The sequence below is a fragment of the Juglans regia genome, chromosome 6, assembly GCF_001411555.2.
Source record: "Juglans regia cultivar Chandler chromosome 6, Walnut 2.0, whole genome shotgun sequence".
Classification (NCBI taxonomy): domain Eukaryota; kingdom Viridiplantae; phylum Streptophyta; class Magnoliopsida; order Fagales; family Juglandaceae; genus Juglans; species Juglans regia.
In genome coordinates, this window is record NC_049906.1 from 5359672 (window position 1) to 5410769 (window position 51098).

The 51098-nt window shown below is 35.6% G+C and overlaps 5 protein-coding genes across 5 annotated transcripts; all 5 read right to left on the reverse strand.

Moving 5' to 3' along the window:
* Positions 1-21307: 21307 nt before the first annotated feature.
* On the reverse strand, positions 21308-22862 carry LOC108990787 (disease resistance protein RPV1-like). The gene is made up of 2 exons (XM_018964873.2): positions 22065-22862; positions 21308-21796 (listed from the first exon to the last, which is right to left on the reverse strand). Exons 1-2 carry the CDS (start codon positions 22860-22862, stop codon positions 21308-21310), a joined length of 1287 nt encoding a protein of 428 aa, XP_018820418.2.
* A 750-nt stretch (positions 22863-23612) lies between these two features.
* LOC118348594 (disease resistance protein RUN1-like) lies at positions 23613-24563 on the reverse strand. Its single transcript, XM_035690625.1, has one exon. The coding sequence runs from the start codon at positions 24561-24563 to the stop codon at positions 23613-23615; it is 951 nt and encodes a 316-aa protein (XP_035546518.1).
* A 953-nt stretch (positions 24564-25516) lies between these two features.
* LOC109017837 (TMV resistance protein N-like) lies at positions 25517-26020 on the reverse strand. The gene has a single exon (XM_035690626.1). It carries the CDS (start codon positions 26018-26020, stop codon positions 25517-25519), a length of 504 nt encoding a protein of 167 aa, XP_035546519.1.
* Positions 26021-36306: 10286 nt separating this feature from the next.
* On the reverse strand, positions 36307-37092 carry LOC108986479. The gene is made up of 2 exons (XM_018959107.2): positions 36756-37092; positions 36307-36663 (listed from the first exon to the last, which is right to left on the reverse strand). The coding sequence occupies exons 1-2, from the start codon at positions 36906-36908 to the stop codon at positions 36340-36342; spliced, it is 477 nt and encodes a 158-aa protein (XP_018814652.1). The 5' UTR covers positions 36909-37092; the 3' UTR covers positions 36307-36339.
* A 5046-nt stretch (positions 37093-42138) lies between these two features.
* On the reverse strand, positions 42139-46810 carry LOC109021114 (TMV resistance protein N-like). The gene is made up of 5 exons (XM_035691052.1): positions 46282-46810; positions 44331-45441; positions 43934-44212; positions 42747-43829; positions 42139-42334 (listed from the first exon to the last, which is right to left on the reverse strand). The coding sequence occupies exons 1-5, from the start codon at positions 46788-46790 to the stop codon at positions 42242-42244; spliced, it is 3075 nt and encodes a 1024-aa protein (XP_035546945.1). The 5' UTR covers positions 46791-46810; the 3' UTR covers positions 42139-42241.
* Positions 46811-51098: the final 4288 nt, after the last annotated feature.

The window sequence follows — 51098 nt, forward strand, 5'->3', positions numbered from 1 at the left end:
GTTGAATTTCTTCTGTCCTTTTGATTAGGTGGGAAAAATAGAAGATGTTGTGATGAGACGGACTTTTAACATGGGCATTGTAATGGTTCTAGTTGTGAGCCAGGAGGCATCTAATAGGATACTTGAGGCCCTGGGGTGTGCAAAATTCTGAAAATTTCTACTCTGCCCGACTTCCACTCCGACTCTAACTTCGACTCCGATTTTTTTTTTTTGAACATTGGCTCGAGCGACATGTCGAGCGCAAGTCGAGCGAACCTCTCTGGAAGAGTTCTGCTTGAGCGCCACGTCAAGTGCACTTCGAGCGAACCTCTCTGGAAGAGTTCTGCTCGAGCGCCATGTCGAGCGCACGTCGAGCGAACCTCTCTGGATGAGTTCTGCTCGAGCGCAATACGAGCAAACCTCTCTGTATTGATTCCGCTCGAGCGCCACATCGAGCGCATGTCGAGTGAACCTCTCTGTTAGAAATGCAGAGAAATAAACGGTCCGACTTCGAATAGAATTCGGAGCTCTGATCGGAAGTCGGAACTCCAATTTGATGTCGGAGTTCCAATCGGAGGTCGGAGCTCCGACCTTCGATCGGAGTCGGAGTAACAATTGGGCTCCGACTCTTGTCGGAGTCGGAGGTCAGAAACGACAACTCCGACTCTGTCGGAGTCTAAGCCCAGCCCTACTTGAGGGTGGAGGTGGGGCTTTTAAAAGTGATGGTGACTCGCTATTATCTGATATCGGTTGGAGAAAATATCATTATACTTGCATCATGTAAATCCAACCTATTATATAGAACCAATTTGCAAAGCTTATCTAATGTGACACTCAATTGGAGATATCCTCACATTTAGTTATTTGATATGGAAAAAAAAACAAACGTAAAAGAATGTTGCCTTTTGATGTAGAAACAATGTAAAAAAATCGATGAAATACGGAAAAAAAAGAATGACGCATTTCGATGGCTTTACAGGCTCTGCCCAATCGAAGTTCAAATTCAAGGCACCATTTCAAATATGAATAACACTTCAAAATGAGATGCCATCTAACACCATTGTTTCAAACTCATCATGCGGCAAACATGAATCTTTATTAGACATGGTTGCCAATTTTTCTTGCGTTTTCTTTCTTCCACATTCAGTTTAAAGAGATGAATTATGTCATAAATTATCATTTATTTTCATCAGAAATATCTTAATAAAAGACATACCAAACTGCTATCAAAAACCCAAACCATTACAAACTGGAAAAGTTTTCAAGACTACCGTGTATATGTTTAGAACTAATGAGCATTTCAAGATCTCCTGGAGTTACTATGATTGTCCCTATTTCAAACGGTCATATGCCTATCAATTGAAGACTTTCTAAGACCAAACTTGCATTGATTTAACAAATAAAAAAAAAAGAATAAAGAAATGACACAGTATTGGAGCTAATTCAGAAACAGTGGCTCTACACATAAACACATCTATCAAGATGTTTTTAGAACAGGCAATACCAACGCATTTGCAGATAAAATATCATTATGGGAAATAATAAACACTACTGCTATAGGATTTGAAACCAAAATTCTTGAGATGAGGTCACTACACCTCCACACCCGAAACACTGTTTAATGTAGAAATATATAGTGGCTTGGCGTCGTGTAGCTCTTCTTTTACCCAAAAACCACTGCAAGTGGAAGCCTCTGTTTTTTACTAACAGAAATAGATGATGAGTTTTATTTTCTGCCTTCACTTAAAAAAAAAATGTTCGTCATGCTCATCGGTCTTAAGGTTCTATAATTCATTGAAAGGTATAAAACCCATCATTGAGTACTCTCTCTCTCTCTCTCTCTCTCTATCTAGTGTGTGAAGAACATAGAAAGTGAGCTTTGAAACAAACAGTTCAATGTGACTGGTTCCATGTAAAATATAGAAAGTTGGGCTTTGGAAAAAAAGTATAGAATGCTTAGTTTTGAAAAAAAAGGTGTCTTTGGTAGCTGAACGATTTCCTTTGTTTTACCCTTGAACAACATCGCTTCTTCCCTTGAGGAAATTCCGGAGATTTTTTGGAGAAGTTGGGGCTAAACACAATTACAATTATCCAGGAAAAACTGTATTTTTTGTTTATGTGGAATATTGTTTTTTTTCCTTTTTATCTGTGTCCGATCATCTCTCAAAATCCCTCTTTGCACCATTTCATTCCCGATTTGTATGGTATGAATGCCACTTAGACAGTTGTAACTCGGCTTTTATGTAATTAAATAGATTAGAATTCGAATACTTTGAAACCCTTCCAGCATTTATTTGAGTTAGGCATTTCTCAAATAAATCATAATTTATTAAAAAAATTAAAAAAATATATAAATTTATTAATAATTAAGTTATAAAAATAAATTTAAATTAAAAAAAATAGAGTAACAGATAATAAACCTATTGGTTTTTTTTGGCGTGTGAATTAAGACATTTATTTTAATTGAAAAACTTGACGAAGTGTAGTTGTGTCATCACGTTGAAGATAAGTTATAAAATATATGTTTCTAATCATGGGCGGTAGGGGCGTAAAAAAAATGGGAAAGCCCATTAATCCCAATCGAATTGGTACCGTACCTACTCTTAATGTGCTACGTACCTTATAGTTGTAGTGTCTATTTGGTCCATGTGGCTTCCTTAATTCTAAACTGATTCATGGGTGAAATATATACGTATATTGCTTGGACAATATTATTTCTTTTGCCGGATCCTCAAGGTTTTGACCTCATGAAGTCGTTAAATTTTTAAGACATTTGGTGATTAACATTGTATCGGAGTGGTAATTTTAATTTTCGAGTTTCATCTTGATTTATATATAGTCCAAACAAATTCAATAAATCTAGTCCATATATAGATAAAAAATAATAATAAGAGAGCTAAAAGTCGTTTATCGTTCCGAGTGGCACGCACATCAAATATTTACCTATGACCATTTTATTTGCAAGAATTAAAGACTTTTTTTTTCGTAAAAATTACTATTTTATGTTACTTGGATATTTTGGATATTTCGAGAGGTGGATATTCCGAATGCTCACGTAGATTCTAATTTATTTCATTGAGGTTTTCTTGGTGTCTTTGTAATGGAACGCATATTTTTGGTTTTGAATAAACAAGTTTATATTTTATGAGAAATTTGGTGTTTATAAATATGTTATGTGAGATAGTTTTAAGTTACAAGAGCTAACTGTAACGTTCGTCCTTGTAGTGGGACTTTTTTCAAAATATTTTTATAAAAAGGACGACGGGAATTACCGTCCTATTTAAAACCTTTCACTTGTATACCCAGGATGCGAGACTCCACGTTTATAAATAAAATGTGCTTTGATAATAAAAGAGGGTTACAACAGAAAACATAAATCTTATAATAAAAAGGCCTCTCGCACGTTTAAAACTCGTGCCTAGACTTCTGTGCTCTTCCCCATGAGCAGTGTCCGTCCTGATCATGCAGTTCCTGTGGGGGGAGGGACATGCATAAAAACTAAAATGAGTTGAAGACTCGTAAGCATTACTTCATACAGTTAAAATATAACAACATAAGTTTTCATTTATGCATTCATCACTCGTACATACTATTACGTGCGTGCATACGTGCGTTTGTTTGAAAACGTCACTGGACGGGATTTTTCTCTTTTAAAACATGGGCATCCTTTTCGTAAAATGTTTCTCCCGTTAGTGCCTTCGTTTCTTCAAGAGTTCGTGCGTGTTTACGTGCATACGTGCGTTCTTTTGAAAACTTCACTGATGGGGCTTTTCTTTTTAAAAGGCTTTCCTTTCTTTAAAACGTGTCTCCCGTCAGTGCCTTCATTTCTTAAAAGTTCGTGCATTCGTGCATTCGTACATACATGCATATATCCATTCGTTCTTATCACTTTCATAGGCTAGTACACGCTGTTACGCCCTGTGTGTTTGGGATTAGCGGTCTTCCTTTGGACCCGGATTCCGCCCGTGGCCACGGGTTGGGAACCCCTTTTCATAAGGGGCAGTACTGGGTGCACTTCTAGTACTACTTACCCCGCATTGCAATCTGCCCATTCATCGGTACCCTTTCATTTATGTCATGTGGCGGTTACGTGTCTTCATACATTCATACTTTCATTTCTTTCATTCTTGCTTTTCATTCATGCGTTCATTCTTTCATGTCAGCTTGAAGAGCTGGAGCTTTCGTTCATTTCGTTCTTTCATTTACAGTCCTTTCTTTTCATGAGAAAACATTTCTTTTCGTGAGAAAATATCGTTTGAGGCGTAAGCCCGAAAATGGTCATTTCTTCTTTCAGTTCATTTCAGTTCTATCATTTCTTTAACGGTTCGTTCATGGAAAACTTCATTTAAGAACATATATGGGCTTAAACGTCATCTTTCGTGGCATCCATAAGCGTCACCTTGAGCGTCGTCAATCATGGCATCCACGAGCGTTACCTCCTGGCGCACATGAGAGCGTCGGTTCTTAGGATTCACAAAAGCATTCGCTTTCATGCCTTTCATGCATCTTCATCAGTTTATGGATTTTCTTAGAAAATAGATACAATAGATACAGCGTATAGTCATCCATTCACATGCGTACAGTTAATACTTTGGTTGCGTAAACAGGGGTTGCCAAGAAGGGGCCGTACATACTTATACCTTTGAACACTTAGCATTTTCTTTCTTAAAACGTCTTTAGTCTTTTCTTAAAGCGTCATAAAGGAAAAGCTTTCGTTTTCATTTTCTTTTATCTTATAAAGACTCTAGAAGAGTATGAACTTAACACTTACCTAGACTCCATGCTACTTGCATGCATTCAGTCCATTCATGTGCTTGTCAGATGGCAACCTACATGTATACACATAACCTTAGCATCATTCTCTATCTAATGCATAGGCAACTTAAACTAGAAATAGAACTACGTTATACTTGGAACATTCCACTTCTATCCCATACACTTACGTGCCTTTCACTATGTTAAACCCTTCGGGGACCACTTGCGATCACCACATCTTCCAACTCAAGGTCTTGTCTCGAGTGCTCATCCACTAAAGTGAACCCATTATTCACTTTAGGATTAAGACACTAAGACATTTGTCTTACTCTTCTTACGACCACATTCGACGCATGATTCCGACCGATGGAATCACACATCTCAATCCTAATGATGCATCCGTCACTACCTTCATGCATCTTAGCCCACACTAAATCCTCATTCTCATCCATACAAGATACATGGCTCTAAGCCAACTCTGAGGCTTAAGCACCGTGCAACTATGCTCATGACAGATTACCCATTACATATGGTGAATCCGTTCGACACGTGTCTCTCACCATGTTACACAGGTACCTTACCCCTTTATCACCGAAGATCAATTTATAACATGTTGATCATCTGCTCGTAGGGACAAGAGCCATACTCCGATACCAATATTCTCTTAATCCGGCTAGCATGACTCTTCATGCTACCTGTCCCTTTTGACAGTTCATCTCAACACTTAACACGACAAGACTCTATTCACAACTATGCTTTATGTCACATCACATAGCCCGAGATTGCTCCAGAGCTACACTGTGACCTTGTCGCGTTACCCAACATTCTGCTACTTCAACTCCTGACTCATCACGAGTACGGTTCCTCACGCACTCCCGTCACATCGTGACATCCCATCACGTTCCCTTTACGCCATTCCTACACTTTAACACTTCACCCATCATAAGCATGACTTCCAATCACCACGTCACTTCGTGACTTTGCCCAGTCATGCTTCTGCTGTGTACTCTTACACTTGTTCCATTACTTCGCCCATCACAAGCACGACTGTCAGTAGTCATGTCACTTCGTGACATTCCTCAGTCATGCTTCCGTTGCGTACTCTTATACTTGTTCTGATACTTCACGTATACTCTTAGCCATAAGTCCATCACAGTGACACTTGTCACTTCATACTACAGGCTATGCCATAACTACTTCGGGACACTGTTCCATAGTTCCCGACACTATCCACCACGTTCCACGCCCGTAGATCACATAACCATCCTTATCTTTACGACACGCTACACGGAGTGTTGCTGCTATGTGGAGTACACTCTACGTATACTTCCTTCACATACGCCACATCACCACTATGACATACTTGCCATATGGTACATCACTTCATCACATAGAGTACACTCTACGTGTACTCCTTTCACACTCATCACATCACACAGAGTACCCTCAGCGTATACTCTTCCTGTTTCACATACACCACGCCACATCACTATTATGGCATACACATCATCACATGGAGTACGTTCCACTTGTACTCCCTTTACATACGCTCTATCACCACTATGGCATACACGCCATATGGTGCATCACCCATCATATGGAGTACATTCCACATATACTACATCCATACTCATCCCGCTACATTACCATTATGACATATCCGCCATATGATGCGTCACTCCACTACATGGAATACACTCTGCATATATTTCATGCACGTCACACCACATCACCACTATGACATACATGCCATATGATATATCGCTATATCACATGGAGTACATTCCTTGTGTACTCCACTCAAATGCATTACGCCACATCACCATTATGGCATATCCGCCATATGATGCATCACCCATCAAATGGAGTACATTCCATTTGTACTCCCCACATATACAACACGCCACATGACCACTATGACATACACGCCATATAGTGCATCGTCACTCCACTACATGGAGTACACTTCATGTGTACTCATTTTACACGCACTACGCCACTGAGTACACTCTACTGGTACTCATCCCGTCCCACACTACGTCAGGAGGGTATATTTTACATATACTCTCATTGTCTCACATTACGTCACACACAAAGTACACCCAGCGTGTACCATTCTCATTCCACATGCCACATTACCATTATGGCATATCCGCCACATGGTGCATTACTCCACCATACGGAGTACATCCCACATGTACTCCCTTCACATATACACTACGCCACATACACACAGAGTACACTCAGTGGGTACTGTTTCCATTCCACATACACCACATAAAGTGATGGTTTGGACCTAGGGCTTGGCTAAGGGAGGTGCGGTGAATCTCGTGGTGGCGTCGAGGTGGCACCACGATGGCTCACGGTGGCGGATCTGGCCATACCTTGGAGGAGAAGTCGTGGGAGAGTGAGAGAGTGTGTGCTCTCGTGGGTGGCAGATCGGGGCCATGGGAGGTTGGGTTGGCTTGGTGGCGGCCTGAGGAGGCTGGAGGTGATGGTTACCAGTCGTGGGTGGCGGTGCATGGTGGTGCACAGTGTGCAACCCGTGCGTGAGAGAGGGAGAAACCGTGAAGTGGAGGAAGGGGCTTCTGGCCATGGGTCACGTGGAGGAGCTCGGGGACGAGCCATGGTGTCGCTAGGTGGCCGTAGGTCCTGCGCACGGCGGTGCTAGAGGCCGCGCACGGTGAAGCCGTGCGTGGGTCTCCTTATGCGTGCATGTGTGCTATGGAGGGAAGGTGGCTGCATTGGAGGGGCCAAGCTCGCTGGGGAGTGGTGGCCGGTAGTAGAGGAAGCTGCCGAGGGAGTGGTGGCGTTGGAGGGCGGTGCACGGCAGTGCTACGTGCACTAAGCCCATACGGGCTGTACATGGCCAGCGGAGAGAGAGAGGGAGCGTGGGAGAGAAAGCCTGGTATGGTTGAGCTTGCCGGAGGGAGAGGGGGCCAATGGTGCCGGCGGTGAGAGCTAGTGGAGCATGGCAGCGCCGGGCTGAGGCCTTAAGCCGTTCGGGCGTAGGGGCTACGTACTACGTACGCCGACTCAAAGAGGGAGGAGAGAGAGAGCTACGGGGGAAATGAGGGGAAAAGAGAGGGGGTCTGGGTATTTAACACAGTCCCTTCGTCTGGGGATTTACACAACGATCTAACGATGAGGAATTAAAATACTGATTTGAAGATGCGTAAAACATTAACTTAATTAAAAGCACTTAGAGGAATTAAGGTAAATATTATTTTAAACTAACTTTAATTTATAAAATAATATTCTTCATCATTAATAAAATGATGAAATCTCACTTAACATACTTAAAAGGGTTAAACCATTTAATTAATAAAAGTTCTCAACATAATTTAAATCTCATAATATCTTAAATAATTGAAATCATTTTAATAATAATATTAAAATGATTTCCGGCAATTATAATATTTTTGGAGCTCTTCAATAATATTATGATTGTCGTATTTAAGATCAAATCTTAATTCAATAATGATGAAAATACTCCTTATAAATGTTTCCAGCATATTTAAACACTGGATGTGCCCTAGAAGTCACAAGATATCTTCGAGACACGCCATCATGGTTCGACACGCATAATGTGGCTCGCAGTCACTAATGAGAAGGGCAGATGATCACATAATCTCTACTTTCGGGATTTGCTTACGTCATCAAGATGAAACATACGTCGGAAAGGAGAAACGTACGTAAGAAGAAGAAGCTGGGTATTACACTAACTCTCTAGACTTATGAGATCGGGGCGTTACAAGAGCACTACTCGTATAAGTGAGAATATATGTTACCTTAATTCTCTGCCATGGTTGCACAATGTGGCTGCAACGCATATTGAGTTTAACGAGTTTATCAGGCGGGAAACCCGTTAAGTTTTTCATCTTCAATAGGACATCAAAATTCAAGTGTAATTCTTCGTGTGGAGGAGAGTTAGGACTATGCCTAGAATTATTTTTGTTCCCTAGTAACCAATTAAGAAGAAAGATCAATTAGAGTAGTGTAGTGCAAGACATTCATGATCAAGACTTTGATGGCGCGCATCAATATATACAATTCTATAGTTAGTTTATTAATACCGTACACTTACACTGTTAATCTTCAGCACTCGCAGGATATCCTCTACTGTGAAAGGATTGTGCCTATTGACATCTAAGTTCCTAGTTGCCCTCGGCATACTTCTGAGGCCTTACTGTATGGACTCGATCTCTAGCCGTAGAAGAAGATCAACAGGCGCAAGGATTTCCTCCACTGGTGGACCAAGTGAGTGAAGGCGTTCACATTTTAAGAAAGATCCTTATCACGCTAATAAGTAGTCCATCTATGGCGCCATGTAAAGCGTGGAGTTAACTATGTTTCATTTACACGTTATGAATTTGAGTAATGTTACATATAATCATGAAATGAGTAAATGTTGTGCAGTCGTTTTGAAAAAAAATATGATTTACTATTAAAAAATTAATTTCTTTTCATGTGAATTTTATCTTTATTTACTTTTTTCTAAACAATAACATAATGCCTGTATACTCATGATTGAAATTATCATTTCTCTATAAATTTAACTATGTCTCTTATTTTGTTTGTTTCATGCTGTTTAGGGCTGAGCACCGACCGATTCGGAGTCGGAGGGCCCAGACTCCGACTCCGACTCCGACTTTGTCGGAGGTCGAATCCGACCTCCGACTCCGACTCCGCGATGTACATTATCCGATCCGGATCCGACTCCGACTTGTCGAAGCGGAGTCGGAGCAGAGTCGGATTACCAAGAGGAGCTGTGGCCTGCGTGAGAGGAGGGCCTCTGCTAGAACGCCGCGCGAGGGAGAAGCTACGTGAGAGGAGGGCTGCGCCTCGCCGCCTGCGCGTCGCGCGAGAGAGGGGTTTCGCGAGAGAGGGTTTGCGCGAGAGAGGGGCTCTGCCGCTGTGAGAGGGTTGCGCGAGGGACAGGCTTCGCGAGAGGGAGGAGTTGTGCGAGAGAACTGTGCCGGCTGCGGCGCTGTGCGAGAGAGAGGGCGACTGGCGAGAGAGGGCTGCGGCGCTGCGCGAGAGAGAGGGCGCGAGGGCTGGGCTTCGCGAGAGGGAGGAGTTGTGCAAGAGAGGGACCAGAGGGTTGTGAAAGACTAAGAGAGCTGCGCCGGCTGCGGCGCTGCGCGAGAGAGAGGGCGACTGGCGACTGGCGTCGGGCGAGAGAGGGATGCGGCGCTGCGTGAGAGAGAAGGCACGGGTTTGAACTTGAAGAAGGGATAAGCTGGGTTGCACTGCAGACCTAAATGAGTATCCAACGGCGCCGTTTTTGCTATAACGAATAGTTACTATAGTAATATACTAATATACATTATATACTAATTAATATGAATCTATTTTATATTATATATATATATATATATGAAGATTCATAAAAAAATATATGATATATATTATTATATATGAATATTAAAAAAAAGACACCGACATTGTATACGAAATATTATTAATACACTAATATACTTTATATATATATTAATATATATAAATATATGTAATACACTAATAGTATTAGTATATTAGTATTAGTATTAATATTAGTTATACTAGTAGTGATATTAGTTATACTAATAGTTATATTAGTATTAGACTATTAGTTATTATTAATACTATATATTATACTAATAGTGATATTAATACTATATAATATATATAGTTATAGTTAAAGTCATTTAGTATAACTATATTAGTATAAGTTATAGTGATTTAGTATAGTTATGATACTACAAGTTATAACTATAGTCTATATTAGTATTAGAATTAGTTGTAGTGATTAGAATAACTATATATTAGTATTTGCTATAATGATTTTAATTTAGTATAACTATATAATAGTATTAGTATATTAGTATAGTATTAGTTATACTAGTAGTGATATTAGTTATACTAATAGTTATATTAGTATTAGACTATTAGTTATTATTAATACTATATATTATACTAATAGTGATATTAATACTATATGATATATATAGTTATAGATATAGTCATTTAGTATAACTATATTAGTATAAGTTATAGTGATTTAGTATAGTTATGATACTACAAGTTATAACTATAGTCTATATTAGTATTAGAATTAGTTGTAATGATTAGAATAACTATATATTAGTATTTGCTATAATGATTTTAATTTAGTATAACTATATAATAGTATTAGTATATTAGTATTATACTGACTATATATATTTTTTTTAATATAGTCAGTATTATACTGACTATATTACTGATTGTATTAGTATACTTAATGTCTAATACTAGTATATCACTATAGTTAATAACTTAATAGTATCATATAGTAATATAGTATTAGTAATTGATACTACAGTAATTTATATAGTCATTTATATATAGGCTTAAAGTGGTTTACTAATTTATATATAGTAATTCATACTATTAGACTATTAGTAATTTATATGAATAATACTTTAGTTATTATACATTAGTATTATATGTTATTATAAATTTATAGATTAGTGTTTATACATTAGTATTACAATATTACATGTCGATGTTATTATTCATCTTAGTGTTTATAGTATATTATATATACATTAGTTATTAGTATTATATGCTATTATATTTATACATTAGTAATTTAGTGTTACATGGTAGTAATATTGTAAATTTGTAATAGTATGATATTTACATATACTAAACTATTATTAGTCAATTTAGTCTATATATTATAGTATAAATATATTATTTAACTAGTATATTATTGAGTTTAACTAACTATATAAGATATAGTTGTATAAAATTTAAATAATTAATATATAGAAAAATACATATTTTATAAAATATGTATAAAATCGGAGGCGGAGGCAGAGGCGGAGTCGGAGGGAGACGTCGGAGGCGGAGGCGGAGGATCGGAGTCGGATCGGAGCGGAGTCGGAGTCGGATCATCAATGGATCCGACTCCGACTCCGACTCCGACTGTCAAGAAGAAAAAACCTCCGACTCCGACTCCGACAAGTCGGAGCCGGAGCGGAGTCAGAGCGGAGCCGGATTCGGAGTCGAATTGTCGGATTTTTGCTCAGCCCTAATGCTGTTCTATGTACGGAGCTTTTATGGTGGCTCCATATTCTGTACAACATCTGTTTTTGTCTATTTTAAGTAGTTCGAGGTGTCTTATGGGATTAAATAAAGGGTTAAAAGACTTAAAAGTATTTGCAGTTTGGTTCAAAGTCAAATTGGTTCCTCTAGTTTTCAATTGAACTTTTTACTCAGTAATTGTAAGAATGATTGAATTAGTTTTTTTTTTTTTTTATTTCATAATTCAGTCTGTAAACCATTAAAATGCCACGTCAGTATATATGAAAGTTCGACATGTGTCACTTGACACGCAATATATGCGTGCTTATGTACATAAAAAAATAAAAATAAAAACTGGTATAAATACTTCAGAAAATTCATTTAAAAAATTCTTAAAAATAGAATGCCCTTTATGGGTGGCTGCATGACCACTACTTCTCCTTGGTGTTGGCCAAGAAGATCAGTTCAAGTGACGAGCCTCTATCTTGTCCGTCGTGCTCCTTACCTTATAGTTGTAGTGTCTATTCCGTCCATGTACGTGGCTTCCTTCTCAACCAATTCATCGGTGAAATATAAATGTATAACAAAAAATAGTTTCAAGACATGATTTGGTGATTAACATTGTACCAGCGTTAATTTTAATTTTTTTATTTTAATCTTGATTCATATATATAAAGTCCAAACTTCAATAAATTTAGTTCTTATAATATAGATAAAAAAAATAAAAGGTAAAAATATATCTAATCGTTATGAGTGATACGTGCATACCTACGACATGTAGAAGTACACAAAGCGTTAAGGATAAAAAATAATGATTTTTTTTTTTTTTTTAATTTATTATCAAAAGATTGTAAGTGAAGAATTAGAAAAAATAATATAGATATAATTCATATTCCTATATATGTCAAAATCATTGGTCGTCCCTCAAGACAATTAAATAATATTATCTTCATAGTGTGAATCAATTCATTTGACAACAATATCAATCCTCTAGAAATTTGGCATGACTACTAATCCAACAACCCTGATTGATTAATTACAATATATATAAACCTCCAAAAATAAATATAGAATAAAAACAAAGATAAGGATAATGATCAAACCTAGCTACTATAACTTAAAACAAACTCGTACTGATCAGAATATACACCGTCTTTGTTTTTTAAAGAAAAAAAGAAATAAAAATAAAACGAACAAAACAAGTAGTAGTATTACTGCACTCATTAAGAGGTGAGTTTATTATTGTACAACTTTTTTTCCCTTGTCTTGGAGTGTGGTTGTGGGATCAAAATTGAGTCTTGTTATTGATGTTGTCTCATGATCTTTATGGCGGTTTTGCTTATTGCAGTGCCCTATTGTTTCCTTAAATTTAGCCTCATCGTGCTGGTACAGAAGACGGAATTCACATTTCTGCACTCTCAAGTTTGGGCAGTCACTAGCAATGGAGGCCTGTATTCGAGTGCATTGGTTCAACCACTCTTGAAGTGATCATTTTGGTATAAATGATAGTCACATTATCTCACCTTGACGTACCAACTTGATTTCTTCCTTTGCAAATGGGCGATGTGAATGTAGTGAGGTTCTATATTGCCAATGTCCGTATCCAAAAGACACAGGAGATAATGAGGATTTCCTAAATCCAACATTTTAACATGGGCAACTGTATCATCCTCGTATACCCAAAACGAAGCATACATGGCAAGCCCCAGCCAATTACTTTCATTATAAAAATCAAGAGGTAACTCAAATCTCACTGAGGGCTCGTTGATGTGATAGTTGAACCACTCAGTTATTCCACATGGAAGGAAACAAAAACTATATTCAAAGTTTCTATGGAAGACCTAACAAATAGAAACACAAAATCCAGCCTATTAGTGAGAGACAGGTTGAATGGAGAGGGAAGCAAATTGCTTTTCAAAGAATGTAATATTTTTTTTATCTTTTAAACCTGTTCATTTATTCTTTTTGATGAAATTAAATAACTTCTCATTCTTCGTGTATATACAACAAATGTAATTTAAGAAATTATCAATTGTACTTTAATATTTTTCAAACAAAAATGGTAATGCATAGGAGAGTGGTACTTTTGTCTATCTAAGAAATTCAAAATTCAAATCAATCTCTTTTAAAATTCTCATGATCACTAAATTCATAATAATCATGTATAATTGCCCCTTCACAGTATATATTTCAAAGTAATTAATGCATATATATATAGTTTATTACCTCGCGGTTTTGGTACTGAAAAGGCGGGATAAAACACTTGAGAAATGTTTGCTCAAACTCTTCCATAGCTTGACGGTATAAGAGGCAGAGGCTATAGTTTTGCACTGTCAAGTTAGGGCAATTGATTCCAAATAAAGCCTTAATCTGACTACATGGGCTTCACAAGCCATTTCTCAGAAGTCCATGCGCTATATAGGCTAGCCATAGGAATCCACGTAGATAAAACCACATGCATTTTTCTTTAGTAAGGCGAGTGACAGGGAGAATTATCAACCCACCTAAATCAGTATCCAATCCACAAATAAGTTCGTGAGAAACATTGGAATTGAGATTTTCAAGTGAGAGATAAGTTGAATATTGATCATTGTGGATTGGAAAGGCAGAACATAGAGCAAGCCCCATACAACTTCTATCATTCATGACATTTGGAGGTAGCTGGATATTCACAAACGCCCCCTACTATGATGGTTGAACCACTACGGAACTTTTGTGTGAGGCAAATAAGCGGTACTTATATAGGATGTGGAGGATAGATTAAAGGTTTGTTAAACCGAACATGGTTCTAATGTGTGTGTGTGTGTGTGTGTGTGTGTGAGAGAGAGAGAGAGAGAGAGAGAGAGAGAGAGAGAGAGAGAGTCCCCAGGTGAGGAAATAAAGTACCGTGATGCCTTTATGAAGGAAGTACTCAAAATCAGTTTTCAATGAGAAAACTGAGTCACTGGTGCAATCTAGATACCCAAGTGGCAGAACTATTTAAACACCATTTCCTAAAGCAGTGCCACTTGAAACTCTTTTATTAGATAATTTTTTTGGAACTTGCAAAAGATCTTTAAGACTAAGTCCATCTTGGAGCTCATCAGAGTATGAATAATTATGCATTCATATAAAGGGCTAGCTGATAATGGATTACCTTTTAATTATGGGGGTGATCTACATAAAAGTTGCGCTCCCTAGATTTAGTTATGTTACCACGGGTTTTCAGAAACTTCAATTTATCTACAAAAGATAGATAATAGTAGCAAAGTTGGCCGTTTCGAATAGCTACTGCACACTCTGTCGTTGTTTGAACAAACCCTTCAACATCTTGTTTGTACATTAGCCGTATCCCACACATTTGAGTCTCCACACTAGGGATGTTGCATTCAACTATAGGTTTAACATGACTCCATTGGTTTAGCTTGTTGGGAAGAATTATCGTGATACGTAATGTACGAAATGTAATTGGTTTGAGTTCAGCAATCTAGATCTAGGGATGCTATGGACTAGGTGAGGTTTCAAACAACCTTCATTGCTATCCAAATGAATAATGCAACCGGTAAGAGTTTTTGGATTTGACTTGTTGCGAGAGTCAGTTGGGCGACCCAAAATAACACATTTAGCAAATCCCATATAGCTCTCGTTATTATACAAATTCAGTGGCAAGTGGATTTCTATTGAGGGTCCATCATTTCAATTATTGAACCACGGTGGAATTTCACCTTGAGGAAAGAAATATCCATGAAAATCGCTTTGTAGTCCCTGTAACATAAAGAATTATGGAGACTTGATGTTCAATCTTTGTGTGTGAGAGAGAGAGAGAGAGAGGAACCTGGAAGTGATTTAGAACTAAATTCACATGAGAGGGTTTTACAGGATCTCCTTTGCTGAATTCATTCAAATACACTGCTCTAGCATTAATAAAAATAGAACTCAAATCTTTTGAAACCCTTCCAGCAATTATTTGAGTCAGGCATTTCTCATTTGATGGAAGCTTTTCCGAGAATTGATTCTTCCTATTTATTTGATGGAAGCTTTTCTGTTCTTCACTATTTGATCGAAGCTTTTCTGTTCTATTCTTCACTATTTGATGGAAGCCTTTCGAGAATTGATTCTTCCTACATTTTTCCGGATCAATTAATGAGAAATAAAAAAAGAAAACATATCAGTTCTGAAGCTTATAAAATTAAAGTTAATAAGCCTGGCTCTAGATTCATTGAAAAAATTAAATTGTTTAAGCAAAAACTTAACCTTTCCGTTGAGAAGTAACAAAAAGAACAGGGCCTTTCTCCTGGTAATATTGGATTGAACTTAGTTGATATAACTTGATCATAAACATAGTTTGGCAGATTATTGACTTGATTTACAAAACCCTCGTAAAATTATTAAATTACTATTCTTAAATTGCAACTTTTATTACTCATTTAAGTGGCTTCCGTTAGTACTTAATCTTGTTGGCATCGTCCATTTTATGAACTTGAGATGATATTATAAGCGTCCTTATCTTCACCAAGTAGGGTAAAAAAAACACTATAATTTGACCATACGTTTAACATTTAAATTTTGAACCGAAATAGATAACTTATCTTTCTATTTTCTATCCCCCAATGCTTTTAGAGGACCAAAAATTACTATATGACTATGTGAACTAAATATGCTCAAGGAATATGTACTTTAAAGTTTAAAGGGTACGAAAACAGAGCCATAAATAACATAATTTAGAGTAAAAAGACAAGTTACAATGTCTTCAACAAATCCTAGTTGGAAGCAAGTCTGGAGAAGAAACAGTTTTTTTTTCCTTGTAATAATTAAAAAAAAAAAACAATTGATTGACTGCCTGACACAATCAAAGTATAGTTCTACTAGCTCGTTTAAGTTTCCATAAAAATTAAAGATGCAATCAAGATTTCTTGTTTGCAGCATGTCCGTATACGCTTATCTAAACTATGAGACCAGGGTTAATGAGCCCGTGAATATCTTGACATCAAGAAATTAATCAATAAATACCAAAATTATGCGTAGGAAGAAATACTACAACATTTATAAGAGCAATATCAAGGAACATGTTTGGCCTCAACGTCTCAGAAGATCAAACCCAAGAGAATTGGATATCCTCCAAGATTGTGGGAGCCATCTGCCAAGTGGAGATCAGCACCCAAAGATGGAGAGCTTCTACAAGGGTTACCACAATCTTCTTTTGGCCATCTTTGAAAAAAAAATGTGGAGCAAAAATTCAAAAGTAATTCCAGGTTACCAACTGAGTTGATACAATCCTTGCTATGTAGAACCTAGCATGGGAAGTTCTTTTATTAGTATGGGAAGATAAATCCCTAGACTTCAGCAATGGTCTACCCTCATCAGTAGGAAAACACAACATTATTGGTGATCTTTGATCGTTTGCTAAAATACAGGCATCTTATCACACTAAATTACTGAAGGAAATGTTCCTAAAATAAATAAATTAAATAGCAAGATTAACAATCTTAAGCCTTAAACATTGTGCAAAAACTTATCTCGCAATGATGGATGTGGGTTGCGAACAGAGAAAGGGAGAGAGGGAGGGCCTCGGGCTGTCGGGCTAGGCGTGGAGGAGAAGGGGGCTTCGATGGAGAACTGGCAACGGCGTTGACGTGTGGGTATGGCGAATGGCACCCCTAGTGGTGGTGACATAGAGAAATCCGAGAGAGAGAGAGGGGTGACGCCAAATTCAGGGAGGCAAGAGATCGGTGGCGAGCTGGGGAGAAGAAGGGGGTGGCTGTCGAGGTGAGGTGGTGGGAATGTTGACGCCAGATTCGCGCAGCGGCGTGGGTTGTGCTCGAGAAGGAAGAGTTGGGGAGAGAGAAGGGGAGGGAGGGAGAGGAGGGGGGCAAACGACTGGAGTGAAATAAAGGGAAACAAGTGGGCAATTTAATTTTATTAGCTTTTTGCGGCATCTTAATATCGCCACAAATAGCACAAAACTCGTTGAAAATTATAAAAGTCATTAGCAACGAATAAAATATCGCTCGAAATATTCAATTGTGGCGACTAAAGGTCGCTGGAAAAAATTTTGTACAGTTTTCATACATTTTGCAAAATTCTAATCACTAAATAGTTTTTGCGGCGATCTGAAAATTGCTGGAAATAACTTATTTTCTTGGAATATGCGGCGATTTTAGTAGTCGTCGAAAATAAAACACGGTTTCAAAAATAAATTTTATTTGCGTTGATATTAACTTGCTTCAAATGCTTCATAAGTCGCCACAAAAGCGGAACTGCTATTCTTGACGGTTTAACAAATTGTTGGAACTGCTCATTTCTGACGACTAAAGATTTGCCATAAATAGTCATCTACAATTTTTCATAAATTTTTTGTAAAAAGATATTTCCAACGCTTTTTATTCGCCGCTAATAAACATTAAGTCTCCAGAAATGTATCTATTGTGGCAATTGTTTCCGGTGACAATGACTTGTCGCAAAAGTCCAAAAAGTCACCGCAAATAAGTGAACAGTAATTTCGGCCTCAACATTTCAAATACATTGTGTTGGATTTCAATGGCGAGAGAAAAATCGCCTCAAAGAGGGGTTAATTGCAGCGATTTTTTTTTGTGATGATCATAAAATTGCTAGAAAAGGCCTATTTTCTTATAGTGTCATTTGCTGTATTTAGTAAAATACACTGCTCCAACATTAATAAAATTAGAACTCAAATCTTTTGAAACCCTTCCAGCAATTATTTGAGTAGACATTTCTCATTTGATGGAAGCTTTTCTGAGAATTGATTCTTCCTACATTTTTGCAGATCAATTAATGAGAAAAAAAAAACATATTAGTTCTAAAGCTTATAAAATTAAAGTTAATGAGCCTGGCTCTAGATTCATGAGAACATGAAATTTTTTAAGCAAAAACTTAACCTTTCTGTTGAGAAGTAACCAAAAGAACAGGGCCAACTTTCTTCTAGCAATACTGGATTGCACTTAGTTGATATAGCTTGATCATAAACATAGTTTGGCAGATTATTGATTTGATTTACAAAACTTCAGAGATAGCTTTGACGGTGGATATCCAGACTCCATGATACACAGTTTACTATTGTATGGACAATCCCAATCAATTCTTGCTCGTATACGACACGGATTCCACACATTACAACCTCCATATTTTGATTGTTGGTTCCAAATGAAGCTTGGATCTTGCTTCGTTGATTCAACTTATCAGTGAAAAAGACACAAGGTATGTGGAACAGAAAAAGTCTACTTGGCCCAGCAACAATTGTGTTTGGGGTGGGGGGAAAGACCAAAAAACATAATTTGAGATCATCATCATATGCATCCAAATGACCAAAGATGTTGTGGGAAACACCTATCTGGTTGCGGATAACATAACTAACATATATAGAAAATCCCACACACCCCTTGTCATCATATAAATTTGGAGGCAAGTCGACACTAACTACAAGCCCCATACCATGAAGTGCGAACCATAGCGGGGATGCACTTAGCGGAAAAACATACTTGTGCTTGTTGCTTTGTGCATAGTTTACCTGTAAAATATAGGGATATATATCACGTTTGGAGAGAGAGAGAGAGAGAGAGAGAGAGAGCTCATAGCATCTGAGAAGCAAGGATTCAAGTAGTGTTTTTAGACGAATGGTTGAGCCACTGTTAATGGAGCCTAGGTCCTCGACAGAACAACTACTTTAATTCTTTGAGTTGCATTCTAATATTTCATTTGAGGTAAAACCTTTATGCAATAGATTGGACCACTAGATTCTATTTCACCAACATTCTTTGGCGTAATCAGGTTTAGAAAGGAAAACTGGAACCACCTGGATAGCTACTTCGTGGAGAGTGTTAAGAACTTTTGGATTAATGGTTAGGTCTTTAACAAATGGTATCAGAGCCGGTTGTGGGCTTCCATATTGTCTCGCCTAACTGACTGGGCTTGCGGAGTGGCCGGCTTTGGATCTAGTGGGACTGGCCATGTTGCCCCAGCCTGGTGAAAGCCTCCCATAGTGTTCGACCAATGTGGGCATTGGTCCTGAAGAGTAGGGTTGTACAACGATGGGTTCAGCGTCGGTTTCAACGCAAAATCGAGACACCATCGACGCCTGCCATGGGTCTGTTGAACTGACTGAAACTGAGGGTTTGAGGAGAGAAAACCGATCATATCGATCTCAACGTGCGTCGGCACGGTCTTCGGTCCACCGTTGGCGTCTTCTGTGAAGGAGGAGAAACTGAGGAAGAGTGAAGAAGTGTTTCGCCGTTGCTGCCATGGAAGAATAAGAGAGTTGCATAGGCTAGAGAGGAAGAAGATGACGTGGGGAAGAAGAAGAGGGGCGTGGGGGGTTATTAATTCATCTTAAAACGGCCCCATTCTACTATAATTTTTTTTTTAACTTTCAAGCTTTAAAACGACGCCGTTTCACTTATTATAAGTGGAACGATGCTGTTTTATATACATATATTAAAAAATATATAAATAGACTGGATCGGCCGGTTCAGCGGTTTTCCAGGGGTTCAAACCGGCTTTGAACTACCGATATTGGTTTTCCTTCAATTCCTCTCGACTGCCGACCGGTTTTTTGCCAATTCCGGCCGGTTCCGTGATCCGGCAATTTGTCTGATCGGTTCGCGGCAGGTTCTGGCGGTTCCTGTACAGCCCTACTGAAGAGTGGGGGGTATGTTATGGTCCAACATTAGTTAGGAGTCAAATGGTATGTGTACATATAAGCTTGAGGGCACCTCCAACTAGCAAGCCGGTTTTCTAGGATGTGAATTCGTGGGCCATATATGAACACATAACAAAAAGCTCTGGAATTTGAAATGCCCATTTCCATCGCAAATTTTGAGTCATTTTTTTAGCATTAGCATTGGATTTGCAAAAACTTTGCATAATATAACATGATTTTGCATTTGGCTATTCTACTCAAAACTTATTCCCACGTTAGATTATTCATCTATTAGTCAAAAAATAATAAAATATTATAAATTTAATAATATTTTTTTTTTCAATTTGTTTTTCAATTAATTTTTTTCTAAATTAAGAGGTATATGGAAATACATTAATACAAGTGCAGAACAATATTTCTGGAGTGCAGCAAATACATTCTAAATATTTAATACAACACCATTAAAAAAAACACATCTGTCAATTACATTTTTACCTAAAAAAAACACCATTTAATTTTTTTTTTGTTTCCACCTCAAATCACAGCCGTGGGAGCACTAGAACAAAGCACAAATCCCCCCTCCAAATAAAAAAAAAAAAAAAAAATCTAAATCTAAAAGATTGAACCCAACATTAACAGGCAGAAAAAAAAACTTCACTAATGCCCCAAATCTAAAATAAATAGTGCAGAAGAAAAGTAAAGGAAATAGCAAGTATCTGAAAATATTTTTAATCAATTTGGTCTAACTACAGTGATCAACAAATATTATAACCTCCAATCATAAATTACTGTAGCTAAAGTCATATCCTTTCGAAATTGTATAATTCTATGTAAATTATTTTTGAATTCTATTAGCCAAACTCTTAATTGAATTTGTATTCATAAAATTCAATGAGGATGCGAGAAAACTGCATCGATAAACTCTTGGACATTTTGATCATGTACTAGTTGAGCCCCACACTTTTCCACCTTCATGAACGGATTTCCAATTGTAATTGAAACCTCAATGTAATTCCATTTATCCACTTGCTTTGACTTTTTGTCAAACCAGATGCGTTCTACATATATCCAATGTCCTGCTGGTGTATCAATAGTACTAGAGAATTTCTGGAGTGTATCGAACTTTAGGTGGGCTTTGAGAGGACCTTCATCGGTAACAAAATGAAACACAAGCTCCTCAGAATCAAACCCTGTAAAACGTGTTGATTCCCAACTTTCAAGGTCATTGATTTCAAAGACAAAATAAAGAGCATATCCGAACCACTTTCTTCTATCAGCGAAATCTGGATGCAACCCGATTGTAATCGAGGAATCCATACTCTGATTCTGGAACCACATTGGAATTCCTACTCCTCTGGCTGCAACATCGATGTGTGCCTATGAAAAACAGAAAGCTAACTTTTTATGGTTCAACTAACTAGGTATATTAATATGACATTTTGTCAAGTTAAACCATTCAATATCCACGATTTCAATCCAAATTACTGTTCTTAAATTGCAACTTTTAATACTGTTCTTAAAAAGCACTATAATTTGACCGTACATTTAACATTTAAAAGCCTCTATATGATGTTTGACAAAGGACTGGAGCAATTTGAAATAAAGTTAAAAATTTGATGGTGCAAGAGAGAAGAAACTAACATACCTTAATGGTTCTTTCTTTCAATAGGTCGCGTTGTCCATCTTTCAATCGATGTGGCTTACGGAACCAGTTTAGAGTAGCTAATCCAGTTTCATCTGATACCCATGCATGAAGTTTATTAGAAGGTGTTTCCAATGAGATACAATCTAGAGCATCAACGTATGCTGTACTTGAAGGAAGTTCTGGCAATGATTGAAGCTGGCAACAACGTCTCAAGAAAATGATAACAAGCTTCGAAAGTTGAGAGATGCTTTCAGGTAAGAGCGTGAAATCGTTTCCACTTAGATCTAGAGCTAGCAGTGATGATAATTCACTTAGGTCATTGGGAATTGCTCCATCTTTTAAATGGCAATTACTCAAATCTAATTTCTTCAAGCTGCATAGAGCCCTTGACAACGAAGTACGCAACACCAAACCAGTGTCGGGGTTCCCCCAAAACCAAGTTACTAATCGTTTGAGAAACGACTTAGGTGGCAGACCTGAACATCCTTGGAAGGACAACAATCTAAGATTTTGTAGACATGTAATGGAGGATGGAAATTGCCTTATAGCGGTTTCACTTAAATCGAGCTCCTCCAGACGTTCCAAATTCCCTAGTCCCTCAGGCATTTCCTCAAGTTGTGAACAACCATAGAGAGCGAGAGTTTTAAGAGATGTCAAACCACAAATGGCACTCGGAAGACTCAAGAGTCTTTTGCAGCCTCTCAAACTCAAATAAGTAAGGCCAGTTAAATGCCCAATTGATGATGGAAGTTCTTCTAATGAAATCCCATCCAAATCAAGTTGCCTCAAACGATTCATATTTCCCACCGTTTCTGGAAACTTCCAGAGTCTCGTACAGCCAGAAAGAATCAAAATTTCTAGGGAATCCCAGCTAATGTTACAGGGAAGGCTAGTAAGAGATGTGCAACCTTTCAAATTCAGAAGAATAAGACGTTTTAGAGCTCCAACCGATGAGTGGAGATTACGCAATTTTGTACAGCCACGAAGAATCAGCCTTTTAAGATTTGGGGCATTAGTGAAGTCCGGGGTCTCCACCAAGTACCGAGAGTCACTAAGGTCAACATGCTCTAGCTTGTATAAACTCTGGGATATAACAATAAATATGGGAATGAATTAACTTTGATGCATACATTAATTTATTAGTCTTTTAGAATTCAGAAAAAAACACTTTTATTCAAGCAAACATCTTACCTTAGTTCCTTGCCACAGTTGCTGAATGTGGCTGCAACTCATACTCAGTTCAACGAGTTTATCAGCTTGCCGGAAACTCATTGGCAAAGATTTTAAAGGATATCCATGCCACTCCATAACCCGCAACTCTGTAGAAAGATAACTAAGGCCTTGAGAAAGGTGCACATTACCTATGATCTTGAGAAATCTTAAGTTCTTCATCTCCGAGAAGACATCAGAATTCAAGTGTAATTCTTCTTGTGGAGGAGAGTTTAGGACTATGCCTTCGATCCTATTTGTTCCCTAGTGACCAACGAGAACAAATTAGTGCAGTGCATGATATAATCAAGTATACTGAAATTCAATGAGCTTATTATTCTAAGATCCACTTACACTATTGTTCTTCAGTACACGAATGATATCATTAGTAAGCCACAACCTACTCTGTCTGCCAGGATCTCCCTGAGATTGGCGACGAACAATTTCATGACCCATTTCTCGGAGTAGATCATGCATCCACAGTCTTCCTCCCGAGATTGTTATGAGAGACTTGTTGATAAGGATCTCTATACCACTGCTTGGGTGATAATCACAACTTTCTAGTATGCTCTTGACACGGTCGACATACTTCTCCCCTCTGAAGTAACATGCAATATCTAGAAACATTTTTTGCTCGTTTTCCTCGAGTCCATCGAAACTTATTTTAAGTATATCCACGATTTCTTTCTTGGGGTTTTCTCTTAGACCTCTCAGAGCACTTTTCCAAAAATCTACATTATTCCGACATGATAAGAATAGACCCAAAACTTCAAGAGCTAAAGGAAGGCCATTAGCATAATGTATAATCTGTTTGGAAAGCTCCACAAAACCTTCTAGAGGGAGGTCATTCTCGAATGCTTTCCAACTAAAGAGTTGGAGAGCTTCATCATCATCCAATTTTTTAGCCCTATATATTTCATCTTCAGCCAATCCACGTTTTATCAACACATCCTTATCTCTTGTTGTTATAAGAATTATACTCCCTCCACCAAACCAATCCCGCCGGTTTGCCAATGCCTCTAATTGTTGGGTTTGATCCACATCATCAAGAACTACTAAAACCTTTTTACGACAAAGTACTTGGCATATCGCATTACTTCCTCTTTCAATGTCCCTAATGACAATATTGCTCGTCATCAGGATATCGGAAAGAAGTTGTGTTTGCAAAGGAACTAGACCGCCTCTTGTACTTTCTTCCCTAACATTGGCAATAAAACTTCTAGCTTCAAATTGACTGGAAATTCTGTCATAAACGGCACGTGCAAGAGTTGTCTTGCCGATACCGCCCATCCCCAATATCCCTACGAAGCGAACATCATCCGGCCCAATATTTAAGTAGGAATTCATCATTTCCTCTACACGAGAGCCTATTCCAACAAGCTTCTTGGAAACGGCTGAGACTATGGAATTTAATTTACCATCATGTATCTTTCCGACAATCTGTTGAATAACCATTGACTCATCCCTGCAAATTAAGAAGATTGAAAAAATAAACCAATGTAGCGAGCTGTGTTGTAATCAATTGGTATGCATATAGGTTATATATATATGTGTGTGTGTGTGTGTGTGTGTGTGTGTGTGTGTGTGTGTTGTAAAGCTTTTAACTCCCTAGACTTTCTACTCTCTTTTCTTTCCAAAATTCTAATGCAACATTCCTTCTCTGAGTGCTGAGAAGAAGGTAACTCATCTACATCACCAACACTAGAATTTCTGCAAAATTTTATAGCAATAATTCTTTCTCCGTGTTCCCTTCCTGGTGTCACATAACAGTACCAAAAAAGGGTGACTCTTATATTTTATACAAAAATGATAACAATTAAATCCAACAAGAATATAATTAACATCAAGCTTGCCATGGCCATTATATCGCTAGCTACCGATCTGATCACTTTAATTTGTAACCAAAAGGGAAAAAAATAAAGACATGAACCTGCAGGTAATTATAAGTTAAGGTTAAAATCTGTTGTCCCAGAAATTAGGATTACTCAAGCAATCTGATAAACTATTGATCGAGAGACCCTTTACCTTTGGCTCATCTTGACTGGAAACTTTTATATATGAATGAATGTCATGCACGTTGATTCGTTCTTAATTGGAAAATAAAGCAATTCTATGAATATGTCATGTTCATGTACTAGTTTCCGTCGAAAATATATAATGATAAAGTACTACTGGAACCGAAACAGAATTATTTTCCAAAGTCAGGTTTCTGAAGATGATCTAGAACGTAATTAATAAGTTATTTACCCATCGCGTAAATCCCATCCGGAGATATGGCCCACTTTATGCAATGCCGATCTCCATGTTTGCAGATCATCTACTACAATCCTGGGATCATTTTCATGTTTATCAAAAGCTTCTGCAAAAGTATCTTTCTGATTTCTCACGTGAGAAGGATCCACGTGATAGAAAACTGGCAAAATTATCAACCTCATCTTTTTCATGCGTTCCATGATCTTGGCCAGTTCAGTTAAGCACCATCTCGAAAAAGCGTAGTTTGGTGAGAGAATGACAACCGCATACATGGAGTTTTCAATTGCATTCAAGAGTTCTTGAGATATATATTTTCCTCTCTCCAGTTCTTTGTCATCCCTAAAGGTAGAAAGGCTTCTTTGTTTCAAAGCAGTATACAGATGGGCAGTAAAACTCTTGCGGGTGTCCTCGCCATGGAAACTGAGAAAAACATCCCATGGAGGCGAAGAAGAAGAAGATGAAGGGGATGTTTGAGTGGTTGGAGAGTACGCCATTAATTCGAAACTTAACAGGACCTCGTTTGCAGATTTGGTTAATTAACAACAATAGGAGATGATCTTTATACTGTCACGACTTGATCTTGTGCTATGTAGTATGTACTGTATGCACCTAGAAGATAGGTAAAAACATGTAGTGTATTAATATATATTTTTAAAAAAATATTTAAAGTAAAAAAGTGCAATTTATATCATAAGCACATGAACTAAGTAAAATGAGAGACATAATATCACTACCTTAAAAAATTCCATAGCCATAAGAGAAAAGTTAACCCAGCGGCGTACAAATACAAATCTTTTATTTTTTAATTAAAATAAAAAAATCAAATGATCTTGTCTGTGGGTATAGCACGGCTCATAGCGAGAATATAAAATTATAAGAAATGCTACTCTTACATATGGGGCTCCCGACGGGGGCTTTCGACTGTGCCACGTGTAAAGAAAAAGGTCGCCCATGAAAAGATCGAGCATTAATCTTCCATGCACCTTAATAATTGCACCTTATTTTACTTGGAAAATTTGTCTATTTGTTTCATCACTTGAAAATTGAAAGGCTGAAGATAAATTATAAAATACATGTTTCTAAAATAAATAAAAATATCATCGCTCAATAATTTTGGATCATACTGAGTCATGATGGTAACAATCCTATTAGAAAATTGAAATAATATATATAAAGACTAGTGTAGAGATTTCTCAATAATTGCCCTCAAGTCTATGTGTAGGATGTCAAAAAAATTGAAAAATCAGTTGAACTAACCGAACTAGACGAAACTGATGGGTTTGGTTAATGACGAGTCTCGTCCCTTACCGGTTCTTAAGAACCGAAACTAGTATGTGGAAGATGATTATATATATAATTTTTTAATATTATATTATATATTATATACTAAATTGTTAATTAATATAACTTGTATGTGGAAGATGATTTAGTGGCTTTATGAGTATTTTCATGTATAACTCAATATAAGATATTTTTATTCCAATGTAAGATATATTAAGGTAATAATATGTAATATGCGAGAAATTGATGAAGAAAATTAGTTTTATTTGATCTTTATCAAGGGCGATAGGGGCGAAAAAAAAATTGAAAAGCTCTTTAATTCCGACTGAACTAGTCCGATACTTGTTCTTAATAATTGAAACCCGTATGGTATTAGTCTTCATCGATTTAGATCGAACTAAACCGGTATATATATATTTATTTTTTTATATTATATATAAAATATTTTTATATTATATTATATTATATATATTATATATTAAATTATTAATTAATATAATATAAAATCTTAATTTTAAACATAAATATTAATATTAAATTATTAATATAAAATTTTCTGACCAAATAGTCTTGTAAGTTGGGGTCATCTTTATGGAAGTTGTGCAAATGGTACTCGGTTGTGACAGGATTCATGACATATATGTACTATGCGGACTTCCCCGGCTGCAGAAGAAGATCAACAGGTGCAATGATTTTTATCACACTCTGTGGGGCCATGTAAAGCGAGGAGTTAACTGTGTTTAATTTACAAGTTATGAATTTAGAGATTACTGGCACTTGACGTCTCTTATATATTGTTTGATGTTGTTCTATGTACGAAGCTTTTTTGCTTCAAAGTCAAATTGATTCATCTACTTTTTAATTTAATTTTTTTAAATTTTAAAATAATAATAATAATATTAAAAAATAATATTTTATTAATCTTAATTCATATATAGTCTAAATTATAGAAGTGTCTCGGGTCTTGATGAAGCAATATGAAGCCCATGATGGCTATTTGGGACGTCGATACAACACCTGTACATACATTTCTAACATTAAATGATAAAGACTATAAGAAATGAAAATAGAGTGAAAGACTAGATTGGTGTTAATTAGCAACTTCCAATTGGGTTGATTTATTCCCTGATTCTAGAGTTCAACATGGGACTGTATCCTATTCTGACCATATTCCTGTGTGCCTTAATACCAATAGATTTTCTACTAATCAAAGGAGTAAAAGGATGTTCAAATTCGAGGCTATGTGGGTGGGTCATCATGACTGTGAAAAAATTATCCATGATACATGGCAGGAAAAGCATAGTGGAAATTGCATGGTTGCTACCATGAATATGATCTCAACTTGTGGTGGCAAGTTAGCTGGTTGGAACCAAAAGAAGTTTAGTATGGTTCAAAAGTAGATCTAACAATTCGAAGTAAAGTTGAAGAATTCACATAACAATTTAGTATATAATATAAGAAATTATAAAAAAATATTTTATATATAATATAAAAAATTAAAAATAATATATATATACAGATCTAATTTGGTCTAAATCGGTTTTCAAAATATAAAATTCGATATTGAACCAATTTCAATTCTTAAGATCAAGTACCGGAACGGTTTGGTTGGGATGAATGGACTTTTCGATTTTTTTTTTACGCCCCTACCACCCATGATAAAGATAAAATAAAACTAATTCTCTTCATCAATTTCTCGCATATTCCATATTACTACCTTGATATATCTTACATTGGAATAAAAATATCTTATATTGAGTTATATGTGAAAATACTCGTAAAGCCACAAAATCATCTTCTACGTACATGATATATTAATTAATAATTTAGTATATAATATATATAATATAATATTAAATAATTACATATAATATAAAAAATAAAAAAAATATTTAAAAATTGGTACCGAATTGATTTCGGACTAGTTTTGATTGTTAAGAACTAGTAAGGGACCAGACCCGTTACTAACCAAACCCCATCACTTTGGTCCAGTTTGGTCAGTTTAACTTATTTTTTAATTTTTTTTATACCCTTATATAGGGACTTGGGGGCAATTATTGAGAAATCCCCACAGTACTCTTTATATATATTCTATTTCAATTTTCTAATAGGATTGCTACCATGATTTTAAAACAAATTAAAGTGCTATAGCATAATATGGTTAGGAACATGTGAAGCAACCGTTGTTTGATTTTAAGGTACTATTAAAGTTCTCTTTTAGATAATTGGTAGAAGAAAAGTATAAGATCATGAGATTCAAAAAATTAATCTAAAATTTTTGTAATACCTTGTATTAACTAATCAGTTTAGGTGGTATTTGAGATTCATATTATTTGAAAAATAAAATTTTTTTACTGGTTACCGTTATACAATCGATTGCTCTTAAGTATAATTCAAAAATTACTGAGCAATGATATTTTTATTTATTTTAAAAACATATATTTTATAACTTATCTTCAACCTTTCAAGTGATGACACAACTACACATCGACAAATTTTTCAAGTAAAATAAGGTGCAATTATTAAGGTATGCTCGACTTTTCTTGGCGACTTTTCAAAAAGCTGATCACATGCTACCAGACCTATTTCTTTATAGGTGGCCGACACGTCACTTTTGACCACTTTGCCACTCTCTCTTATGTCAAAAATCCTAATTGATATTTTAACAATAGTTCTATATACAGTCGCCTCGCGTAGTCGGCTGTGCAGTCGTCTACGTGGCAAACGAAAATGAAAAGCGGAAAAAAAAAAGTTCATTTCGTTTCCCGCTCGTGGTTCTTCGTGTATGCGCCGGGCGATTTGGAGAAACAGAAGCCATTGATTCTTCGTGTATGCTGGAGCGAGTTTGGTCTGCAGATTGAAACCCAGAGATCGTCGGTGGGTGCGTTGGGCTGGGTCACGGCCGGTCTGCGTTGGGCTGGGTCAGGTTCGTGGGCTTCGTTTGGGTCGTTTCGTGGGCTTCAGCGGGTCAGTTTCGTGGGCTTCGACGGGTCAGGTTCGTGGGCTTTGGCGGGTCAGGTTCGTGGGCCATCATCTCGGGTCAGCTGTGGGCGAGCGTTTCGGGTCAGCGACGTGGGTCGGTTTGACGGTCATCTTCGTCCCCATTCCGTCGCACTGTGGGTCAACTTCATCTCTACTTTGATCTGGAATTCTGCCATTTATTTGATTAAATGTTGTGGTCACTGACATGAAGCAAGGATTTAGTTTGCTTATTTTTTTTCTTCTGTGATTTAGGTGATTTTTTTCTTCCATAGATTAGTTTTTTTGTTCACAGCACGTTATGATTTAGGTGATTTTTTTCTTCCATAAATTAGTTTTTTTGTTCACAGCACGTTATGATTTAGGTGATTTTTTTCTGTTGTAATTTAGTTAATTTTTTCCTTACACAACCTGTTATGATTTAGATTTGATATTGTTAAATTCAAAATTTTTGCATTGCATAGAGTTGTTTATGTGAAAATTTGTTAGCTGAACAATTAATTTAGTGGTTAAATATTAATATTGTGGTTTAAATATTATGGTTTAGTTGTCGTTAAATATACAACAGGAAACATCAATAATTTTGTGTATGAAATTGTTTTCTGCATTTTACTTGGGGATTATATTTTCTATAGAAAAATCCAAATTAAAGCATCATGCAAAAGAAACAAAACCAACTCTATCATAATATGAGCTGGAGATGAAATACACTGATAATAAATGCCGGAAAAAGGAGGCCCAGATTTATTCTTGGAGGAGCTTAAGATTATTAATTAAGGAGATGGAAATAGAATAACTAATCACTGATCCCAATTTGGAGAGAAAAGTCAATGAGTGGCTGTGACTACCTTTGGGAGTCAAATGATATCTTTGAATTTAATGTTTCCTTAATGGATTATGAGACGAGATTTTGGATGTTCGTGTTATACGAGTCAAATTTGTCCCTCCATTGATTCCCACGTGTGCAACTCCATCATCCATACATATAATTTGTGTTGCAGAATTCCAATGGTCAATGTAATTGTTATTAAAAAAATTATAATGTGGTACGTTAAATTTTAAAATTGATTTTACAACTTCTCAAAATTTAGTTGAGAAGAAAGGCATCAATCATCTCCATCATGTATAAACAGTATTTGATGCTAATATTGAACAACTTAGTCTTTTGGTTGATGCTAATATTGATGATAAAAATATTTCATGCTAATATTTTTATCATTTTTTTTTTGTTGAAAGCAGTATGTACAATATTAGTCTTCTGGTTGATTGAAGTAATTTTCTTGATAACTTATCAAAGACTGATCTTGGATATTGAACAACTTGTACAGGGCATGGGAAAAGGAGAAGAACACCAATTTCCGCTAACACCATCTAACTCAAATCCGTCAAATTCAGTATGTTGTTTCATAATTAAGAAAATTAATTGTTACTTTATGTTTAACATTATAATTATTAATATTATTATTATTTTGTTAGGACATCCCTCAAACTGGTATACTAAACTATCAAAATTACATGCACGGTTATTTTGGACCAGTGCCTGCATGGCCACCAGCTTTCTTGCCATATCCAGATAGGACCAATAATCCAAGCAACATGCAGGTGATTTTTCAACTCCTTTATTGTTTTTTAGTTATAAGATAATAATTTTTTAAACAAATTAAATGTTTTAGTTTTTTTGTTTTAAGCTAAACGTTGGTTACCCATTTCAATTTGGGATGGGACCTCCGAGGCCATTTATCGGTACAAGCTCTGGAACGAGCGCAGAAGTTGGTACTGTTGGTACTGAAGAAGATAGACCCGATTGTCTGCAAACTGAAGCGCCATGTACTTCTGCTAGACCAGATGAACGGGAAACTGACGATGGCACTACCGGTACACCAACTGACGATGGCACTACCGGTACACCTCAGGTAGTGCCATCGTCGGATGGTGATGATATCGTTGAGGAACCAAAGTCGGGGATGGAGTTCAATTCATTTGAAGAGTTGTTCAGCTATTATAAGCATTATGGTAAAAAATGTGGGTTTGGGGTGATGACACAAAGGAGTGAGAGGTCAGAGGATCAGAGTGTCAGATATGTCACCCTTGGTTGTGCACGGGGAGGGAAGGCCCGAAATAAGAGTTCTAATCTTGCCAACCCACGTCCGACGGGAAAAACGGACTGTAAGGCAAGGATTAATGCCTTAAGAGTTGAGGGAAAGATGCGGTTGACAACAGTCCATAATACACATAATCACGGTCTGAGCCCAATGAAATCCCGCTTCTTTCGATGTAACAGAGAAGTGAGTGACTCTGTTAAAAGAGTCCTAGACACAAACGATTTAGCTGGGATCCGACTGAATAAGAGTTACGGCTCTCTTGTCGTTGGCGCAGGTGGCTTTGAGAACTTGCCATTTTTAGAAAAGGATTGTCGCAATTACATCGACAAAGCACGACATCTACGACTTGGCGCAGGTGGTGCTGGAGCACTTCAAGATTATTTTATGAGGATGCAGTACAAGAATAATGGATTTTTTTCATTGATGGATTTAGACGATGAAGGAAGGTTAAAAAATGTTTTTTGGGCAGATCCACGTAGTCGGGCAGCCTACCAGTATTTTGGTGACGTAGTTACATTCGACACCACATACCTGACGAATAGGTATGGGATGCCATTTGCACCATTTGTTGGTGTAAACCATCACGGGCAGTCGATTCTTTTGGGAGCTGGGTTAATTTCCAGTGAGGACACTGAGACTTTTACATGGTTATTTCAAACCTGGTTGCAGTGTATGGATGGTATAGCTCCAAAGGCTATTATTACTGATCAAGACAGAGCAATGAAAAATGCAATTGCTACTGTTTTTCCAGAAACTCGACATAGATTATGCCTATGGCATATACTGAAGAAAGTACCTGAGAAGCTTGGGTCATATGCTGCATACAGAAGTGGGCTGAAAATTCAACTAATGAAATGTGTGTACGACACACAAACTATTGAGGAGTTTGAGAAATGTTGGGCCGAGTTTCTTAACACATATGACTTACATGAGAATCCATGGTTGAAAAGTTTATATGTAGAACGTGAGCATTGGGTACCGGTTTTCCTGAAAGAGCACTTTTGGGCTGGAATGAGTACAACCCAACGCAGCGAGAGTATGAATGCTTTTTTTGATGGTTATGTGCATTCAAAAACAAACTTGAAGGAGTTTGTCGACCAGTTTGACAGTGCGCTGAAGAAGAAAATTGAGAATGAAAATCATGCAGAATTCCAATCATTTACCCAGGTCATTCCCTGTGTATCGAGATCTCCAATTGAAAAGAAATTCCAAGAGTTGTATACTAACGCTAAATTTAGAGAAGTGCAGCAGCAAGTAATAGGTGTGCTTGATTTGGATCCATGTCTACGTACATCAGATGGTGTAATGAAGAGTTATTTGGTAGAAGACGAAATTCGTATTGAGGAGTTCAGTAAAATGGTTACATATTCAGTGGACTTTAATGAAGAAGACTGCAATGCTAAGTGTTCATGTGGGTTGTTTCAGATGAGGGGGATACTGTGTAGGCATATTTTGGCTGTATTCAAATGTAACGGTATAAAATCATTGCCAAATCGGTACATTTTAGACCGATGGAGAAAGGACATCAAGAGGCGATACACGTTAATCCGCAGTAGCTATGACGCAGGGGATCAGAGGCCTAATGGTAATAGATATTCCATTTTGTTGAATATGTGTTATGGGATGATTACATATGCGGCGGATTCTAAAGAGCAATTCGATGATGCAAAGAAGAGGATACATGAGATGACTGAATGTTATCGCGAGCAAACACGCAACAGATCTTTGACCCAAACAGGTTTAAAGTCTATTTATCTTGTTTACTTCTTTATAGGTACTTAATTCCTACTTATGAATGAAGAAAGAAAATTACTTAATTTTTTGTTGTTTAATGATGTCATATTTAATCAGTTCTTTGCCCATAACAGACTCGAATGCTGGTTACATGACACTGGACACAACTGCAGTTGCTGGTTCACAACAAGTCAAGAGTCCACTTGTTGTCAGAGGGAAAGGAAGACCCCCATCTCTGAGAAGAGCATCCAGGATGGAGACAGACATACGAAAGGTGAAAGCCAAACAAAAGAAAGCCCAAGCCAGAGGGAAAGCCAAACAGGTGAATGTTTTAACATTGGGAGAATTAAAAATATTTATTTGATTCCTTTAACGTGTGAATGTCTTGTACTTTTATAATGTAAACTTAGAAAAAGTTTCTTTAATTGTTACGTTATTGTTAGGGAGATGTGAGTTCCAATGTTGGAGATACACTAGCCATTGGCACGCGCAGGAATTTATTTGGGCAATCAGAAGTGGATATCACCTACCCTGGAGAAGTGCAGGTATCAAAAATACCTCTATTTATAAGCCAAACAATTATTTTCGTAAGTTGAAATGGTAACTTTTCATCCCTTTACAATTTACTAAGTATTTTGTTATTTATAAACAGACTGTTATAGACAGCTCAGTAGTTCACAGTAGTGGAATCGAACACCGAGAAACAGTGATGGGTAGCCAAGAAAGTGTAATGTTTCTAAACTCTACACAATTTAATTGTAATATTTAAATGGCATTCATATTTTCATATTGATCATAACAGATTTTTTTGGGTTCAATGGCGCACGACCGGACCTCCCTGGATTGTGATGGATCACAACCAGTGCAAGAAGTTGACCATTAGTGACTCTGCAAGCTTTATAAGATACACAAGGTATTACAATGTAATTTATGAGCCATATCAAAAATCAATTGCTCTTGATTGTTGCTTGGTGTAGTGTAGTAGTTATTAAAAAGAATTTTAATAACTTCATAGAGGCTTCTGAGTGTAATAACTTGGTGCCGTAGGATTTTTAAAAAAGAATTTTAAAAAGAATTGTTGTGATACCATCTGGATTGTTGCTTGGTGTAGGCTCAGTAGTCATGCTTTTTATCAAGATTTTCTCTTCTTGATCCAAGACTATATAGTATATTTTCCAGTAGGAGTGCTTTTGATGGTGTAGAGAATCCATGAGTGAACTCAAGTGATGGACTTGGTTACTTTGAGTTTCTCCACGTAGGCATTTTATGTAATTTGATTTTGGTGGAGTGTTAGCATTAATTACTCCAAGTTACATTAAGTTGATCAATTCATGTTCTGTACAACGCAGCCTTAGTTTTTGGTGCTAAAAAGAAGTCAATAATTTTATTTTATGATGATAAATGGCTTGATTACAGAAATGCCTTGGAAAAGGATTGAGTTTGCTAGATGTGATCCTAATTCTAGATGGGGTTCTATGCGAGCTGCAATGGGACATCCAGAACTTTTGAGTTGAGCCATGTTGCTCTTGGGAATGAGGATTGCGGGAATAAGAATAATCAAGGTTTCCCACGTGTGTCTTATGGTGGCATCGACTTGTATTTATTTTGTAAGAAGAAATGTAGGTTGGTGTTATTTGATGAGTTTTTGTAAGTATTTTGTAAGAAGGAAGGTATAAATGTATTGACTAAGTATTTTGATTTTTATCTTGTAAGTATGAAGGTTGGTGATTAAATTTTGTGTAATTTTGTTATATTCACATAGCTTAAGAGGTGATACTATTTCACATTATTTTTGGATGGGTGTGCAGATTTTTATCTTGTAAGTATGAAGGTTGGTGATTAAATTTTGTGTAATCTTGTTATATTCACCTAGCTTCAAAAGTGATACTATTTCACATTATTTTTGGATGGGTGTGCAGATTTTTATCTTGTAAGTATGAAGGTTGGTGATTAAATTTTGTGTAATCTTGTTATATTCACATAGCTTCAAAAGTGATACTATTTCACATTATTTTTGAATGGGTGTGCAGATTTTTATTGTTACTTATATTAATATTAGTAGAGTTCCAAGATTTGAGCAAGTCCCTAATTGCCAAATGGTCAATTGGAGAACTTTCTTTAGTTGCTGCAGATTTGCGTTGGTTGTATTTATTTAGTAGTTGGCCAACCAGTGCAGGTGGCATTTTCAATTGGCAAATGGTCATTCACGTACATTGCTAATGAAGTGTAAGGATTGTTTTAGGTATTCTTCACTTTTTCTCAAATGACGTGAATGAAATTGCTATCATTCTTCACTTTTGAATGTCCTTGCCATGGAGCTTGATCTATCTATGCAAACTCACTGTCTATGCAAACTCACTGTCATGAGCATGGATCTCCAAGACAAGAGAAGCGGGAAATAATTACAGTTCTTTAAATAATATAAAAAAAAACAACTAAATTTGAGAATAATTTAACTTCAAAAAAATTAAATAACTTATAACACCTTATATTAATTATACAAATCTAATTATACAAATTAAATAACTTATAACACCTTAAATAATACTTAACTAATAAATCAGTTTTGTAGATAACTAATAACAGTTAACAACTAATAACACTTAAACTAAAGATTTAAACTAAAGATTTACAGCACTAAATAAGTAATATATAACACTAAATAACTAATAACACTTAACCTACAACTTCCGAATATTTAAATGTAACATAAACCACTACCAAAGGTATAAATAGCAAAAAATAATTACAAAAACACCAAAGTACAGACGGGATAACATGCGTGAACGCCTTAGGGCAGCTTCTCTCTCAAGAAGCACCGACTCCTTTTTCCGGATCTCCTCCGATATACTATATAGCACCAACTCTATCTTCTTGATGTCATCCACTATCTTAAGGAGCTCAGTTACTTTATTTTCGATATCGCTGAGTCTCTTTTGGAGCTCTTCCTCGGTTTTCCTTGACACTAAATTTTTTCTTTCTTCTAGCTTTATGTCTTGCTCACTATCTACCCACTTGAAATAATTACAGTGTGGTAATCCCTAATATTTGCACAGAAAATCAATTCAAATGTTAGATACGTAATATTAATCAATTCATTGTACTTATATCAAAAAGTAAGTCCTGTAGCTACCTTCGTGTTGTACTTTGAACACCCTAAGAAGGGTCGTCCAGGATTTGCCTTAGTATTTGAGTATCTCAAATTAGCTTCAACGTCACAGAAGCACAAGGGCTTTGCCGCAGTACGTTTGCCAACGGATGAAGAAGACAGTGATGACGACGACATTCTAACATGAACCTAAATAACTAATTACAGAAAGCCACACATATAAAAAAGACACACATACAGGGAAGCACTGAAAAAAAAAGCACGACCCTTCTTATTTGAAATAAAATTCCCTCCATTCTGTCACACGACTTTTATGGAGTTCTTAACCATTCAATGGATTCTTGTTTCTAAAAGCAGTGGCAACAAGTCAAACAGAGTCTTTTCCAACACTAAAACAAGAGGCAAAAGGACAGAGATTCCCCTCATGCACTGATTATAAAAGCATACCAAATAAAATAAAATTGGAATGCCTTAAGAGTGGTTTGAGGGTCTAGTATCATAGCAACCAGCAATCATGCCTCTAGTCTTTTCCTACAACCAAAACTGAAAAAAGTTTCTCAAACCACTCTGCACCTGCAGAAGAATCTAATTGTGCAGATGCAGAGTGCTGAACAACCCATGAACATATTCAATTTCTAGTTGATAAACATCTAAAACTAAACAATTCATAATACATGCAGTATTTTGCTCAAAACTTTATAAATCAAATTCCCATCAACTAGGTAAAAGTCATCCATATATTTGAAATCTAACTTGTAAGTACAATTGCAGCTATGTATCGGCAAGCAAACATTCCATGGAAACTTTTTTTTTTTAATATGAGGCCATGACATCTTCTTGAAGCAAATTCGGTTAGGTATACTTTCCAATGTAGTCTGATGAACAGATTTGTTTCTCAACTTCTTCAAATGTGAATTCCACTTCAAAGGGAACCTTTGGTAGATCATATTCTCACATAAAAAGTATCACATGTTAAGAATGGTGTTCCACGAGAATGCAACCAGTGATTTACAGTGTGCTACTCAAAGTCTTGTTAAACTGGAAACACATTATTGCCACAGCTTAGTGCTCAAAACCAATAGTATGATTGGTGCTAGAGATGTTTTGCAGTTAGAAAATATGGTTCTCTACTTGCTAATATTAAACATGTAAATCTGCATGGTCCCTGAAGGTGATAACCCCACTTTGAACAGAACACTATTGTTTCCAACTTCAAATTGGCGTTTCTTAACATCACACACACACACACACACAAAAAAAAAAACATACCTGTTTTAGCTACCTTGGGAGTTTTTGTTTACAATGAGAATATATCAAAAGGCCAGAACAAATTTGAACCTGCCTTCAACCTGGACCGGACAGGGGCGACTCTCTTCCTTCTTCCTTAATGAGCTGGGTCACGGCTAGGGTTTCGGGATGAGGGAAAGGGGCTGGTTAGGGTTAGGGTTAGGGTTCGGGTTGGCTGGGTTAGGGCTAGGGTTTCGAGATGAGGGATATTGGCTGGTTAGGGTTAGTGTTTCGGGATGAAGGAGATGGGCTGGGTTTGGGTTAGGGTTTCGGGATGAAGGGGATGGGCTTCCGCGTCGCGACACAGAGGAATGGGCTAGAGTGGAAGGGCGCGGGTGGGATTCTGGAGCTGGATCTTCGCCTCGCCGCGACACAGAGACGATGGGCTAGAGTTTTTGTGCGCCGGTGGGCTTCGACTGGTGGGGTGAGAAACAGAGAGGAAGGGCACCGGTGGTCTTCGATTGGTGGGGTGAGAAACGGAGATGGAAGGGTCTTCGATTGCTGCGGTGAGAAACGGAGATGGAAGGGTCTTCGATTGCTGCGGTGAGAAACGGAGATGGAAAGGGGGATTGGGGATCTCAGACTCGAAAGCGGGAAGGAGGATTGGGGATCTCAGACTCGAAGGAGGGAGAAATGGGAATGGGGGGAAAACGAAAATGCAAACGGCTGACGTGGAAAATTGAAAACGACGCCGTTTTCAATTTTCCACGTCAGCCGTTTGCATGGCGACTGCACCACCCCGTTTGCATATAGAGTTTTTGATATTTTAAAGTGTTATTTGGATAATGAATTAAGATAATTTTAATTTTTAGATAAAAAAATATTATTAAAAAATATTATTTTTATTTTAAAATTTATAAAATTTAAATTATTTATTATATTTTATATAAATTTTTTTAAAAAATTATAATAATAAAATAAAATGTAATGACTTTCAATTTAAATGGGACCTTATTCTTACTGGTACAGTTTGTTTGCATTCAAAGATCTTTATATCCCTCTGTCTTTCTGTCTCTGGTTTATAGCTTTTTCTTTCTTCTCTTTGAATAATGTTAGAGCTGGTGGCTCCTAGTATATGTTTTTTTTTAAAATTTTTTTTATATAGAGTTTTCTAATAATTTTAAATATTTTAAAAAAATAAAAAAATTTATAAGATCATTAAAAAATATGTCTTTAATAACTAAGTAAATAATTTTAAATATGTATTTTTAATTTTAAATTTTTTTTATAGTATATGTTTTTTTAAAATTTTTTATATAGAATTTTTTAATAATTTTAAATATTTTAAAAAAATAAAAAAATTTATAATATTATTAAAAAATATGTCTTTAATCACGAAGTAAATAATTTTTTAATTTTATTTTTTGATTAAAGAAATATTTTTAAATAACTTTTTTTTTTACCTTAATTAGAAGTATTTTTTAATAACATTTTAAATTTATTTTATTTTTTTAAATATTTAAAAATATTAAAAAAATTTCTGTAAAAACTAATTAAAAAAAACATATACTATAAAAAAAAAAATTTATTTTTAAAAATATGCTAGAGCCGTGTGGCTCCACTCTTTTTCTTTTCTTGTGGACCTTAGGCAGAGAATCCCTTTTGAAACTGTTACCAAACACACGGCGTGAGATTCGAGAAAGCCAACCTTCCAAATACAAATTAATTTACAAACAAAATAAGTTTTTCTATTTCTTATTTTCTTTAATGACTTTCGAAATTGATTTGCTTGGATTGTTTAAAAAAATTATAAATTATAATAATTATATAAAATAAAATAAATTAAAAAGAATTACGAAAACAAACAAAACCTAAGCACCCGCTTAGATCTCATGCATCGAATCTGGAAGATTTGAGACCATTAACGTCAAAATCATTGATCGACATCCAACGATGCCTGTGTTGCAGTGCCTGTTGCTTGGAAAGGTCCAAAACGCGGTAAATTGACTTTCAGACTCGAAAATGGTAAATAGGAGAAGCGCGTGAACTTCTTTCCTTTGGCACGAGGCTGGAGGGGCCGGGTCAGGAGGAAGTAAATACAAGGAGATATTTAGGGTGTGTAAAAAACTCATTTCTTTTATTTTTCTTAACAACGTAATTTAGAGCATTCACAATAATTTTTTTATCTTATTTTTTAAAAATATATTATTAAATTTTATTTTTTTCTCCTTTATATACTAACTTTTACAATATATTATATATAAGTTTATTTATTTATTCTTTATATCATTTAAATAATATTTTTTTATTCATTTTAAACATTTCATTTCTACCAATAAATTTGTAATATTTATATATTGTTTTATATTTGTAATATATTATTATATACAATATAATATAATTCAGTCTTATACATATCAAATAAAAATATATAAGTTAAATAAAAATTAAAAATAAAATCAAAATATAAAAAAGTTGAATAAATAATATTTTCAAGAGTATACATATGGGCGGTAAAACTCTTGCGGGTGTACTCGCCATGGAGGCAAAGAAGATGATGAAAGGGATGTTTGAATGGTTGGATAGTACGCCATTAATTCGAAACTTACAGGGCCTTGTTCGCAGATTTGGTTAACAACACTACAAGATGATCTTTATACTGCTATGACCTGTAAGACAAAGTGATTAATTTCTATTCAGTTGATGACTATAAATAAAGTTGAGTTCAGATTGCTTTTGAAGATAAAAGGAAACTAATTTCTATTCACCTGCAACTTTCCTCTACTCCGTTCATTTATTTAATTTTTAATTTTTTTTACTTATTAATTAAGAAAGTAATTATTAATATATTAATTTTTTTTTTAAATATTTGAATATAATTAAAAAAAGAAAAAAAAATTCCAATTTGTACCAGGTACCATCAAATGGAGAAATTGAGATACATAGTAGCACTATCTTAACCAATTCAATAGCCGACAAACCGTGCCGATTGAAAAGTCGCCGCTGAAAAAGATGGAGCATTAATCTTCCATGCACCTTAATAATTTCACCTTATTTTACTTGAAACTTTTGTCTAGTTGTGTCGCTGTCGTCACTTGAAAGTTGAAAGTTCGCAGAAGATAAGTTATAAAATACAGATATGCTATACATCAATCTATACTCTCCACGTATCATAGTTTCAATTTTTTTTTTTTTTTTACTCAAGACATTAAGTGTATTGAAGTTGATGTAAATAGTAAGTTGATATAAATTATTTTTCTATAAAATATATGTTTCTAAAATAAATAAATATATTATTGCTCAATAACTTTTAGATCATACTGACTAATCATGGTAGCAATCCTATTAGAAAATTGAAATACCATACCGTGGGATCATACTGACTAATCATGTTGAAGAAGTTAAAGCGAACTCGAAAATCAACTCAAACATCGAAAGAAGTTCCAGCCTCCAAAAAAAATCCCCCAAAGTTGAAGTCGTCGCCCCTTTTAACTGACTAGTTTCATGCGTATGCCTCGGAAATTGTGAAAGATATTTGTTTTGCATATTTGATCCCTCTCCTTTGTCTTTAAATCACCTTTTTACTTTTTCTCTCCTGACACCTTACAACTTGTTTTTCTTTACTTTATGTTAAATCATTAATTTTCTCTCCAGACATTACTTTCCTTCATTCTTCTCTCTTGTCCCCTCCCATTCTCTCATCTTTTATTTTCAATTGAATCTCCTCTCCAATTGGCTGGGCTTAAGAAATTTCATGAGTCGGAGAAAAATCTCCTTACAATATGAATGAATGAGGAAAGCTTCATTTGCAAAATCAAAAAGCAAAAACAAGAAGCTTCCATTGGTTATACAGAATTTGATTTACCCCATGCCAATACATATTTTGGGTCATTTTCTTAATGGAGAAAATTGCATTGACAAACCCACGGGCATTTTGCTTGTATACTAGACGAGCCCCGCACTTTTTCACCTTTATGAATGGATTGTCAATCATAATTGAAACCTCAATGTAACTCCATGTATCCACCTCCTTTGACCTTTCTTGAAACCAATTGCGTGGTACATATATGCAAAATCCTGCTCGCGTCTTAATAATTCTGGGAAATTTAGTGAGTGTACCGAACCTTAGGGGGGCTTTGAGAGGACCTTCTTCGGTAACAAAATGAAATGCAAGCATCTTGCAATGTAACCTCGTAAAATGTGTTGACTCCCAACTTTCAAGGTTATTGATTTCATAGGAAAAATAAAGAGCATATCCCAACCACTTTCTACTATCATCCAAATCAGGATGCAACCGGATTGTAATTGAGGAACCCAGACTCTGATTTTGGAACCACGTTGGAATTCTTACTCCTCTTGAACCACCCGAGATGATTCTGGCAAAACAAAACCATACCTGTGAAAAATAAATTAAATTAAGAAAAAGAGGAAATAGAAAGCTAACTTTTTATGGTTCAATTAACTAGTTATATTAATATGACATTTTGTCACGTTAAACCATTCAATATCCATGATTTCAGTCCAAATTATTGTTCTTAAATTGCAACTTTTATTTTTACTCATTTAAGTGGCTTCGGTTAATACTTAATCTTGTTGCCACCCTCCATTTTGTGAAATTGAGATGATATTATAAGTGTCCTTAGCTTCACCAAGTGAGGAAAAAAAAGGACTATAATTTGACTGTACGTATAACATTTAAAAGCCTCTATATGATATTTGACAAAGGATGGGAGCAATTTGAAATAAAGCTAAAAATTTGATGGTGCAAGGGAGAAGAAACTAACATACCTTAAAGGCTCTTTTTTTCAATATGTCGCATTGTCCATCTTTCAATCGACGTGGCTTACAGTTACTCTGTAGAATAGTTAATCCAGGTTCATTTGATACCCAAGCATGAAGTTTAATAGAACGTGTTTCCAATGAGATACAATCTAGAGCACTAATGTATACTAAACTTGACGGAAGATCTGACAATGATCGAAGCCTGCTACAGCGTGTCAAGCGAAGAATAGAAAGCTTCGAAAGTTGAGAGATGCTTTCAGGTAAGAGCGTGAAATCATTTCCACTTAGATTTAGACGTCGTAGTGATGAAAAGCCACTCAGGTCATCGGGAATTGCTCCATCTTTTAAATGGCAATAACTCAAGTTCAATCTCTCCAAGCTGCATAGAGTACTTGACAACGAAATAGGCAATACCAAACCAGTGTCCGGGTTCCCCCAAAACCAAGTTACAAATCGTTTGAACAACGACGTAGGTGGCAGACCTGAACATCCTTGGAATGACAACATTTTAAGATTTTGTAGACATGTAATGGAAGATGGAAATTGCCTTATAGCAGTTTCACTTATATCGAGCTCCTCCAGATGTTCCAAATTCCCTAGTCCTTCGGGCATTTCCTCAAGTTGTGAACAACCAGAGAGAGCAAGAGTTTTAAGTGATGTCAAACCATAAATAGCATTCGGAAGACTCAAGAGGCTTTTGCAGCCTCTCAAACTCAAATAAGAAAGGCCAGTTAAATGCCCAATTGATGATGGAAGTTCTATTAATGCAATCCCATCCAAACTAAGTTTCCTCAAACGATTCATATTTCCCATTGTTTCTGGAAACTTCCAGAGTCTCGTACAGCCAGAAAGAATCAAAATTTCTAGGGAATCCCAGCTAATGTTACAGGGGAGGCTTGTAAGAGATGTGCAACCTTTCAAATTCAGAAAAATAAGGCGTTTTAGAGCTCCAACGGATGAGTGGAGATTATGCAATTTTGTACAGCCTTGAAGAATTAGCCTCTTAAGATTTGGGGCATTAGTGAAGTCCGGGGTCTCCACCAAGTACCGAGAGTCACTAAGGTCAACACGTTCTAGCTTGTATAAACTCTGTGATATAACAATAAATATGGGAATTAACTTTGATGCATACATTAATTTATTAGTTTTTTAGAATTCAGAAAAGAACACTTTTATTCAAGCAAACATCTTACCTTAGTTCCCTGCCACAGTTGCTGAATGTGGCTGTAACACAAACTGAGTTCAACGAGTTTATTAGGCCGGAAATTTGTTGGCAAAGATTTTAAAGGATATCCATGCCACTCCATAACCCGCAACTCTGTAGAAAGATAACTAAGGCCTTGAGAAAGGTGCACATTACCTATGATCTTGAGCAATCGTAAGTTCTTCATCTCAGAGAAGACGTCAGAATTCAGGTGTAGTTCTTCTTGTGGAGGAGAGTTTTGGACTATAACTTCGATCCTGGTTGTTCCCTTGAGATCACCAACGAGAACAAATTAGTGCAGTGCATGATATCATCATGTATACTGAAAATTTTAATTGCATTAACATATGCAATTCAATGAGCTTATTATTCTAAGATCCACTTACACTATTGTTCTTCAGTACACGAATGATGTCATTAGTAAGCCACAACCTACTCTGTTTGCCAGGATCTCCCTGAGATTGGCGACGAATAATTTCATGACCCATTTCTTGGAGTAGATCATGCATCCACAGTTTTCCTCTCGAGATTGTTACGAGAGACTTGCTGATAAGAATCTCTATACCGCTGTTTGGGTGATAATCACAACTTTCTAGTATGCTCTTGACACGGTCGACATACTTCTCCCCTTTGAAGTAACATGCAATATCTAGAAAATTTTTTTGCTCATTTTCCTCGAGTCCATCGAAACTTATTTTAAGTGTATCCACGATTTCTTTCTTGGGGTTTTGTCTTAGACTTCTCAAAGCACTTTCCCAAAAGTCTACATTTTCCCGACACAAGAAACGACCCAAAACTTCAAGAGCTAAAGGAAGGCCTTTAGCATGATAATGTATAATCTGCTTGGAAAGCTTCACAAAACCTTCTAGAGGGAGGTCTTTCTGGAAGGCTTTCCAACTAAAGAGTTGAAGAGCTTCATCATCATCCAATTTTTTAGCCCTATAAATTTCATCTTCAGCAAATCCACGTTTTATCAACACATCCTTATCTCTTGTTGTTATAATGATTATACTCCCTCCACCAAACCAGTCCCGCCGGTTTGCCAATGCCTCTAATTGTTGGGTTTGATCGACATCATCAAGAACTACTAAAACCTTTTTACGACAAAGTCCTTGGCATATCGCATTACTTCCTCTTTCAATGTCCCTTATGACAATATTGCTCGTCATTAGGATATCGGAAAGAAGTTGTGTTTGTAAAGGAACTAGACCACCTCTTGCACTTTCTTCCCTAACATTGGGAATAAAACTACTAGCTTCAAATTGACTGGAAATTTTGTCATAAATGGCACGTGCAAGAGTTGTCTTGCCGATACCACCCATCCCCAATATCCCTACGAAGCGAACATCATCCGGCCCAATATTTAAATATGAATTCATCATTTTCTCTACACGAGAGCCTATTCCAACAAGCTTCTTGGAAACAGTTGAGACTATGGAATTTAATTTACCATCATGTATCTTTCCGACAATCTCTTGAATAACCGTTGACTCATCCCTGCAAATTAAGAAGATTGAAAAAATAATTTTCATTGACATATATATATATCAAGTTAGAAACAGGGAAACATTAGGTCAGTTCTGTTAATCATGTGCTGTAACAGTGTTGACATCTGTATAAACCAAAGTAGCGAGCTGTGTTGTAATCAATTGGTATGCATATATGTTGTAAAGCATTCAACTCCCCAGACCTTCTGCTCTCTTTTCTTTCCAAAATTCTACTGCAACATTCCTTCTCTGAGTGCTGAGAAGAAGGTAACTCATCTACATCACCAACACTAGAATTTCTGCAAAATTTTATAGCAATAATTCTTTCTCTGTGTTCCCTTTCCTGGTGTCACATAACAGTACCAGAAAAGGGTGACTCTCATATTTTATACAAAAACGATAACAATTAAATCTAACAAGCATATAATTAACATCAAGCTGGCCATGGCCATTATATCGCTAGCTACCGATCTGATCACTTTAATTTGTAACCAAAAGGGAAAAAAATAAAGACATGAACCTGTAGGTAATTATAAGTTAAGGTTAAAATCTGTTCCCCCAAAAATTAGCATTACTCAGGCAATCTAGTAAACTATTGATCAATAGGGGAACCCTTAGCTCTGGCTCGATCATCTTGACTGGAAACTTTCATCTATATATATATGAATGAATGTCATGCACGTTGGTTCGTTCTTAATTCGCAAATTAAGCAATTCGATGAATATATATGTCATCTTCATGTACTAGTTTCCGTAGAACATATGTAATGATAAAGTACTGGAACCGAAACATAATTATTTTCCAAAATTAGGTTTCTGAAGATGATCTAGAACGTAATTAAATTATTTACCCATCGCGTAAATCCCATCCGGAGATATGGCCCATTTTATGCAAAGCAGATCTCCATGTTTGCAGATGATCTACGACAATCCTGAGATCATTTTCATGTTTATCAAAAGCTTCTGCAAAAGTACATTTCTGATTTCTCACGTGAGAAGGATCCACGTGATAGAAAACTGGCAAAATTATCAACCTCGTCTTTTTCATGCATTCAATGATCTTGGCGAGTTCAGTTAAGCACCACCTCGAAAAAGCGTAGTTTGGTGAGAGAACGACGACTGCATACATAGAGTTTTCAATTGCATTCAAGAGTTCTTCAGATATATATTTTCCTCTCTCCAGTTCTTTGTCGTCCCTAAAGGTAGAAAGGCTTCTTTGTTTCAAAGCAATATACAGATGGGCGGTAAAATTATTGCGGGTGTCCTCGCCATGGAAACTGAGAAAAACATCCCATGGAGGTAAAGAAGAAGAAGAAGAAGAAGATGAAGGGGATGTTTGAGTGGTTGGAGAGCACGCCATTAATTCGAAACTTACTCTTACAGGGCCTTGTTTTTGGTTAACAACAATATGAGATGATCTTTATACTTCCATGACTTGATCTTGTGCTATGTACTGTATGCATCAGTAAAGTGGTCAAAAGTGACGGCAGACTGTGCCACCTGTAAAGGGAAATGTATGGTAGCATGTGATTTGTTTTTGAAAAGTCGCCCATGAGAAGAATTAATACACCCTAATAATTTCACCTTATTTTACTTTGAAAAATTTGTCTAGTTGTGACGTCACTTGAAAGTTGAAAGGTTGAAGAAGATAAGTTATAAAATATATTTTTTTAAAATAAATAAATATATTATTGCTCAATAATTTTTGGATCATACTGACTTAATACTTATCATAGTAGCAATACTATTAGAAAATTGAAATACCATATATATATATATATATATATATATAAAGAGTACCGTGGGGATTTCTCAATAATTGCCCCCAAGTCCCTGTACAGGGAGTAAAAAAAAACTAGAAAATCAATTGAACTAATGGAACTAGACCAAATTGGTAGGTTTAGTTAGTAACGAATCTAGTCCTTTACTAGTTCGTAAGAATCGAAATTAGTCCGAAATCAATTCGGTATGAATTTTCATATATTTTTTAATTTTTATATTATATATAAATTTTTAATATTATATTATATGTTAAATTGTTAATTAATATAACATGTATGTGAAAGATGATTTTGTGGCTTTCTATGTATTTTCATGTATAAATTAATATAAGATATTTTTATTCCAACGTAAGATATATCAAAATAGTAATATGGAATATGCGAGAAATTGATGAAGAAAATTAGTTTTATTTTATCTTTATCATGGGTTGTAGGGGCAAAAAAAAAAAAAAAATGAAAAGCTCATTAATCCTGACTGAACCGGTCCAATACCTATTTTTAAGGATTGAAATCGGTATGATATCGGCTTCACCGATTTAGATCGAATTAGATCGGTATATATATATATATATTTTAATTTTTTTATATTATATATAAATCAATTATATATAATTTTTTATATAATTTTTTTATATTATATTATATACTAAATTATTAATTAATATAATATAATATTTTAATTTTAAACATGAATATTAATATTAAATTATTAAAATAAAATTTCATGACCAAATGCCTTGAGCCTTGTAAGTTGGGGTCATCTTCATGGAAGTTGTGCAAATGGTGGTGGACAGCCTTGAGCCATGTAAAGCGAGGGGTTAACTGTGTTAAATGAGTAGTTTTTTCTCAAAAAATCTACTCAACCTCCTACTATTCACACAACCTCCACACTCCACATTATTTTTAATTTTTATTATTTTTTTCTTTTATTAAATATTTATTATATGAATAATGAATAAAAAATTTGAAATAATTTAAAAAGAATAAACTAAAAAAAAATTTTAAAAAAATATTAAAAATTTAAAAAATTTAAAAAAGTATGGAGTGTGGAGTGTGGTGGAGGTTGTGTAGCAAAACTCGTTTTTTTTTCACACTTTTTTAAGTTGGATCCACTTTTTTAAAAAGTCTTGCACGAGACTTATGAACTTGTAAAAATCATTTTTCATTATAATCAATTCACTACAACATTTATTGGTTTTATCCAAAAATGTTTTTGGTGGCAAAAGGCATGATCTTCGTGAGAAATATCTTTTGCCCACCATCTTTTTCCACGATAGCTTCAACTCGTGGGAAAAAATTGATTTTCCCCACGAGAACATGATCTGAGGGTAAAGCTTTAATTCTGGTGGGAAATAATCTGACAATTTTGGTGAATCTTGTGGAATTTTGTACTATTTGCCACGAGCCGATCTGTTTGTGGGAAAGAGGAAAATTCAGGAAGATTGTTGGCGGAAAATACAATTGGGTTACACTTTTTGCCACGACTGATACTCGTCGGTATTGATGAATTCTTATGAATGCCGCCTGTGAGGAAAACTGATGTTCTTTTCTATAGTAAAACATATTTCAATAAGTCCAACTCGTGGGTAAAAGTATTTTTCCATAGAATGTTGTTATAAGAAAAAATTTTGATTTGAGCTTTCCCCACCAACCATTACCATCACTATTTGAGCCATATCACCACCAACCATTACCATCACTATTTGAATGAAAAAAAATCCATTCATAAAGGTGGAAGATGATTTTGTGGCTTTATGTGTATTTTCATGTATAAATTAATATTAGATATTTTTATTCCAATGTAAGATATATCAAGATAGTAATATGGAATATGCGAGAAATTGATGAAGAAAATTAGTTTTATTTGATCTTTATAATGGGTTGTAGGGGCATAAAAAAAAAAAAAAAAGAAGGAAAAAACTGAAGAGCTCATTAATCCCGGCCGAACTGGTCCAATACCTATTTTTAACGATTGAAACCGGTATGATTTCGACTTTTACCGATTTAGATCGAATCAGACTAGTATATATATATTTTAATTTTTTTATATTATATATAAAAAAATTTTATATAATTTTTTAATATTATATTATATACTAAATTATTAATTAATATAATATAATATTTTCATTTTAAATATGAATATTAATATTAAATTATTAAAATAAAATTTCATGACCAAATGCCTTGAGCCTTGTAAGTTGGGGTCATCTTCATGGAAGTTGTGCAAATGGTGGTGGACACTGCCAGTACTACTTGGTCGTGACAGGTTTAATATTTTTATCACAGGCTGTGGAGCCATGTAAAGCGAGGGGTTAACTGTGTTAAATGAGTAGTTTTTTTTTTTCACACTTTTTTAAGTTGGATCCACTTTTTTAGAAAATCTTGCACGAGACTTATGAACTTGTAAAAATCATTTTTCATTATAATCGTTATGAGTGATTCGCATGTCAAATATTTACCTTTGACCATTTTATTTGCTACAATATGTGAGAACTAAACACTTATTTTTTTATAAAAATTACATCATAAAAAAAGTTTTGCAGATAATATCCTTTAATTTACGGTGACATGCATTCATTCATGATGAAAGTGGTCAGTGACAACAAATTTACATTACCCACAACCGAAATTTGTGTAGAAAATGTGATAATTTTGATTTTCATCCCGATGCAAATCACATTTACGACAGCCTATGCTCCTTCTATAACGTCCCGTATTCGGATAAGTCAGAGAATTATTACCTGTCACTTTTAGACCTGTCTACTAACACATCTAAAATCTCAAAAGATTTCGAAAATAATAAACAATCTCATAATTTCCGATTAGACACATAATAATCTCCCCAAGTCATCATTACAATAACCACATAAATTAAAGAGTCCACAATCTTCCAATAGTCTCAACATAATAAATTGATAAATCTTTAAGTCTTACTTAACCAAATACATAAATATATCTAATAGACATCATAAATCCTTCTATTAATAGTAATATCCTAAGATACTCGACACCCTCTCCACAAACTTCACGTATTTCTTTTATAAAAAAATAGATCCTACTAAAAACAAATACGGTATTTTTTTAACATTTTTTCATGATGGCCGAGTAATGTGAGAATTTCCCAACAATTGCCCCCAATTAGACCCTACATGTGCAGCTAATAATTATTGGGTTGGTTTGAACAAAAGTAATGAGAAATTTAAGAAAAGTCTGTATGCCTTTTCATAGAAATTAAGGGAAGTTTTGCCGACGAAACATTAGTACAGTGGAGCCCAGGCAATGGAAGACTCGATTAAAAATTACCTATGATAATTCTCTCTTTCCAGACTTCTTTTGCGGGGGGAGGCCCCCACGCCCATGTGCCCCATGCTTGAAATTGAAAGACCAATGGAACGCATGGATACTTTAGGCCGGAATTTGAATATAAAAAATTATTTCATTTCATTTTATTTTATCTTATTTTATTTTATTATTATATTTTTTTTAAAAAAATTCATATAATATAAATAATAAATAATTTAATTTTTTTAAAATTTTAAAATAATAACAATATTAAAACATAATATTTTATTTAATTTTTATCTCAAGTCACGATTTATACTATACTTAAGTTTAGTTGGATGAGCGACAGCATAGTGTTGTGCTGTGACATTTTGGCATATATAGTAGTAGTACTGTGGTCACTACTTTGAAGACAAATCGTTTTGGTTCTTTACTACTTATGATAGGCAAATTTGGGAGCAACACATATCGGACACGTAGTTGTATATACGCTATAAGAAAATAAATATTTGTGATGAGTTATTTATAATAAAAATAAATTTATTTTGACAAAAAGTAGTTATTTTTATAAGAAATAATTAATAATAAATAAATAATTTTCT

Coding starts and splice junctions, on each gene's coding strand:
- LOC108990787 (XM_018964873.2), bottom strand. CDS start 22,862: ATGAATCGTTTGAGGCAACTTGATTTGGATGGGATTTCATTAGAAGAA. Junction 21,797..22,064: donor TGAAAGAAAGAACCATTAAG/GTATGTTAGTTT, acceptor TGTTTTTCATAG/GCACACATCGATGTTGCAGC.
- LOC118348594 (XM_035690625.1), bottom strand. CDS start 24,563: ATGGGCGGTATCGGCAAGACAACTCTTGCACGTGCCGTTTATGACAGA.
- LOC109017837 (XM_035690626.1), bottom strand. CDS start 26,020: ATGGCGTACTCTCCAACCACTCAAACATCCCCTTCATCTTCTTCTTCT.
- LOC108986479 (XM_018959107.2), bottom strand. CDS start 36,908: ATGTCGTCGTCATCACTGTCTTCTTCATCCGTTGGCAAACGTACTGCG. Junction 36,664..36,755: donor GTTCAAAGTACAACACGAAG/GTAGCTACAGGA, acceptor TGCAAATATTAG/GGATTACCACACTGTAATTA.
- LOC109021114 (XM_035691052.1), bottom strand. CDS start 46,790: ATGGCGTGCTCTCCAACCACTCAAACATCCCCTTCATCTTCTTCTTCT. Junction 44,213..44,330: donor GTGTACTGAAGAACAATAGT/GTAAGTGGATCT, acceptor GGTGATCTCAAG/GGAACAACCAGGATCGAAGT. Junction 42,335..42,746: donor TGAAAAAAAGAGCCTTTAAG/GTATGTTAGTTT, acceptor TTGTTTTGCCAG/AATCATCTCGGGTGGTTCAA.